This window comes from Nicotiana sylvestris, chromosome 9, assembly GCF_000393655.2.
Source record: "Nicotiana sylvestris chromosome 9, ASM39365v2, whole genome shotgun sequence".
Taxonomy (NCBI): domain Eukaryota; kingdom Viridiplantae; phylum Streptophyta; class Magnoliopsida; order Solanales; family Solanaceae; genus Nicotiana; species Nicotiana sylvestris.
Window position 1 is genome coordinate 175,567,090 of NC_091065.1, and position 72,089 is coordinate 175,639,178.

General features: G+C 37.9%; 4 protein-coding genes and 2 pseudogenes across 4 annotated transcripts; 3 read left to right on the top strand and 3 right to left on the bottom strand.

The window, feature by feature from the left end:
* The first annotated feature begins 7,909 nt into the window (after positions 1 to 7,909).
* LOC104225561 (actin-7-like) lies at positions 7,910 to 9,784 on the top strand (annotated as a pseudogene).
* Positions 9,785 to 11,113: 1,329 nt separating this feature from the next.
* Positions 11,114 to 16,438, top strand: LOC104225487 (mitochondrial phosphate carrier protein 1, mitochondrial-like). The gene is made up of 6 exons (XM_009777329.2): positions 11,114 to 11,416; positions 12,484 to 12,833; positions 12,923 to 12,966; positions 13,398 to 13,612; positions 13,703 to 13,827; positions 16,035 to 16,438. Exons 1-6 carry the CDS (start codon positions 11,201 to 11,203, stop codon positions 16,099 to 16,101), a joined length of 1,017 nt encoding a protein of 338 aa, XP_009775631.1. The 5' UTR covers positions 11,114 to 11,200; the 3' UTR covers positions 16,102 to 16,438.
* Positions 16,439 to 17,411: 973 nt separating this feature from the next.
* Positions 17,412 to 18,376, bottom strand: LOC104225417 (chlorophyll a-b binding protein 7, chloroplastic). Its single transcript, XM_009777231.2, has one exon. The coding sequence runs from the start codon at positions 18,309 to 18,311 to the stop codon at positions 17,508 to 17,510; it is 804 nt and encodes a 267-aa protein (XP_009775533.1). The 5' UTR covers positions 18,312 to 18,376; the 3' UTR covers positions 17,412 to 17,507.
* A 15,299-nt stretch (positions 18,377 to 33,675) lies between these two features.
* Positions 33,676 to 34,589, bottom strand: LOC104231485 (chlorophyll a-b binding protein 7, chloroplastic). Its single transcript, XM_009784519.2, has one exon. It carries the CDS (start codon positions 34,587 to 34,589, stop codon positions 33,786 to 33,788), a length of 804 nt encoding a protein of 267 aa, XP_009782821.2. The 3' UTR covers positions 33,676 to 33,785.
* Positions 34,590 to 36,790: 2,201 nt separating this feature from the next.
* On the top strand, positions 36,791 to 45,793 carry LOC104231645 (3-hydroxy-3-methylglutaryl-coenzyme A reductase 2-like; annotated as a pseudogene).
* A 1,557-nt stretch (positions 45,794 to 47,350) lies between these two features.
* LOC104231565 (chlorophyll a-b binding protein 7, chloroplastic-like) lies at positions 47,351 to 48,317 on the bottom strand. The gene has a single exon (XM_009784603.2). It carries the CDS (start codon positions 48,248 to 48,250, stop codon positions 47,447 to 47,449), a length of 804 nt encoding a protein of 267 aa, XP_009782905.2. The 5' UTR covers positions 48,251 to 48,317; the 3' UTR covers positions 47,351 to 47,446.
* Between the last annotated feature and the right edge of the window lie 23,772 nt (positions 48,318 to 72,089).

Below are 72,089 nucleotides of genomic sequence, written 5' to 3' on the forward strand. Positions count from 1 at the left end.
TCAACTGGGTCCCTCTCCCCCTTCGAGGGGCTTCATTATTGATTTCTTCGGGTTCATCAACTAGTTGCCCCTAGGCACTCGATGTGTTTTGGTCGTTGGTCGGCCCGGGGACTTCGTCTGAGCCCCCCTCAACAATTCCCTCAGCTCGGGTCGGGACCACCTCGCCGGCCTATGCTCTAGTAGCCTCCGGCTCAATAGACTTTGAGGAAACAATGCTTCCTCTCCCCCTAAGTGCCAGCAGGCAGTCATCATTCTCTTTTCCTTCATCACGAAGACTTTCGGCTGCTTCTCGAGTTAAAGCCACTGAATCGGCCTCGGGTTTTTGAACTTTAGCCTTTTTTGGCTTTAGGGACTCAACTGGTGATTTCTTCTTTCTCTTTTTCTCCTTCGCAGGCTTCAGGGTATTTGCTTCCCCAGGTGGGGGTTCCCTCATCAAAACGGCCTCTCCAAGGCCTGCATAGGCACAAAGGATGACAGTACTATCGAGAGATATCTTCTTTAAGGAGCTCAAGTATGACAGAAATAAAAATTCACCATGGTTTTTGGCCTCCCAACAGGTCTTAGCCAGATCATGCCACACGTGCTTAACATATGGGCAGATTGAATCGAGTCGTTGGACCCAACCCGAGAGATCCTTGACAGTATCGGGGTACCACTCGACAGCTGTATCATCGAAGGGAGTTAATTCGAAGGCAAGAAAAGATATTCGATTGGCGAAACATGTTTACTTATGATTCATATTCCATTCCTCGAGGAATGGCATTCTCTCAGTAGGGATCAGGTCCGGGGCCCTGACTCGGACAAAGCGTCTCATCCACCCTCGGTCCTTATCTTCGTCGATACTAGCAAAAAAGGCCTTCGGGGATCGACATTTTAACTTAATCATGCCACCTCGATAAAGTGGGGGCTATACAGTCTAATCAGATGATCAAGGGTAAAAGGCATCCCCTCGACCATGTTTAAGAAGTACCTAATCAGGGAAACGATGCGCCAAAATGATGGATAGATTTGTCCAAGCGTCACTGGATATTACCTGCAGAAATTGAGGATCACTGGGTCTATCGGTGGCGAAAAGGCTTCTACTGGGCCTAAGGTGAAAGGATATGCGTATACACTAAAGAAACCAACCTTGTGCTTAGGTAAGTCTTCTCAACATGAAGGAATCTCACTTGCACCGCCTCCCCCCAACGGTAGTCAACCTTCACTTTCTTAGTTTCAGTTATTAGGCTGATGTATCAAGACATGGGTTCGCATAGTCCCAGAACAGAGTAAGGCTTTTTGACCTGGAAATCAGAAGATGTATCACAAGACCCGGGAATACACTCTTCGATACTAGAAGAAACTACCGGTTTACCTTTGGTCGTTCGAGAAAATGATGAAACTTTTTCCTTTTGAGGAACAGATTTAGAAGTTTTAGCCATCTCTAAAGCGAAAGATCTAAGAAGATGAAAATGTTGTTAGAAAAGAGAAGGGAGAGTTCAAGGAAATTGAAAAAGGCTAAATGAAATTTTGGAACTGCTAAGAGAGTAAAATCTGTAAGGTTATGGGATTTGTCTATTTATAAAGATCATTTAAACATGCTGAGGAAGCCAAAAGGCCAACTGTCGGCCGCCTACAATTAATGATTTTGGGAATCGTATAAAAAGCAACCCGTCAGTCACTTCAACCACTTATGTCATGATGTTGACGTCAGGACCCAGGCATCGGGAATCAGTTTGTCAGAAATTATTAAGAACAATCTACAAGTCGAGTTCGAGTAGATACTCACTCGACTACTAAGCTTAGGGGCCACCCGAATTCGAGCAAGTTCTCACTCGGGGACTATTTATAAAGCCTCAGGGCTATCTTTATTTCGAGTTCGAGCAAACGCTCACTCAACTATTTAGCCCAAGGGCTACCCGTGTTCGAGCAAGTTCTCACTCGGGGAATATTTATAAAGCCTTATGGCTATCTTTATTTTGAGTTCGAGCGAATGCTCACTCGACTATTTAGCCCAAGGGCTACCAGAGTTCGAGCAAGTTCTCACTCGGGGAATATTAATAAAGCCTCAGGGCTATCTTTATTTCAAGTACGAGCAAGCGCTCACTCTACTATTAAGCCCAAGGGCTACCCGAGTTCGAGTAAGTTCTCACTCGGAGACTATCTATAAAGCCTCAGGGCTATCTTTATTTCGAGTTCGAGTATACACTCACTCGACTATTTAGCCCAAGGGCTACCCACAGTTCGAGCAAGTCCTCACTCGGGGACTATTTATAAAGCCTCAGGGCTATCTTTATTTCGCGTTCGAGCAAATGCTCGCTCGACTATTAAGCCCAAGGGCTACCCGAGTTCGAGCAAGTTCTCACTCGGGAACTATTAATAAAGCCTCAGGGATATCTTTATTTCAAGTTAGAGCAAGCACTCACTTGACTACTAAGCCCAGGGGCCACCCAAATTCGAGCAAGTTCTCACTCGAGGACTATTTATAAAGCCTCAGGGCTATCTTTATTTCGAGTTCGAGCGAACGCTCACTCGACTATTTAGCCCAAGGGCTACCCGAGTTCGAGCAAATTCTCACTTGGGGACTATTTATAAAGCCTCAGGGCTATCTTTATTTCGAGTTTGAGCGAACGCTCACTCGACTATTTAGCCCAAGGGCTACCCGGGTTCGAGCAAGTTCTCATTCGGGGACTATTTATACAACCTCAAGGCTATCTTTATTTCGAGTTCGAGTAGACACTCACTCGACTACTAAGCCTAGGGGCGACCCGAATTCGAGCAAGTTCTCACTCGAGGACTATTTCTAAAGCCTAAGGGCTATCTTTATTTCGAGTTCGAGCAAGCGCTCGCTCGACTATTTAGCCCAAGGGCTACCCGAAGTTCGAGCAAGTTCTCACTCGGGGAATACTTATAAAGCCTCAGGGCTATCTTTATTTCGAGTTCGAACGAATGCTCGCTCGACTACTTAGCCCAAGGGCTACCCGAGTTCGAGCAAGTTCTCACTCGGGGACTATTAATAAAGCCTCAGGGCTATCTTTATTTCAAGTACGAGCAAGCGCTCACTCGATTATTAAGCCCAAGGGCTACCCGAGTTCGAGTAAGTTCTCACTTGGAGACTATCTATAAAGCCTTAAGACTATCTTTATTTCAAGTTCCAACAAATTTTTACTCAATTAGGGGCTATCCGAGTTCGAGGAAACTCTCACTCGGGGACTATTTGTAAATGCTTAAGGGCTATCTTTATTTTCAGATGATCGAGCAAACGCCCACCCGGTTGCTAAATCTAAAGGCTACTCAAGTTCGAGAAAATTCTCACTCGAGGACTATTAACGAAGCCTAAAAAGGCTAGCTTTATTTCAAAAATCTAGATCCAGCTCTCACTCAACTCGGACTCGGAAGTTTCGGTGACCTAAGTTCGGATCAAATCAATCCAAGCTTAGTCCAAGGGATAACAAAGGATTTAAAAAGCATCATATTAATCAATTAAAAACCTAAGGGTTTATTATGTTCCGGATATAGTATTCGGACTAATCGTTAGAGTCGTACACTTAGATTTTCACAAATCGAAGGCAAAATGAAGAAATTCTTATATTAATAAAAGATGTTTACAAAGCCCACGAGGGGCCTTTACACAGAAACAAAGAAGCAAAAAACAATAGCCAAAGGCCTAATCTACTTTCGAGGGAATATCCTTAAGAGCAACATCCTCGAGAACCTTTTCCTCGGGAACTTCATTTCGATCTTTAAAGCATAGTATTCGAGAACCTCCTCCGAAGAAGCAATAGATGAAGAAAAGGCTATAGCCTATCAAAGAGCAAAAGCTTTTAACAAGCAAAGAAAATTGTGGCCTGGTGAAAAACTTGGCGAGTATGAGTCTCGTCAGCACTACTATTGTGAAGCCACTTCTTGAGACATTGTACCGATGTGGGATGAAAAAGTTTGTAGATAGTGTCACCTCACTCCATGGAAGGAAAACGGAATAAGGCGCTACACTAGGTTGAAGTTAAGAGAGATGGACAACAATATAAAGACCACATATCTTTGGATACGGGAAGAATTCGGTGCCCTTCTCTTATTGATTCGGGCCACCACCACTACCACCAATAACAACTCAATATAATCCCACTTAGTGGGGAAAAAGCTTTAAAAAAGAGTCATGGCATAACTGACAAAGTTGCTGCCGTATAACTTTGTGGTCGTAGGTTCGGACTATAAAAATAGGAGGTTAGAAAAAGATATAGAGAAGGGAAAGGGCTAAAGGTTGAAGAAACAATGTGTGAAGTTTTGGTTCAAGTAATCCCTTATTTATAGTAAAATGACAGCGAAACTGACAGTGCATTCAATGTTTTTGGGGAAACATACCGGCAAAATGTTCAATACTTTTAGGGAAACGGACCGGCGGTGCATTCAATGCTTCTGGGGGAACAATTCGACGGGACGTTTTGATCACTTCGAACGCTTACGTCACGAGCATAACGTCATCACGAGAGGCTCGAAAAAATCGAGGTCAAAATTATTTCATATCATTCTATTCTAAGAAATGCATGGACTATCTGTATACGGCAAAAATCGGGGAGTCCGACTTTGGGGCTATTGTGGCACTCCACGCCCAACCTCGAGGAGCTCGAAGCAGAATTTAAAGTGTGACCCCGAGGTGCGTCCCTCGAGGGAGCATATCGAAGGTTAATCTCGGAGCAGTACAAATCGATGATTGTCGTGGAAAGGAGGGAAAGCTCCCAAGAACACGTGGTTAGAGCTGACCAAGTCTGCAAGAATAGTACAAATCCGTACTGAGCCATTACAGCTGTACCAATAGCATTTTTCCATCATTATTAAACATGTACTGTGTTGGGATTACCCCTTTCTATATAAAGGGGACCCTTATCATTTTTGTAAAGGGTTGAATGTTAAAAAACAACACACGGATATTCAATACAATACCACATTCTCTGCTTTTCTTGCCTAAATGTGCCCAACAATTACTCTACATATTTATTGTTTGTTCATTCATTGTTCAATCGTTGTTCATTTATTGTTTTTCATTTATTGCCCATTATTAACCGCAAAAGGCTATCTGTGAAGCCTTCGTTATCATTGTTTCTTCATAAATTGTTCATTGCTAGCTGCCCTAGCTAGACCTCGAGGCCTAGCGCTACGATAATATTGCTTTGCATATCTTATTCTCTTTACTTACAATTAGCATCTATTGCCTAACAATTAGTATTGAAATAAATCACATATTTTAGAACCACAAAATCAAATATAATGTCAATACCATTTTTAAGGTAAACAGATAATTAACTCTAGATCAAAAAATATTAAATAAGAAAATAGGATACAATAAGCTCATAAACCTTTTAAGATTACAAAAGATATCAAATGTAAATAGCGGGCTTACATGCTTGATGTACTGTTCCGTAATGTAAGAGTAAAGAAGAAAGAGAAGGAACGACATTGACAGCTACGAGATCTATTATTATTGATTCCATAAGGATGATTACAAAGATCAGCAGACAAGATCTAAACCTTCTCTTGTTTTTCTTCAGAAACCCTCTCCTGTTCTTCTGTGTTTTTAGAGGAGGCAAAAAAAAAAGCCCCCTTCTCTTGTCCTCTTACCTAGTATATATACAGTATGTATTCCCATTTATACAACGGTACTTAGCTAGAATACTCTAATCTGTCGATTGTACTTTAGGTCGTCCCCCGTGAATGCCTCGACAGGCGCTTCGCCATACAGGCTTTCTGATGGTTCGACCTCGGCCGTAGCCGAGATACTTGTCGTTATGGTGCCTTATGAATACCACCACGGCTTAGTCGACCCCTCGCCATTCCTTTTTGCGCCGATCCTCGTGTGGTCCGATTTCGACCCATACATATATGGCGTTATGGTGGTGTTATAGTGGGCGTATATTTCCCAATTTCAAAAGGGAAACGAAAGGCCCAAAAGGAAACAAAGAATTGGTCCAAGAACAATAATGATATGATTCAAAATATCCGTTTTATGTGCATTTACAGTTATCTACATGCGTCAATAGTATGTATATTTATAAAAAAAAAAAACTATGTAAATCTATCTATATGGAGAATAGTTCATTCTGTGTAAATCCTAGATATATGCAAACGTTTTTTTTTAATTTAAATTTTCGTTTACCAGAAAAAGTCTCTGTTTCTCTTAATTCGATTTCATCAAGATAAGCTTCAATTCTATTTGCTGATCGATCGAATTCGGTGTTTTCCTCAGTTCTGTGTTTGGTTTGTCTCTGTTTCTTTTTATTTATTTATTTTTTTAAATAATTATTTGGTATCCAATATCTACTCCCTCTCTTATCAAGGTATTTGTCTTTGTTTCATTTGTATTCAGTTGATTGGCTATGCGCCTGGGACTTGTTTGTTGCAGCAATTTTTTTTATTACTAATCCTGATTTTTTATTCAGTTTTTGCTAGGATGATTTCCTTTGGTTATGAACAAAATTTGTTTGAACATTTGTTGGTCGAACGAAATTATCTATACCTTGTTGATCATGAAAATTGTTTCCTTGTGCTTATTTGTGTTTAAATAGAGAAAAGTCATCGCAAAACAATGAGATATTCCAACTAAAACTGAAACAGTATCAAATGGCATCAGTAGAGTTTTCATATTCTTTAAGATTACTGTTGCTTTATGCCATTCATTTGGCTTTTCTTGATTTAGTTCTTTTATATGTTTGGTGTGTGACATTTGGTTCTATATAGAAGGTAAAAGTGAGCTAGTGCCAGAAACTATTTACATCTGGTAGCCGAAAAAGTGTAGAAAATTTGTATATAACATACAAAATGTATATATATACAAAAAAATACAAAAAGTTTATATATTTTTTTGGCTATTATTTTTACAGCGGCTATACAATGTCATTTTCTAGAACGCAAATTATTTTTCATATTACCTTCTCATTTTTGTTGGCCGCTTTTTATTTATTTATTTTTTTAAATGTTTTTTGGTTATATCAGAAACAACTTATTTGCCTTCACAAGTTAAGGGTAAGGTCCACGTATATACTACTCTTCCCAGAACCTACTTGTGGAATTACATTGAGTTTGTTGTTGTAAATTATTTTTCATATTATCTTCTCATTTCTGTTGCCGCTTTTTTTTTTTCTTGAGCTGAATATCTATCGGGAACAGTCTCTTTACCTTCACAAGTTAGGGGTAAGGTCTGCGTACACATTATCTTCCCAGATTCTACTTGTGGAACTACAATGGGTTTGTTACTGTTGTTGTATTACCATACATAGCACTTTGCTTGTCTGCACCTCTTTGCTCTTCATGTTTTCTTAAGTTTAGTGATTCTTAAGCAACCATTCTTATGAATGTGAGTTTTCTTTAAATTCTCCTTATTCGTGTCGATAGTATTACTAGGTACTTTCGTATTAGATTTCTATGACTACCTGTTGTTTCTTTCAAGTTGGTCATCTTACTATGTTATTTATGCTGCTTATGCTTCCCTGAGTCGAGGGTCTATTGGAAACAACATCTCTATCTCAACAAGATAGGGGTAAGGATGCGTACACAATAACCTCCCCAAACCCCACTATGTGGGATTATATTGAATTTGTTATTGTTGTTGTAATTTTCTTCAGATTTAGAGTATATGTGCAGCTAACTGTATCATGGTGAAAAGTGCACTAGTATCATTTCGTTGTTGAATTACTATTACATGCTAATTTTCGGCATTTTGCTCTTCTTTTCATTGGCAGGAAGGAGAATTAGGATTTAGGAAAATCCATGTGTTGAGCTTTTAACATGAGTGAGATGCCTTCAAATTGCTTGAATCCCCTACTTGTTTTTTCTGATTTTAATCGATAAACGAGAGGTTCAAGTTAATAGCTGGTGATTGCTACTAGAAATATGAAAGATAAAGGAAGAAATTTCTCACAGACTGAGCTGATTTTGTGAACAATTTTCACTTTGACTCTGTAGTTGTACTAGTGATTTCTCACCTTAAATTATACTTGCAAAATATTATTTGAAGTACTTACAAGATGGCTGATCATGGGAACGATATCCAACCACTTGTCACTGACAACGGAAGTGTAACGAGCAAGGTTAGTTAGAAAAAATGCTTATAATTGTAGCTCGTATAGTGTTAACTACGTTAAGAGGTAGACCTATGTATAACATTGAGGGGTCACCAGACCTCGTAACTTCGGTTTGAAAATGGTTTATTTAAATAACTTGGTACCATAAACACTAAAAGTCTTTAGGGGCACTGGTTTTGCAGAATATGTTGCGTTAAAAAACTAGATACACCTCTAATTACATTGCTCCTAATGTGACCTACTAATGAATAATAACTGCGTCGTTTATTTCTTTAGGTTGGTTTTGCTGGAGATGATTCTCCTAGGGCTGTTTTTCCAAGTATAGTTGCTCGTCCTCGTCACAATGGCGTCATGGTTGGAATGGGACAAAAATTTGCCTATGTTGGTGAGGAAGCTCGGTATAAAAGAGGTTTTTGTTCTCTCAGATATCCAATTGAAGCATAAGAGACTGGGATGATATGGACCAAATCTGGCAACATACATTTTACAATGAGCTCGCTGTTGCTCCCGAGGAGCATCCCGTTCTTCTGACTGATGCACCATTTAAACCCAAGGCGAATCGAGAGAAAATGACTCAATTCATATTTGAATCATTCAATGTGCCAGCCATGTATGTTGCAATCCAGGCCATTCTTCCTCTGTTTGCTAGCGGTTATACAACTGGTAAGCAGCAGAAGAATACCAGCATATGCTAGTTTTTTACTGTTTTAATCGGTCATTAATTCGTTTGTTGTTCTTCGACAAGGTATTGTGCTTGATTCTGGTTCTACTGTGAGCCACGCTGTCCCTATTTATGAGGGACATGCGCTTCCTCATGCTATCTCGCGATTAGATCTTGGTGGCCGTGATCTTTCAGAATATCTTATGAAGATTCTCGAGGAGAGTGGCTACCGATTTACCTGTGCAGGTGCTTTGGAAATTGTTCGTCAATTAAAGGAGATGATTACATATGTTTTACTGGATTTTGAACATGAGATTGAGAAGGCAAAAGGATAGCTCATCATCTGCAAAAGGCTATGTGCTTCCTGATGAACAATTCTTCGCTCTTGGTTCCGAGGGGTCATGTTGCCCTGATGTCTTAGCTCATGGTTCTGAAAGGTTTCGGTGTCCTGAAGTCCTCTTTCGACCATCATTGGTTGGAAAGGACACGACAGGAATTCATGAAAAAATCTACAACTCAATCATGAGATGCGATGTTGATATTAGGAAAAATTTATTCACAAACATTGTGCTTAGTGGTGGCTCGACTATGTTTCCTGGCATAGCAGAATGTACGAGCAAGGAAATAGCTGCTCTTGCTCCGAGCAACACGAAGATCAAGGTGATTGCACCACCTGAGAGGAAGTACAACAGCTGGATAGGAGGATCAATTCTAGCTTCCCTCAGTACTTTCAAACAAGTTAGTTTCTCCTCGCCTTTTTATTTGACTGATCAATAAATCAAATCAATTACGTCTAAGTCTCAAATAATTGGTTTAGCACTAAGATCCATATGTTGCATATGCAGATGTGTTTAGCAAAAGGCGTGTATGATGAATATGGTCCCTCAATTATCCACAGATGGTGTTTCTAAGCTTGGTGAAGATGTTAATACTGGTTTTGTTATTAGTTTACAAGGCAAAGGTTTTTGTTCATACTTTTCTATTGTGGTTTGAAAATTCAACAGACAGAAGAAGCATTTTGTCCCACTTTGGCAAGAAAAAATAAGTGACAGTTGATTTCAGATCACAAGTTTCTTGGTTTTTTAGAGAAACACAACATTATTAACAGCTTTTTGGATGGTCGTTATATATCGTTTCATAATGTATCATATCATATTGCATTATATTGTACTGTATCGTTTGATGAATATAATATTTGGATAAATATTATATCACATCATATTGCATTATATCATATCATATTGCATTACATAGAAAAAGTATGGTACAAGGTAGAATTATTATATAAAAAGATAGAGTAAATGATAAAATAGGATTAATTAATAATAATAAAGGGCAACATTAGAGAAAAAGATAATGTAACAACGCGATCACACTTGAATTATTTTTTGTTCTAATTACCATCTTAAACTTAACAGTTTGATAAACTTAAGTCTTAACCCTCTAGATGTTGACGTGACGAAGAGCGGAATGCACTTTTTTTTAGACCCGTGAGAGTAAAGAAAAATTAAAAAATCAATCTTTATTTTTCAATTTAATTGCCACATAGAACTACCAAAAATGATTCTTGAGCATACCAGTTTGTTCCTCTAATTCCTATGCGATGGTGAATAAAAGTGCACCTGTACCTTTCTTCTTTTTCATTCTCCATTTTAATAAAGAAAACGTAAGATTCTACTAGAATATATTCTCTCTCTTTTTCATATTTTTTAAAATAATTTTATCGTCCATTATTGAAAGTTTATCGACTTGATTAATCTAAATTTGCGTTCGATAAACTCACTAAGGGATGTAAAGTGCTCCATATCAAAAGGATGTCTCCTTAATTATTTCCGAGTACCGAATGGTGTTTAATTCTCAAAATTATGAATTTATTAAAAAGCATTTAATTCCCAAAATTCTAACTCGTAGGTTCATATTTTCTAGTATCTTTTTGTTCGTATAACTTAATGACCAGCATTAATCGTAGACTTAATCCACATACTTTAAACCCGTTTGGCTAAGTTGTCAAAAAATACTGATTTTGAAAAGTGTTTTTGCAAAATAGCAATTTATATTTTGCCAATTCATTTGAATAGTATTTTTTGCAAGCTCATTGTGTTTGGTCAATCTTTTCAAAAAGTACTTTTAAGTATCAAATTACGAATAATTTAAATATATCAAAATACATTATTCAATATAAATAAAAATCTACTTTTGGTCAATTTTTAGAAAAAATTGATTATTTAATGTATTTTACATTTTTCATTTGTCCCAAAAGAAAATGCCTAGACAGTACTCAATTAAGATTCTTTTTTAAAATAGCTTTTCTTAAAAATGTTCCAAGAGAAAAGTAAAACAGTTCTATAAATACAAAGATATTAAGAGCTAATAAAGGAACCATATACTACGACGTCGTTCTCACTGTTACCTTAAATCTTGCACAAAATCCTGTTGAAAGATCCATCACATACAGTAGAAAAATCGAAACTTTGGCTGCACATATATGGGTTTAAGAAGAAAAAAACAAAGTGGGGGTTTTTCTGTAGAACCTCAAAACAGTTTATATTTAAATATGAGTAGCAGTAGTTTAATAGGAGGAAAAGTATGTGAAGAATTCACACCAGGGTATTATGGAATTTGTACAATTGGAGGTATGCTTAGTGCTGGCACTACTCATCTTGCTATCACCCCTCTTGATGTTCTCAAAGTTAATATGCAGGTAAAAAAAATTGTTGGGGTTTTACTTTTTTGTAAGAATCTTGGTCAAAATAAGTACTAGTAATGTTGTATTTATGATCGTAACAGGTAAAGTTGCTCCCATGTGACCGGGAGGTCATGGTTCGAGCCATGAAAACATCTCTTGCAGAAATGCAGGATAAGACTGTGTATAATAGAAGCTTGTGGTCCGGCTCTTCCCCGGACTCCACCCATAGCGGGAGCTCAGTGCAACGGGCTGCCCTTTGTTGTATTTCTGATTTCTTTTATGCAACACACTAATGTAAATAATTAGTTAATACTGCTGAATGTAGAATTTTAGGTTGTCTAAACACCCTTAAAAAGTCAATTATTTGGCATAGGGATGATACTTGAATAGAGCGGAATGGATACAGAGGATTTATATAGCTGGAACCAACGAATTTGAAATTGATACTTAGTTGATTGATTGATTGTTATGCCCGTCAATCCCCTTTCGGTTGTTATAGTTGCTCTTTTTTGAGTTGTCTTTTTGCCATAATTTGGGTCAAAACTATATGTTGTGCTGCATTTCTGGTCTCTTATATGAAAAACGGTAAAATAAACAGTTTTTTAATGCTCGCACCTAAGTATGTAGCCTAGTTGTCAATGAAGTGAGGAGAACCATAAGGTTTTAGGTTCAAATCCGAGCGAAGGAAAAAAAACACTAGGTGATTTCTTCCCATCTGCCTAAGCTTTGATAGACAGAGTTACCGGTGCCCATGCTGGTAGGAGGTAGTAAGTATCTGGTAGACTAGTCGAGGTGAGGTGCGCCTAGGCTGACCCACCGTCATAAAAAGGAACAGTTAGTTAATGCTCGTGAATGTAGATTCTTAAATTGTATAACTACTCTTAGAAGGTGAATTATTTAGCATTTGAATGACACCTGAGTTGAGCGGAATGGGTACAGAGGATTTATATAGTCGACCCAAACTAATTCAAAATTGATGCATAGTTGATGGATTGACTGGTATACCCGTCAACCCCATTTCCGTTGGTATACTTGCTCTTTCATTATGATCTTTAGTATGAACTATTGTTTGTAACTTGTAGGTGCACCCTATCAAGTATAGTAGCATTTCCACGTGCTTTACGACTTTGTTGAGAGAACAAGGTCCATCGGCCTTTTGGCGAGGATGGACGGGGAAGTTTTTTGGCTATGGTGTTCAGGGTGCTTGTAGATTTGGTCTGTATGAATATTTTAAGAAAGTTTACTCAAATTTACGGGTGGATCAGAACAAGAGTTTGGTATTTTTCGCCAGCAGCGCATCAGCTGAAGTAATTGCTAATGTGGCTCTCTGCCCATTTGAGGCCATTAAAGTTCGCGTGCAAGCTCAGCCTCATTTCGCCAAAGGCCTCACTGACGGATTCCCGAGAATATATGCATCAGAAGGCATCCATGGGTACAAACCTAACCATGGACTTCTTTTCCCCTTTTGATGTAATATTTTTTCGTACTGACAGTCACTACAATTTGACTTTCTAATTTCAGGTTATACAGAGGGCTTATTCCTCTACTGGGTCGTAATCTACCATGTACCTCTCAGTCTTTGAAACTCTATTCGCAAATTTTTATATGTATATCCAATGAAATTGTGTACACATAGATAACCAATATGCAGCATGTGATACCAATCACACCCCACAGGACTTATGTCACCTGTCTGAAGTTGAAATCTAGCTGAAATGCATAGCAAAGCTATACTAGATCATTTTTTGGAATAGATGTTAAAGTTTAAAGTAGAAAATTGGCTTTACCATATGTCATGTCTAATCTTGGTCTAATTTAGCAGTGATAAAAGAAATTGATGACTATTAGCTGTATTGGTTTAGGGGTATGACCAATACAATTAAAGTTGGTTATACTGTTTCTTTCCCCTTGATAAGGATATAATGTTGGTTATTCATTTTTACTTCATCAAAGAAATTGTTGGTTATTCATTTTATTCTGGTTATTTTGTCTGCAGTCTCAATAGTTATGTTCTCAACCTTTGAGCATACAGTGAATTTTCTTTATCGAAATATAATCCAGAAAAGGAAGGAACAGTGTTCAAGAGCTCAGCAGCTTGGCGTAACTTGTTTAGCTGGATATGCCGCTGGATCTATTGGTAGTATTATTTCGAACCCTGCTGACAACATCGTGGCTTCTCTTAACAACAAGAAGGCCAGTAGCGTAAAGCTGGTAAAATCTCTTAATGTTTTCCCACACCCAAAAATAAATAAATGCTTCTCATGCTTGCTGCATTTCTAATTTACCCTTTTTACCTTTCAGGCTGTGAAGAAAATTGGGTTTCTTAATTTGTTTACGAGAAGTCTTCCGATTAGGATAATGCTAGTTGGACCAGTGGTGACCTTGCAGTGGTTGTTCTATGACACCATTAAAATATTCAGTGGACTGTAAGTGCTATTTCCATACTCAATAGCTAAATGGTACAAGAGATAGTTCAACTCCCCGTTCACTTTCCTAACTTTGTGTGTTCTGCATGAACATATGCCACGCGATTTCTTGTTATATTAGCATGCATCTGCCCAATTGAAGGCCATGAGAGTTATTACTTACGTATAACTATTATTAATGTGTACTTATCTTGCTTCTCATGAATTAAATATATTATGTGATTTTTGACCAATTATAAGGTGTAGAAGACCCACTGAAACTCGAGAAGTGATGGCAATAGCTCTCTCTTTGCACACTCAAGCACGTAAAATCTTCATTCATGTTGAACTTTATCCAAATAAAGTAGAACATAAGAAACAAGAAACAGGAAAAAGGCACAAAAATTTGTAGAACTAAAGTTTGTCATGTTCAGAAGACCCTTATACCTCCAGGATGTGGTTTTGTATGTTGCTTACTTAGTGGGCCATCAACACAGCAGAAAGCAGCCTGGCTGAGGTGCACTGGCTGCCTAGATATTCTAAAAGAGGGCAATAGTCAAATCACTGTCCAAGTCTGGCCTAGTGGTCAATGAAGTGGGTAAGAACCATGAGGTCTCAGGTTCAAACCCAGTCGGAGGCAAAAACACTAGGTGATTTCTTCCACCTGCTCTAGCCTTGGTGGACAGAGTTTCCTAATAACTGTTGCTGGTGGGAGGTGGCAGGTATCTTGGGAATTAGTCGAGGTGCGGGCAAGCTGGCCGGGGGGCACCACGGTTTTCAAAAAAAATAAAAAATTACACAGGAGTAGTAGCCAAGTACACTGTCCAAGACTGGTTTTAGCCCAACTTGCTTGGACTTGAGGTGTAGTAGTTGTCGTTGCACACGAGTAGTCAAGGTTAGTATCCCGTCACTTTTGGGGTCAACTGTAACTAATAACTGTTGATTTCTTCCACTGTTGTTCAAACCCAGTCGGAGGCAAAAACACTAGGTGATTTCTTCCACCTGCTCTAGCCTTGGTGGACAGAGTTTCCTAATAACTGTTGCTGGTGGGAGGTGGCAGGTATCTTGGGAATTAGTCGAGGTGCGGGCAAGCTGGCCGGGGGGCACCACGGTTTTCAAAAAAAATAAAAAATTACACAGGAGTAGTAGCCAAGTACACTGTCCAAGACTGGTTTTAGCCCAACTTGCTTGGACTTGAGGTGTAGTAGTTGTCGTTGCACACGAGTAGTCAAGGTTAGTATCCCGTCACTTTTGGGGTCAACTGTAACTAATTAACACCACTATTCTCCTTCAATTCATTATTATTTTAAACAATGTCCAAAGGCTTGTGGCCTTTGAGCTCTGGCTTGCTCAAATTTCCTTACTCAGCCTTTGACCTAGGTTCAATCCCTACTTCACCAACTCTTTCTATATTTTTTAGTTTCTATATGCTACCATTTTAGTTTAGTATCCAGCTTATTTTTCGGTTGAACATAAACCTGTTGACATGTTTATGTTAGAAAAAGTTGGTGGTGTCCCCATCGCTTTAAAATCCTGGGTCCATCTCTTCTCTTGGTATTGTGTTTATGCATGTTGAGTTAGTTAGTTGTCCCATATGGGTTATGTATCATGTAAGGGCCTTCAATGTGGTTTGTAAATGTTTTGTGCTACTCCATTCATTGCTTTAAGGTATTGAGTTGGATTATCATATTTTCTCACATGGTATCAAAGCCACCTTTTGGCAAGCAGGCAAGCTGATTCTCACGCTCAATGTTCCGTATTAAAGTTGACTTGTAACCCCAAATCAGGTAACATTGCTTGAATTAGATGGTTTTCCCACATGGGTTGTGTAAGAGCTTTCAAAAGGGTTTATAAAGGTTTTGAGCTACTCTGCCTGTTGCCTTATGGTTTTGGTTTGCATGCTCGGGTTCTCTCAAAAAATCAAAGCAGACATTCACTTTAGCATTGAAAAAGTACATAATCTTGGTTGACTCTCATTATGAGAAAATCTATTTGGATATTTGTTTCGCTTGTTCTTCTGAATTTGCCTCACCATCGTTCTCTGCGTTTTTGTAATGGGTAAGGGTCTGCCAATTTTTTTGAGTAATATTGTTTTAGCTATGATCATTATGTGTCCATTTGGATGATTGATTAACAATGATTGTCCTTGAATGAATAGAACAAAATATTTGTTTTGCGTTTCATGTTACACAAATTCTTGGCTTGACGTTTTACATGTATATGTGTAGGCCAACCAGTGGACATGTCAGCAAAGATATAGAGGAAGATAAAATGGCTGAAAGTCATTCAAGATGAAAGCTGCTTGGTTAACTGATTTGGTAAATAAGATGAACGAGCGATCCTCCAACTGTTTTTGGGAAATGCTTGAGCATTTACCAGCAATTAAATCGACATACACTAACCCATTTTTACCAGCAATTTGCTTTATTGCTAGCTGGTCGGCTGGTCCTAGAGTATGAGACAGACTATTTTGAGCTACCTCAAGAAGGTGAACCATTTCTTTTTGCTAGACGTTCGCTCTTTCATGCGCTAAATTGTACAGTTTGCAGAAGTTGTCTTTGTTGCCCGGATAATTACTCAATAAAGGATTAAGAGATTCCACCAGCTATAATTTTGTTCTGGCTGTTAGGTTTGTGAACTGCTCTGATACCATCAAAAACATTATTTACTGTTTTTGAGATTACGTTACAGCCTTTGACAAAGTCTGCATACACACTATCCTCCCCATACCTCACTTGTGGATTACACTGGGTATATTGTTGCATCTGACAAATAGTGATTTCCCAATCTCTCATGTTTGAACCACAATTTTGATAAATGGCAGCTCCTATAAAGGGAAGCATGCCGAACTCTCGTCTGATTTGTTTGATTTCCAAGAACACACTATGCTCAAGTGACCACCTTATAGTCTATTTAGTTATTTAAAGTTTCAAGTCATTTTGTGATGATTGTATACTTACAACAACAACAACATACCCAGTGTAATCTCACATAGTGGGGTTTAGGGAGGGTAATGTGTACGTAGACCTTACCCCTGCCTCGTGGAGATAGAGAGGCTATTTCCAATAGACCCTCAGCTTAGTAAAACATAAGTACAACAGTAATAAAAAGAAAACGGCCAGAAACGAAGATTGTATACTTGAAGGTACAAAAATGCATGGTCTCACTTCTCCAAGTTAGAAATTGGAACATTTTGACACATTCTTCCAAGAGGCTTTAGGAGGAAATGATTTATGACCGGTTACAATTTGAATAAAATATCCTATTAATATCTCTTTTATATTTTATTTGCTGATTTTGTGTTATATTTTCCTGATCTTTTGTGAAAAAGAGTCATACAACTAAGATAACGTTTGTAATGGACCACAACCAAATCTTCCATATTTCAGCTCTTTTTGGTCTGCTAAAATATGAACCAAAATTGACACAACTACTATATCAGTGATGATGATAATATTGTTGGGCAGTTGTTTCTTTAAACCTTAATTTGGGGAAAGGATGAGGCAAGAACATAGTTGTATGTAAGAAGTGTTCCCTATGTACCCCATTGTTAACTTGTACTTAATTTATGGATAGCACAGAAAATGTAACTGAGAACTAACCAATTGAACAAAATTCTTATATAATCTCCAGTAATTTACATCAGTTTCACAAGGACATCAGACAATCTGATACTAAAAGAGACTCTTCTTTTAAGAACTTTACTTTCCGGGGACAAAGTTTGTGGCATAGGCCCAGGCGTTGTTGTTAACGGGGTCAGCAAGGTGATCAACAAGGTTCTCTAATGGACCTTTTCCAGTGACAATAGCTTGAACGAAGAATCCGAACATGGAGAACATAGCAAGCCTACCGTTTTTAATCTCCTTTACCTTGAGCTCAGCAAAAGCCTCTGGGTCATCAGCAAGACCTAATGGGTCAAAGCTACCACCGGGGTAGAGTGGGTCGGTAACCTCACCAAGAGGTCCACCAGCAACACGGTAACCCTCAATAGCTCCCATCAACACAACTTGGCAAGCCCAAATGGCCAAGATGCTTTGTGCATGGACCAAACTTGGGTTGCCCAAGTAGTCAAGTCCACCCTCGCTGAAAATTTGAGATCCAGCCTTGAACCAGACAGCTTCACCGAACTTGACACCATTACGAGCCAAGAGTTCGGGGAAGACACAACCGAGAGCTCCAAGCATAGCCCATCTACAGTGAATCACCTCTAGCTCACGGTTCTTAGCAAAAGTTTCTGGATCAGCTGAAAGTCCAGCAGTGTCCCACCCATAATCACCAGGGAACTCACCAGTCAAGTAACTTGGTGCTTCACCAGAGAATGGGCCCAAGTACTTGACACGATCAGGACCATACCATGGGCTACCAGAAGAGACTGGCTTCGCCTTGGTAACAGTCTTTCTCATTATAGCTTTTCCATTTCCAGTGATCTCAGAGGAAGATGGTGAGAGTTTCACTGCATTTCCAGCAAAAGAAGGGGAAGAGAGAGCCATTGTAGAGGCAGTCATTGTTGTAGAAGTAAAATGAAAAAACTCTTGAATGAAGCTATACTACACAAAGAATACTTGATTTTTGGCTTGAGTTTCATGGTCTTGCACCAAATGTATTTAAATGACTCCAAAACACTTAAGTCATTATCTTAGAATATCATTATCTGTTTTCTCATTGGAAGATAACAATTTGTTTAACGTTTGCATTCTTGTCCATTTGTCAAAGTTCAACAACATGAGTAGATATATTTAGATACATTATTATGTCTAGAAAATCTAACTCAATGTTGATTTCCTCTCGTAAAGCAATACAGAGTTGCCACGTGTGATAGTGGATTATTGCAAAATCCAGTTGACCAAGAGCATAAGAGTAAGTCATGGCCATGCAATAGTTCACACACACCTGTTTTTTCTGGCCTATCAAATATTAGTGGTGTATATACCTCTTCTTCACAATGAGACAAATAATATATATTAAAAAAGAATAATTTTCTAGCAATTATTTCAATGACTAAAATTTATTACAATTTCTTATGTCATTCTTAAATATTCGGATGAATAATTCTCTTAATGCCAATTAGAAAAACAGGAGAATAAGAAACTTAAATGCATGTTAATTTCTCTCGTGAAGGAGATAAATTAAGAAGAGGGAATTTTAGTTTACTAGGAAGCCATACACTAAGGTTAAGTAGCAAATAAGAGCAGAGATAAAGCTAGAATTTTAATTTTATAGGTTTTGGATTTAGAACGATGATAATTATATTGTTTGAGCAAAAATTATTTAATATTTGTACATATTTAATTAATTTTCTAACACTATTTGTATACATTTTAAGTGTTAATAATTGTGTTCTAAATTTAATATTTGTATATCTTTAATGAATTTTCTAACATAATACACAGTTTGAGCAAAAATTATTGGGTTAGGCTGAACCCATTTCCTGCTTTTAGCTTCGCCCGTGAATAAGAGCTTGTTTGGACAGGCTTTCACAGTACTCTGCTTATTTTGAAAAGTGCTATTTGTCGAAAGTGCTTTTTAGAAAAGAATTTTAATGGTGTCATAGTTTGTGTTCAGATAAATATTTGAGAAGTGATTTTGTTAGTATTAGAAAAGCAGATTGTGTTTGACTAATCTTTCAAAAAAGAATTTAAGCATTGAATTACGAAAAAGGGATATGTACAAATTTACCTTAGAATTACTAGTATTTAAAAAGAAAAAAAATCTCAATTATTTATTATTAGAGAGCTTAATTAATTTTAATATTATTTAATTAAAATATTTCTATCATTTGTTTGAGATTTATTGGAAAAAAAAAAGTTGGAATTTTGGATAGATAATATAAAAAGCCGTGCAATGAAGGAGAAATGAATAACATTCGGTTGATTTCCTTCCGTTCCAGCTTATGTTTCGAGAGTCAATTTACTTCTTTTTAACGCTAAATTGGATTATACCAAATCAATCTTTTAAAATAAAAATTTAAATATTTAAAAACTGTACGATAAGTATTACAAGTTGCAATTTTTCTCATATCAATATGATAAGAAAAGAGGTATTTGCATCTATACCCGCTTTTTGTGTCACGTTTTAACCTGTGCCCACTTTGCAAAAAAGAATTGCAAGCGTACCCGCTTTTTCGCGTAACTTCAGCATACGGGGCTGAATAGCAAAGGCAATCATACAAAATTTCTGCATTCTAGTAGACGGGCCTGAAGTAGCAAGTGTGCTGAACCAAGTTTGCTGAAGTTTTTGTTTGTAATTGCTGAACTTAAGCATAGTAGCTGAAGTTTTGTTCTCTATTTGCTGAAGTTTTTGTTTGTAATTGCTGAACTTAAGCATAGTAGCTAAAGTTTTGTTCTCTATTTGCTGAAGTTTTTGTTTGTAATTGCACTAAATAAGCTGAAGTTTTTTTGTCCTGAATTCATTAGTTTTGTCATTAAGCTTTTTTAAAAAACTTCAGCAGAAGATGCTGAAGTTATTTAGTTCATTTATAAAAACTTCAGCACTAAATAAGCTGAAGTTTTTTTAGTCCTGGATAAGCTTTTTCAAAAACTTTAGCACTAAAAGCTGAAGTTTTTTTGTCCTGGATCCATTAGTTTTGTCATAAAGCTTTTTCAAAAACTTCAGCAGAAGATGCTGAAATTATTTAGTTCATTTGTAAAAACTTCAACACTATATAAGCTGAAGTTTTTGAAAAAGCTTTCTAACATACTAGATAAATAATCAGATTGCCAATAGTATCTAAATCATAAATTTTGGAAACAATAAACGTGAAAAGAACAGAATTATCATTGTATACTAATTTACGTACGTAGAAATATCCACAAATTATTGTCTACTAACTTACGTAATTATTTATAATTTATTTTTAAATAATCTGATAAATATATTTATGGCAATCATCCCATGAACTGAAGTTTCATAGCAGCTGTATTGGGAAAAAACTGAATTTATATATTGAAGATGACGTGTCATGACACGTGGACTGGTCAAATGGTCAAAACACGGTAATCAACCAAGAAGGCACGAGCGACAACAGATACGGAGAGAAGAAAGTTAAATAGGCACGAGTCGTTATTCAAGAGGCACGAGTTTCGTACCTATATAAGTCATTTAAAACCCCGAAGATCAGAAAGGATTGAAGATATGAATCTGATGACGCAAAAGAGTCCAAATTCAACATTAAATATCAAATACGTTAGAGAATTTGTATCTAATAGGAATGATTGAGTAACGTTTTTTTTAATGTCATTTATTGCTCATAATTGCCTCATTAAGACAAATGCATTACACCTTCTCCTAGAATCAACTATAAAATGAGAAAGACTCGACATCTGTAGAAAGGAAGATTATTGAGACTTTACTGAAATACAAAGCTATTTACTGCTTTATCATCGTTCTCAAAAATCTTTTATTATTTTCGTCTCCTGATTATCAGTAACCCGAATTTCTCTTCGTTTCTAGCTTTGACCAAAGACTCAGATTTTTAGTTAAACAAATTGGTTCCGTTACCGGGAAACTGATAATCTTTTCTTTTAAGCTACGCTCTATCCATTGTTATCATCATGTCAAACAACAACAACCACAGTGAAAACACCTTGGGAAACCATGAAAATCAAACCCATCAAAATCAAGGAGACCTACCGAACATTGACGTGGTTCCCTCCTCTCTAGATTCACCACGTCAATCTCGTGAAGGCACTCCTGCCCCTGAATCCCGTGCTGATCAACAAGAACAATCTGAACATTTTGAAGGAGGTGCAAATGAAGCTTTACAAAAGCTAATTGATGCACAGGTCGGCAAAGCTCTTCAGGATCTAGTTAGTCGATTGCCTGCTGCACCACCCACACCAATTCCTAATAATAATACATTGGAGAATCCTCGTTCTGGTCTTGTTAATTCTGGAAATGGAGGAACCACCAGTGAACCACAGGAAGGGGTACCAGGTAATTCAAATAATTCCTATTTGCAAAATTTAGTTCTAACCTTGCAGAAACAGATTAAGGAACAAAATGAGCGTATTGAGCAAATCCCTGGAGTTCCGCCTGTAATAAAAGGAGTAGACATGGACAGATACTCACAACAACCTTGGAATCCAAGTGCTGCTCCCCTTCCAATTCCGAAAAAGTTCAAAATGCCTGACATCCCGAAATATGATGGCACTACAGACCCACGTGACCACGTGACTGCATTTACAACAGGCGTGAAAGGCAACGACTTGACCAAACAAGAAATCGAATCAGTACTGGTCAAAAAATTTGGAGAAACACTCACCAAGGGTGCATTAACCCGGTATTCTCTTTTATCTGAAAATTCTATAAATTTTTTTGCTGAGCTTGCAGATTCTTCTATTAAAGCACACTCGGGAGCTCAAAAGGTTGAGAAAAGAATGGAAGATATTTTCAAAATCAAACAAGGGGATTCAGAGTTGCTCAGAGACTTTGTTGATAGATTCCAACGTGAAAGAATGACTCTACCCCGTGTACCTGACAACTGGGCTGCAATAGCTTTTGCAAGTAATTTAAATGACAAAAGTTCTGAATCCACGAGAAGACTCAAAGAAAGCCTTCGAGAATTCCCTGCAACCACGTGGAATGATGTTTACAACAGGTACTGTACGAAGCTGCGAATTGAAGAAGATACCGTACCTAAGTTTCATCATGAAGAAAAGGGCGGTTCCAGAAGATTAGAAACCGAAAAAAGATCAGGTAAAAACAGGTATGATCCATATATGAGACTTGCAGGAAAAGACTCACGGTCAAAACAAGATAGCCAGCAATATGATCAAAAATCGAGGAACAGGGAATCTGGTTCTTCATCAAGATTCAGAAATGATGGGAACAGACAAGAGTCACGAGATGATGACAGCAGTTTAAAGGCAAGGTTCGGCGGATATAACTTTAATGTCACTACCTCCGAGCTCGTGGCTGTTTTGAGAAGCATGGGAGATAAGGTACGATGGCCAAAAGAGATGCGGTCAAATCCAAATAGACGTAATCCAGATCATTGGTGCAAATTCCACAATGATCACGGGCACAAAACTTCAGAATGTAGATTCTTACAAAGTGAAGTGGATCATCTATTGAAGCAAGGGTACCTCACTGAGTTATTTAGTGAAAAAGGTAAACAAGCCTATATGAAAAATAGGCAAGAGCCACCAAAGCCTCCTTCACCCAAGAGAACAGTGAATGTGATAAGTGGGGGAGAAGATATTCACGGCATAACCTACATAGCTTCCAACAAGGTTTCTAAAGTAACAATTACACACGGAAAACTGGTACGACAGGTTTTAGAAAATGAAAGTATTTCATTCGATGATGCAAATACCGAAGGAGTGATAACCCCACATAATGACGCACTGGTAATATCTTTACTTGTACATGATACTAATGTAAAACGAGTTTTGATTGATCCAGGGAGTTCCATAAATATTATACTACTAAGGGTATTACGTGAAATGCAAGCTGAAGACAAAATGATACCCAAGGCGCATACCTTGTCAGGATTCGACAATTCAAGTGTGGTAACAAAAGGATAGGTAATTCTAACAACTTTTGCTGCAGGTGTTGTTAAAGAAACTAAATTTTAGGTAGTTGATATGGAAATGGCCTACAATATGATCATGGGGAGGCCTTGGATCCATGATATGGATGTTGTTCCATCAACTCTACATCAAGTTATTAAATTTCCATCACCGTGGGGAATTTATCAAATTCGAGGGGATCAGCAAACAGCGAGGAGTATCAACGCTGTAACAGATACGAGCACCGTAAACAAAGAAAAATATCAATTACAGGAAACAGTTGAAGGTGTCAACAATCAAACCTCAACTGAGCGAGAGAAAACAGATTTAGACTCGAGACCTGATACAATTCAAGAACCTGAGGAGAATGAAAATATCAAAACAACTATCGAAGAACTCGAGGCTGTGATATTATTTGAGCAATGGCCTGAACGGAAAGTTTATGTTAGAGCTAATTTAAACTCAAACATGCGAGGTATGTTAATTGAATTTCTAAAATCTAACGTGGACTGTTTTGCTTGGTCCCATGCTGACATGACAGGGATACCACCGGATGTGATGACTCACAAATTAAACGAAGACCCATCCTTTACACCAATAAAGCAAAAGAAAAGAAAGCAAGGGGCTTTCAAAAACCAGGTGATTCAAGATGAGGTCCAAAAGCTATTAAAAATTGGGTCAATCCGCGAGGTAAAGTACCCTAATTGGTTAGCCAACACAGTTGTTGTACCTAAGAAAAATGGTAAGTGGCGAGTCTGTGTAGATTATACAGATCTTAATAAAGCTTGTCCAAAAGATTCTTTTCCTTTACCACATATAGATCAATTAATTGATGCAACTGCAGGACATGAACTTTTAAGTTTTTTAGATGCATATTCAGGGTACAACCAAATTAAAATGGACCCTAGTGATGAAGAAAAAACTTCTTTCATCACAGACAGGGGGACTTACTGTTATAAAGTAATGCCCTTTGGTCTCAAAAATGCTGGGGCAACCTATCAAAGGTTGGTCACCAAAATGTTCCAAGAACATTTAGGGAAAACAATGGAGGTATATATAGACGATATGCTCGTCAAAACCCAGCAATCTCATGATCATATTTCTCATCTATCTGTTACATTTGAAATTTTGCGAAAATTTAATATGAAACTCAACCCAGAAAAATGTGCATTTGGAGTTGCATCAGGTAAGTTTTTGGGTTTTCTTGTTTCTAACCGTGGTATTGAGGTAAATCCTTCTCAGATCAAAGCAATAGAAGAAATCCCTGATATCCTTACTAATAAAAAGGAAGTTCAAAGATTAACGGGAAGAATTGCAGCTTTGGGGAGATTTATTTCCAAATCTTCAGAAAAGTGTTTTAAGTTTTTCTCTGCACTCAAAAAGCAAGATCATTTTGAATGGAATGAAGATTGTCAACAAGCCCTTAGAAATTTGAAAGCTTATTTGTCAAAACCACCGTTATTGGCAAAACCAAAGGTGGGAGAAAAACTTCTCATCTATCTGGCTGTGTCTGAAGTTGCGGTAAGTGCTGTTTTAGTCCGTGAGGACCAGAGTAAACAATCTCCTATTTATTATGTAAGTAAGTCCTTACTAGATGCTGAAACACGATACCCACAGCTAGAAAAGTTAGCATTAGCTTTGATCATGACATCTAGAAAATTAAGACCTGATTTTCAATGCCATCCCATTGTTGTAGGTACTGCTTTTCCGCTTCGAAACATTTTGCATAAACATGAATTGTCAGGGAGGTTAACAAAATGGGCTATAGAATTAAGTGAATACGAAATCATTTATCAACCTAGGACTGCTATAAAATCTCAAGTATTAGCCGATTTCGTAGCTGATTTTAGCTAGGGGATGCATTTAGAAGCAGAAAAAGAATTACAAGTTTTTAATGGTGCAAACCTTGGGACTTGGATTTTATTCACTGATGGTTCATCTAATGTAAAAGGAGCAGGTCTGGGTATAGTTCTCATACCACATACGGGTGAAACTATTAGGCGAGCTATAAAATGTCATTCTATAACTAACAATGAAGCAGAGTACGAGGTTGTAATTGCAGGTTTAGAATTGGCAAGAGAACTCGGCATAACACAAATTATAATCAAGAGTGATTCTCAACTCGTGGTCAATCAAATGCTGGGGACTTATACAGCCAGGGAAACTCGAATGCAAGAATATCTCGAAAAGGTACGGGAACTAATAAAGCAATTCCAAACTTGGAAGGTAATGCAGATCCCAAGAGATGAGAATGTGGAGGCAGATGCTTTAGCTAATCTCGCATCTGCAGCTGACGTAGCAAATGACGCAAATGCTTCAGTCATACATTTATTTCATTCCGTTCTCGAACCTGATAAGAATGAGGTAAATTTTAATCATTTAACATGGGATTGGAGAAACGAAATTATTGCTTTTTTACAGCACGGAACCGTGCCTAATGACAAAGGGAAGGCTCACGCGCTTCGCAAAAAAGCCGCTCGATATTGTTTATATCAAGAAAATCTTTATCGAAAGATGTTCGCTGGACCACTAGCAAGGTGTCTCGGACCCTCTCAAACAGAATACGTGATGAAGGAAGTGCACGAAGGACATTGTGGAAGTCACGCAGGGGGAAGGTCACTGGTAAGAACATTGATTCGAGCAGGATATTATTGGCCTAAGATGGAAGAAGAGGAAAACAGCTTCGTGTCCAAATGTGATAAATGTCAAAGATACGACAATAATATGCACAGACCAGCTGAGTTACTACACCCTGTTATAGCCCCGTGGCCCTTTATGAAATGGGGAATGGATATCGTAGGTCCACTACCACAAGCAAAGGGTCAGGTAAAGTTTCTACTTGTACTCACAGATTATTTCACTAAATGGGTAGAAGTAGGAGCATTTAAACAGGTACGAGAGAAGAAAGTTAAAGACTTCATATGGCGAAATATAATATGCCACTTTGGAGCACCAAAGGAGATCGTGTGTGACAATGGACCACAATTCATAGGAGCCCAAATCATAGAATTTCTTCAAAGTTGGCAGATTAAAAGGATAACATCTACGCCATACCATCCAGTGGGTAATGGACAAGCGAAATCCACAAACAAAGTCATTATCAACAACTTGAAGAAGAGGTTATAGGATTCAAAAGGTAATTGTCCTGAGATATTACCTGGAGTACTATGGGCTTATCGTACAACGACAAAAATAAGCACTGGAGAAACACCATTTTCAATGGTTTATGGTGCGGAAGCCTTAATTCCAGTTGAAATAGGTGAACTGAGCACACGGTACGTTCAGGCAACGGAGGAATCTAATGATGAAGAGATGCTGGTCAACCTTGATTTGCTTGAAGGAAGAAGAGAAGCTGCATTGATAAGAATGGCAGCACAAAAGCAAGTAATTGAACGATATTACAATAGGAAAGCACGCCTCAGATTTTTCAAAATTGGGGACTTTGTGCTTAAAAAGGTGTTCTAATCTGCAAAGGCTGCTAATTCAGGAAAGCTAAGTCCAACGTGGGAAGGACCATACAGAGTTCATGACATTGTAGGTAAAGGAGCATACGAGTTGGAGACAATGGACGGCAAAGTTTTACCATCACATTGGAATGCCGTCCATTTAAAGAGATATTACTTCTGAGAAAGTACCCATGGTCAGGTATCACCATGTTAAAATTTTTTCTTTTGAATTATTAAAGTTTTACTAACGATTTTAGATGCTAGGCAAAAACCCTAACTCGTGCCAAATGATGAGTCACGACCTGTAAGGAAAAATGGAGTATTCTAAAATTCCCAGCCCAGGGTTACAATTAATCTGATGGAAATACACACGAGCTAGGTAGTCTTCATCTATAATCACACCTCCGAGTCCCGTATATTTTTCTGTTTCAAGAAAAGGACCAAATTGAAAGAAATAAACAAGTGCTCGAGGCTTCATACTTCACCGCTCAAACACTTGGGGGACTACATATTATACACAGATATGTGTAGAAAAACAGATACGAATATCGAACAAAAGTCGGCCACAAAGAGGCAAGTGTTGAGAAAAAGTTACGAAGTCTTCAGCATTCATCATTGTGTTCAACAAACACAAGACATTCATCATAATGTTTTTCCCATGAGAACAACAGAGTCATCTCTCAAACTCATAAACGAAGTCACCTCTCAAACTCTTCATATAAAGATAGGGTCATGACTATGTACTGAAACAGGTTATGAAGAAAAACCTTGTTTTATTTTATATTATGTAAAAATCTGTTACAAGAAAAACAGTTACGAGGAAGTTATAGATGTATTTTAATACATGTAATAGTCAAAAAACTTGTTAAAGTTCATGAATAAAAACTTGTCAAAGTTGTTTCATACAAAACATGTGTATTCCTATTTCTTTCATCGTATTATAACACCATTATGAAGTTGAGACGTCTTCTTCATTAAGTGTCGATAAAATAAAAGGGCCCTCTTTTATAAGCCTCATGTTGATAATCCATGAGAAGAATCATAAAAGCATTTTCAAAGGATAAAAATGCTAAGCTATTCTATAAGTCCTAGATAAATAGGCAAGAATAGAATATACAGAAGTACCGATAAAACTTCTTAATATAAAAGACTAAGTACAAACTTAGTCAGCAAAATATTTGTTTTTTACAAATGCCTCATTATGATAACTGGAGACTTCATCAAAAGATCCCTTAAAGTTGCTAAGGGATAACACCACCGATTAATAAAAAAACAGTAAAGTTTGAAATACATTCAACTAGTCACTGAAGGGGTTGGAACATCAGAAGTTGCAATCTCATTTTCAGGGGCAGTCACAGGCACGGTAACAACTTCTGAGGGAGCAACAATATGAGCGGTTTCAACTGGGCCTGGAGTGTTAAAATCACCAAGGGAAGCAAGAGTCACGGGAGCTTCAGCTTCCATGGACTGTGTCATAGAAGTTTCACCCTCGGGAGCCGGAATTGCAACTCCAATTGCCACAGTAGCCACTTCTTCATTTAAAAGCTCTTCTGCCCCAGGAGTTCCAAGTGCAGGAGAAGGAGTATCAACTGGTTGTTGGCTTTTTTCAATAGTGTCTAAGACTTTGGCTAATTTAGATTGCAAATCAAAGTTTTCTTGAGTAGCTTCCATCAAATCATCACGGCGAGATTTTAAAAAAGCCCAACTTACCTCTATGTTGAAGTTCTCCTCAAGAAGTCCATACTCCCTTTCCCACATAGCAAGATCGTTCTTCAATATCTGGTGTTCAGCTAAGTGGGAATCATGGGAAGCTTCAAGGGAGGCATGGGAACTCTTCAAAGCACGTATCTCGTCAGAGGAGATCCTTAAGTCAGCCTGAGCTTGAGTCAAGCTTTGCACTAACTCCCCTGCATATTCTTCTTTCTTCTCCACAAGTGCCTTAAGCTCTCTGATTTCTTCACTGGCCTTTGATAATTGTTCTGAAAATGAGTACTCCAAAAGCTCCTTATCTTTTTCAAATTGGTTTGAAGAAGCCTTGGAATTACTAGCTCAGAAGTCAAACCACGCTTTTGCTGCTCTAGGTGATTTCTACTTTCTTGCAACTCCTCTATGGTCCCCTGAGCATTCTCAAACTGCTCCTTCCAGTTTGCTGCCTCAAGCTAGGTTTCCTAGGCTATTCTCCTAGCCTTAGAGATAGCCTTCGCAGACTCTCGATCCTTATTATCTAGAGTGGAGATTCTTCCCATTAACTCAGTACCAATAAGATTAGCCTACAAGGGAAAGACATCAAATGTGAGAATATAGAGAGATATAAAAAAAAACTTGTAAGTTAAACGAGAAGTACCTTCAAGGTAGAATGAACTATGTCATTCATCAGAGTCAAGCAACTGTGGCTCTCCATCTTCTTCTTCTCAATATCTCCGATTAGAGGCTCGAGCCAAACATCAGCTCCACTAGTCTTTCTCAAAAGGCTATGATTGGCAGGAACTTCAAGAGTAACACTTCTCATAGCCATGCCTCTGCTGCTAGAACCCGCCTCTGTATGCTGAACAGAGGGAGGGGGAACAATGGAAGGAGGAGTAGTAGAAGAGGTAAAAACAATGGGAGTTATGGGAGTCAAAGCAGGGACAGTAGGAGCATATATGGGAACCAAAACAGGTAAAGAAACATGAGTCGATAAAATAGGCAAAGAAATACTCGTGGTTGTCAAAGGAATAGAAGAAGAGAGGGGAGTTTCATCAAGAACTGGTCCAAACTCTCCACTCTCAAAACCACTAACAAAGAGACATCGAATTGATTCATTAGAGCCTCTTGGAGTGGTATCCTCATCAGAAAGGATTTGAACAGGCTCAGAGATAGAGGCTCGAGCAGGAGCATCTTCAACTTCATCTCCATCAATGATGCGTCTCCTGGCTCTTGGCCTAGCTATCAAAGAGGTATTCTCTTCTTCATCATTCTCAGAACTTTCTTCTACAACTTTTCTTTTTGGTAGCGTGGCCCGAGTCTTTTCCAAATCAAGTGAAGCGGTTGAAGACGCTCGAATGGCAACGGCTACCTCAGCTGTCATACACCTGATACCAAATCCTGATAAAAAGAGGGATACAGAATTAAATTAAGAAAGAATTCAATATACGACAAAGCATAAGGAAATACATACCATGGGACTTCACTTTCCAACCATTCAAAAGAGAAATTGATTTCCAAGTTCTCGCCTCCATAGGCGCAATCTTCAAAATTGAATCTACCCAACCACGGAAGTTAGGAACGTCTTCCACATCTCCCATGGTTGCTACAAAAAGACAAAAAAATGACGAGATTAGAAAAGAAATCAAAATTCTTAAAAAGTAGATACGGTAAGAAAAAGAAAAACTTACATGCAAAATTCCACTTCTCCGGGAAGGGAATGTTTGTTTCACCCAACAAATCCATCGTACTTACAACAACGTAATGACAATACCACCCTCGATCCTTGTCATCTTCGGGGTTTACCAAAACCTTCTTGCTTCTTGCAGTCAAGGTAAAAACTCCATGGCGGAATAATTTGGGGTGGTATAGGTGCATAAGAGGGGAAAAGGTAAAATTAACATTAGCTTTGGTAGACAAATACCTTAAGCAAGCCACAGCTCTCCAAACAAGAGGACCTACTTGTGCTAAGCAAATTTTGAAAAAGCGGCAAAATTCAAGTATAACTGGGTCAATGGCAGGATTAAATCCCAAAGTAAAGGGATAAGTATAAATGAACGAGAATCCAATTCTGAAAGAAAAAATTCTCTGGTTTGGGGCAGGAATCATCATACGAAGATTATCTCTCCAATTACAATCTTTCCTAACAGTAGGAATCACAAGTTCAGTTATTAAAGAAGGATAGGTGTCAACTTTTTCTAAATTTTTAACTTGTTCTTGGAGAGATCTTCTATCATTCCCAAAAGATAAATCATTGGGTATGATTTCTTTAACTAAAGGTTCCTGAGTAGGTTCAGAAAGTTCTTTACCTTTAGAAGAAGGGGTCTTTGGGATAGAACTCCTAATACCAGAAGAAGAAGAAGAAGCAGAACCAGATGAATCACCACGAGTGGATCCTAGGCTCAAGCTCCTCTGCCTACCTCTTCTGCCTCTCCTATGTCTTACGGGGGCATTGGGGAAGTGATCTAGAATTGGAACTTTTCTAGGGTTAGGGTTTGGAGATGACATCGTTGAAGAATGATGAACTAAAGGGGAGAAAAAGCAAAAGTGAATAATAAATTGCTTGTTGAAGGTCTATGAATAAGAAGACAAAAGAAAGAGGGTCAAATATGTTTGTAATGACAACCGTCAAACTTAGAAGTGTAATGACGGAAAGCCTATAATAAAGGCAACTATCACTTCATCAATATAAGGTATGAATAAGCCTTGAAAAAAGGCTGCAAAATTACGGAGTCAATCAGAAGGTGACGCGTGTGCAGAGCATTAAATAGAAAAGACAATTGAAGCGCCAATACTGTCATAGCATTGATTATGGTAAAAATTCCCTTTTTGTGAAGATCCACTTTCCAAATATTTAATTGATAAATAAATGGAAAGTGGGGGGACTATCTGTATTGGGAAAAAACTGAATTTATATATTGAAGATGACGTGTCATGACACGTGGACTGGTCAAATGGTCAAAACACGGTAATCAACCAAGAAGGCACGGGCGACAACAGATACGGAGAGAAGAAAGTTAAATAGGCACGAGTCATTATTCAAGAGGCACGAGTTTCGTACCTATATAAGTCATTTAAAACCCCGAAGATCAGAAAGGATTGAAGATATGAATCTGATGACGCAAAAGAGTCCAAATTCAGCATTAAATATCAAATAAGTTAGAGAATTTGTATTTAATAGGAATGATTGAGTAACGTTTCTTTTAATGTCATTTATTGCTCATAATTGCCTCATTAAGACAAAGGCATTACACCTTCTCCTAGAATCAACTATAAAATGAGAAGGACTCGACATCTGTAGAAAGGAAGATTATTGAGACTTTACTGAAATACAAAGTTATTTACTGCTTTATCATCGTTCTCAAAAATCTTTTATTATTTTCGTCTCCTGATTATCAGTAACCTGAATTTCTCTTCGTTTCTAGCTTTGACCAAAGACTCAGATTTTTGGTTAAACAGCAGCACCAACAACGGCAACAGAAGAAGAAGAAGAAGCAGAAGAAGAAAACGAAGGAGGAGGAGAAATGTGGCTGTAGTTGTTTAAAAAGTGGGTACAAGTTAAAATATTTAAAAAAAAAATGGGTATAGGTTAAATTGGGGCGACCAAATAGGACACCCCGTGCAATTTTTACATAAGAAAATACATTTCAAAATATTGGTCAAAATTTATATAATTTGAATTTGAAAAGCAAAAATATTTACATAAACTGAAACGGAGGGAGTAGCTGTTTTTGTTTGAGAAGTCGCCAACAACCAAAAAAATGTCTTTTCTACACAAAAATACTTTTCATATTTGCCAAACACCACAATTAAAAAAAAAGTAATTTTTTAAAAAGAAAAAAGAAAGTACTTTTAACTTTCCAAAAACTTTGTCAACTAGGATATGCTATAATAGTAATAATAATAATATAGTTTGATAAAAATTCTAGTCCACTAAAAAGTTGTTGCAATCCGTAGTACCATGTGCCATATTCTCTTTAAAAGTTAAATTTTTCCTAGAGAAACATATAAATGTAAACAGATTGGTTTCCAGGTCCCTTTAATTATTTGTCAAGAAACACAGACAATTCGGGAAAGAAGTATACGTAAAATAAGACACTTCCAGGCCTCTTACAAATTGTTATTTTGATTAGAAATAACGTCCGATTCAAAACCATAAAGATCATATTTGCATACTGAAATGTATGTATAAATTACTTGGCTCGTTCTCAGGTTCAACGAGTTGTCCCGACATGCACCAGCTTTAGCCTCCATAGTCAGAGAGCGAGTCTGTCGATTTATCGAGGGACTCAACCGCAGTATTAGATTCAACATGGCTCGAGAGTTGGAGATTGACATCCCAGCATGTAGTGGAGATCGCTAGGAGATTGGAGGGTATGTGGACCCGGAGAGAGAGGAGAGGGAGGCCAAGAGGCCTCGAGATTCTAGCACATATAGTGGTGCCAGTGCCCCAGTTGCAGCCCGTCATGGTAAAGGATATGTGCGCCGCCCTGTTCATTCAGCACTTCCAGCTTCCAACGGTATTCCGGCTACTCCCAGGCCTCAGGTTGCCCATTATGCACCGCCACTGTGTAGTGCACCTACTGCACGGGGTGCTTTCTGCGGTCAGTCCAGCCAACCGGGCCCGAGCCAGTTCTAGCATCCATGTCCTCCGAGAGCTTATTTTGAGTGTGGTGACACTCGTCATATGGTGAGGGACTGTCCCAGACTCAATAGGGGTGCACCTCCACATACTACTCAGGCCCCACGTATTCCATAGGGCCCTTAGGTTTCGCAGGCCGTGGTTACGGCACTAGTTTCCACTCCACCTGCACAACCAGCTAGAGATGGAGGTCGGGCAGGTAGAGGTCTCCCTAGAGGGGAGGCCAAGCCAAATGTTATGCTCTTCAGACTAGGACGGAGGCGGTTGCATGCGACTCAGTTATCACATGTAATATTCCAGTTTGTCATAGAGATGTATCAGTCTTATTTGATCCAGGCTCCACTTATTCCTATGCATCATCTTACTTTGCTCCATATTTGGGTGTATCCATATATCTCGAAGAAAATCATTAGCCTCTCTTTTCAATTTTAATATCGGTTTCCTCTGCTCTGCAAGCTGTTGTTTGAAACTTTGAACGCTTTGTTGTTACTACTAATATATTTGTTTAGTACCTCAGAAATGCCACGTTCCCTATTTACCCCATTTTTTTAACTTGTACTTAATTTATGGATAGCACAGAAAATGTAACTGAGAACTAACCAATTGAACAAAATTCTTATATAATCTCCAGTAATTTACATCAATTTCACAAGGACATCAGACAATCTGATACTAAAAGAGACTCTTCTTTTAAGAACTTTACTTTCCGGGGACAAAGTTTGTGGCATAGGCCCAGGCGTTGTTGTTAACGGGGTCAGCAAGGTGATCAACAAGGTTATCTAATGGACCTTTTCCAGTGACAATAGCTTGAACGAAGAATCCGAACATGGAGAACATAGCAAGTCTACCGTTTTTAATCTCCTTTACCTTGAGCTCAGCAAAAGCCTCTGGGTCATCAGCAAGACCTAATGGGTCAAAGCTACCACCGGGGTAGAGTGGGTCGGTAACCTCACCAAGAGGTCCACCAGCAACACGGTAACCCTCAATAGCTCCCATCAACACAACTTGGCAAGCCCAAATGGCCAAGATGCTTTGTGCATGGACCAAACTTGGGTTGCCCAAGTAGTCAAGTCCACCCTCGCTGAAAATTTGAGATCCAGCCTTGAACCAGACAGCTTCACCGAACTTGACACCATTACGAGCCAAGAGTTCGGGGAAGACACAACCGAGAGCTCCAAGCATAGCCCATCTACAGTGAATCACCTCTAGCTCACGGTTCTTAGCAAAAGTTTCTGGATCAGCTGAAAGTCCAGCAGTGTCCCACCCATAATCGCCAGGGAACTCACCAGTCAAGTAACTTGGTGCTTCACCAGAGAATGGGCCCAAGTACTTGACACGATCAGGACCATACCATGGGCTACCAGAAGAGACTGGCTTCGCCTTGGTAACAGTCTTTCTCATTATAGCTTTTCCATTTCCAGTGATCTCAGAGGAAGATGGTGAGAGTTTCACTGCATTTCCAGCAAAAGAAGGGGAAGAGAGAGCCATTGTAGAGGCAGTCATTGTTGTAGAAGTAAAATGAAAAAACTCTTGAATGAAGCTATACTACACAAAGAATACTTGATTTTTGGCTTGAGTTTCATGGTCTTGCACCAAATGTATTTAAATGACTCCAAAACACTTAAGTCATTATCTTAGAATATCATTATCTGTTTTCTCATTGGAAGATAACAATTTGTTTAACGTTTGCATTCTTGTCCATTTGTCAAAGTTCAACAACATGCGTAGATATATTTAGATACATTATTATGTCTAGAAAATCTAACTCAATGTTGATTTCCTCTCGTAAAGCAATACAGAGTTGCCACGTGTGATAGTGGATTATTGCAAAATCCAGTTGACCAAGAGCATAAGAGTAAGTCATGGCCATGCAATAGTTCACACACACCTGTTTTTTCTGGCCTATCAAATATTAGTGGTGTATATACCTCTTCTTCACAATGAGACAAATAATAATATAATAATAATAATAATAATAATAATAATAATAATAATAATAATAATAATAACAATAATAATGATTTTCTAGCAATAATTTCTATAACTAGAATTATTACAATTCCTTAATCATTCTTAAATATTCGGATGAATAATTTTCTGAATGCCAATTAGAAAAACAGGAGAATAAGAAACTTAACAACAACAAACAACAACAACCCAGTATAATCACATTTATTGGGGTCTAGGGAGGGTAGTGTGTACGCAGACCTTACCCCTACCCTGGGGTAGAGAGACTGTTTCCAAATAGACCCCCGCAATCCTTCCCTCCAAGAACTTCCCACCTTGCTCTTGGGGAGACTCGAACTCACAACCTTTTGGTTGGAAGTGGAGGTTGCTTACCATCAGAGAATACCAAACTTAAATGTATGTTAATTTCTCTCGTGAAGGGGATACATTAAGAGGAGGAAATTTTAGTTTACAAGGAAGCCATACACTAAGGTTAAGTAGCAATAATTTCTATAACTAGAATTATAATTTTATAGGTTCTGGATTTAGAACGCCGATTTAAAGTGTTAATAATTGTGTTTTAAATTTAATATGTGTACTTATTTAATGAATTTTCTAATATAAATACGTTGTTTGAGCAAAAATTACTGTGTTCGGCTAACACGTTTCCTGCTTCTATCTTCGCCCCTAATAAGCACGCGTTCGGACAAGCTTTTACACGCTGCTTATTTTAAAAAGTGCTATTCGCCAAAAGTGCTTTTTAAAAAAGAATTTTAATGGTGTAATAGCTTGTGTTCAGATAAATATATGAGAAGTGATTTTGTTAGTATTAGAAAAGCAGATTGTGTTTGACTAATCTTTCAAATCTTTTTAAGTATTGAATTACGAAAAAGGGACACACACAAATTTACTTTAGAATTACTAGTATTTAAAAAGAAAAATATTCTCAATTATTTATTATTAGAGAGTTTAATTACTTTTAATATTATTTAATTAAAATTTTTCTATAATTTGTTCATGATTTATTTAAAGAAAGAGTTGGAAACATTCGGGTGATTTTCATCTACTACCATTTCTATTATTGGAGTTAGACCTTCCCAAGCATCTTGAATTGGTGCATTAAGATTACACTCATTCTCGATTATCATGTTGTGCAGTATAATACATGTTGTTAATATATCATGTAGCACTTCTTTTCTCCAAAAACGTGCCGGTCATGCAATAATTGCAAAACGAGCTTGCAAAACTCCGAATGCACGTTCAACATCTTTTCGACATGATGTTGAAAAGATGACTCATGAAATATTTCTTCTTTGGCGAACATGGCTCATGAATAGTTTGCACAAGGGTAGACCATTTTGGATATATACCGTCAACTAAATAATAACCCACATCTTATTCTTTTCCTTGAATAACATAATGGGCGGGAGAAGCAATACCTTTTTGAAAACAAATATGATAACTCTAAAATACTGATGTCATTATTGGTGTCGGGCATACCAAAATATGCATGCAATATCCAAAGGTCATAATCAACTACAACTTCAAGAATAATTGTTGGGGATCCATTAAAATCAAGATATTATGAGTATTTATTTTGTAGTTACTTATACTTTATTTGTATATATTTACTTTTTTTTTTTTAATATTTCAGATTACACAAGCAAAAGATTTACTTATGCAAGATCCGAACTTCAAAAAAGGTTTTAAATTTGATCATGTGTGATCTATAATGAAAGATTTTGAGCAGTTTAACGATGGCGATGCTGGAAGAAAGAGGCAAGAAAGTAAGGCTATACGAATATATCATCCTTTGATTCACCCTTTGTATTTTCTCCTAACTTATCATCATTTCATTAAATTTAATTGAGGATGTTGCAGGTGATTCCACATCATCAACAACCTAGTGAGGGAAAGAAATCAAATATGAAGAGAAAAATAGATGAAGAATATATGAAAATGGTCCAATCAGAAAATAGTCGGATTATTGAGGTGATGAAAAATTCAAATGAGACAACAACCAAAAAAAAAAGTTTTGAAGGCAAAAAACGAAATTTTGAGACTACAAGAACATAAAATAAAATTTTACTCAATGATGTGGTTTTTGTTGTCGATCAGAATCGTCGTGAATTTTTGCGACAAAAACAAAAACAAATAATCGATAAAAGAAGTCAACAATTTTCACAGCGACAACCACAACAATCCTCTGCCTCATTCACTCAATCCTTTAATGATTTTGGTGTATCTGGAAACGACTTAGTATTTTTATATTATTTAATGTAGTTTCAATTTTTATGTATTTTTAATTTAATGTATTTTTAATTTAATATATTTTTATTTAATGTATTTTCAATTTTCACATTTCATTTTTGTGATGGTTATATAATTTTTATACAATTATAACTTATAATAAAATTAACTTATAATTTTACATAACTGAAATCCTAATTCCAAAAATATTCTCTTTAAAATCTTATCCTTAAAACTAGAAGTTATTACCTATTGGAATAGCCGGACCGTTGTTACTTGATGGGAGAGAGTATTCTGGTTGCAATGCCATTTATGCTTCTGGTGATACAACTAGTGTTCAAGATGGTATGACTAGATTAACTGTATACAAGGTGAAAGTTCAGGTAACTAATTAACTGTACTACTAAGATTAACTGGTTGTATAACTTTGTTTTTGAGATATTGCAGATCAAGCAGATTTGCCAGATTACAAAACATTCAATGTGCAATAGCTGGAAAGAATTTATTCACAAGGTTTAGTTGTAGCACTGGTGATGCAATGGGAATGAACATGGTTTCCAAAGGGGTACAAAACGTTCTTGATTTCCTTCAGAATGAGTACCCTGAATTTATACATAAGGTTTAGTTGTATCTGGTATATTCCACGTATCCCTTTATTTTAACTTTTTGACCCCCAATATACCTAGTCACCTGCTCAATTATGCATGCACGCTACAAATCAGTATTTTGGAAGAAATTAAAAATAACCAATAAATCTGAACGAAAACACTATTCAAAATCCGGAAAAATACTTCAGCATAATATACTGGAGTTCCTGTATAATATACCGGTCCAGCATAATATGGAGTGTGGAGCACCGGTGCTCCAGTCTCCGGTATATTATACTGGAGCCAGCAAAGTATACCGGTCCAGCATAGTATGCTGGAAGTTCATACTCAGGTGCACCGAACTTCAGTATATTATGATGGACCGGTCTCTGTTGCAGCAAAGTAATGGCTATTTTTCAATGACTTGGCAAACGCGGGCTATTTTTGAATGACTAGTCCGAAAACTGGCTAAACCTTGCTATTTTAACCAGTATTTTAAAAGGCTTTTCTGAGACTCATTCAGGGCTTGCCTTTGGGCTGGACACTTGCAAAATACCACCCGAGAGGCGGACTTATATTTGGAGTAGAAGGGTCATCAGACCCCGTTAACTTCGGCAAAATATTTCTGGATATATATGTGTTTATACGTTAAGAAAAGGTCATGTGTTTTTACTTGGAACCCTCAAGATCAAAAGCCAGATGAGGACACTGGTTGAGCAGTCCGCTCATGTGCCCCCGACACCTTAAAATCCTAGGTCCACCTCTAGTGCGCCCTAAATATGCCTAACGTTCAACACTCGAGATCACTCGCCCAATGTCCCTACGTAAATCATCTGTCAAATTTTCTAATTGGCACTATTAACCCTCAAAATTCTTTAACAAATGATTAAAAGTTTTATTCATCATATTATACTAAAAGTGGGAAGGTTCTATGTCAAAACTTGAATTACTAAACTACCCATCAAAAACTAATTAACATTTGCCCTTCATCCAAAGGTAGAATTACCTTCCATTTAGTGTTATGGATCATCATTAAACCCTTAATTAAGTTTCTCTCCATTAATCTCAATACGTGAAGAATTTGAGAAGTTACAATAATTGACCAGATTCATATGCATAATTAAAACTTGTAACTGAATAGTCACTTTCTACTGCTACTGTTTAAGAACATAATTATATTGGCAATTCAATGGAAATCGATCAAGTTCCTCTTTTCAAACAAGGATGCCACAATTTAGATTTCTACATGGATAGTCATTTTTACCTGCTACTTTGTATGTAGATATGCTCTATACTCTTTGAGGAAGTTTGAAAATGTTAAACACACGGTACTTTTCTTCATGTATTTCATGATACTTATATAATTTTTTATTTTTATATCAAAGTATGTGGATCCTGTTAAACTTATTTTTCATTATTTTACATGGAAGAAAGTTGTGTTAATTCCACCTTCTTTGTTCCGGGCTCTGCTCTTTATTTTGAAAGCAAGTTATCATCTCTCCTAAATGCATAATTTATTATTCAATTGCCTTCTATAAGTTTTTTTTGTGTGGAAATGATATATGTTAATAAACGAGAATGCTCGATTTGTCCTTTTACATTTTAATTATTTTTTTGGTTGCCCTCCCACTTAATCATGGATTCACTTCAATAATTTAACCCTGCAGGTTCGAATCATGGCTAGAGCAGTGAAGTTGTAGAGGTCTCCGTCCTCCTAATTGTTGATAAAAGGTACTTGGTCAATTTCCTGCAATGTCATCATTAGTCTTTATTCCATTTACTTTAGTTTAATAATTTTTTGAAATATTGTATTGAAAAAAGAAAAAAAATTACACTTGGATGCCTTTAGTTTTTAAAAGTTTTAAGTATGATTGTATAAAATATAGCAAAAGGAATATTAGATTTCACATGTTTCATTAACAATCCATGGAATGACTCCATTTCAATATCAATTTATATTATATGGCTCTAAAGTTACTTCTGGTATGTTATTGATCGTAGATTAGGATAAGTACTAATTAATTTTGTTTTCGAAATCAATTCAATGTCAGAAAATCATTTGTACAATAGCGCTATATGCAAAAGAGAGGATAATAAAAAAATGCCCATAGCTGCAAAAGAAAAAGCAAAGGAAGAACGAGTAGTAAAATAAGCTAGGCTAGAATACACCATAGGGGAGAGTCGTCTCTTGACGATGATGCTAAGATTAATAGCAACAAAGTTGGTAGATTTGTTTCAGAACTGATTAGGGCTTTTTTGGGGTTATTCTCACGCTTGCTTCTTTCTCAACTACAGATTTCGTCCTTTTTAACTTCATTCATCTCCAATCGAAAAATAATACTCCAAAAAGAAAAAGATAGATACAGAACATCTTAGTTGTGAAAGTGGTATTTTATAGTTTGGCACCTTGGGCCTTTGAAACAATCGGATGCAACCAAAGTTGCAATCTTCTTTCACATGTATCATCGATCAAGTGATGCAAATATATACATGAGATTTTTTCCTTCCTATACCATATATGAAACTTTATTACTAAATATATGCATAGTATCTAAATTACCCGCTTAGTTCACATTTTTCCTACAAATTCTGTACCATTCGTTTATTAGGAATTAATAGGGCAGAATCTTCCCTTAATAACGTGCGAAAAATCAGGAAAGAATCTTGGGATTGATTGATTCCTCAATTTTAGCTCGACAAATTAGGAATAGTCAGCTACTGTTAATAGTTTAAGAGTAAATCAGAATATTCTAAAAAGATTTGGCGTAAATCAGATCAAATCATATTCTTCCAGATATTCCTATTTAGGCGCGCTACAATTATGGAAGTAAATATTCTTCCAGATATTTTCCACCATTGATAGCCATTAAAAAGCTTGAAAGCTTTGAATTCAAATTTGGGGTTTCAAAAATCATTATTTGTTTGGATTGGGTGTTGTTGAAAATAATCGGGAATATGATTTGGAGTTTATATCTCAATTTTGAGGGGTTTTGGTGAAGATTAGACTTGGTTTTGACTGAATTTCAGATTGAAACTCGAAGAAGAAGAAGAAGACATATTGCAGAAATTGTAGATAAATTGTAGGTTAAATTGTAGACCCACTTGTGGGATTATACTGGGTTGTTGTTGTTGTTGTTGTTGTTGTTGTTGTATTCTGATTGTAGATGCTTTATTTTCTATTTTCACAAATAAAAAAACGACTAAAACTTCTACAAATCTTTTGAAAAACGCAATTATGTCAAAAATCTCAATTATGCTACAATTGAATGAGAATTAGGATATTAAAATTCAATGTACCCAGTTTGTAGATAATTTGTAGATTTTCAACATAGATTGTAGTTTAATTGTAGTATAAATATAGTAATTACGTAGATACCCTTACAAATAATATTGCGTTATACGTACTTAAACTGATTTGTAGTACATTTGTAGAATTTCTGTAGAAAATTTGTAGATGAAGAGAAATTTTTTGTAGTCAACATTTTTTCAACATAGATTGTAGATTAGTTGTAGTATAAATATTGTAATTTTGTAGATAATTATGAAAATAATATTGCTTTATACATCCTAAAACTGATGTGTAGTTTATTTGTAGATAAATGTAGGAATTTAATAGATATTATCGTAAAATTAGACTTCCATAGAATTTGAAATATATGTGGCATAGGAATGTAAAAATCTCTTTTATTTATTTCAAATTCTGATCAATCCAACTGTAACTACTTCATATTTTTGCCGTATCAAATGTGTGTATACAGTGTGCGAAATCAAGAAACTCATATTAGAAATAGAAAAAGTAAAACAGAAGTAAAAATAAGAAATAGAGAATGGAGAAGTAGAGAACAGAGGAGTTTCCTCGTCGGAAACCGTCAACGGCGGCGAAGATGTATTTAGTTCAAATTCTGATCAATCCAACTGTAACTACAATTTATCTACAATTTATCTACAATTTATGCAATATGTCTTCTTCTTCTTCTTCTTCTTCTTCTTCTTCTTCGAGTTTCAATCTGAAATTCAGCCAAAACTAATTTTAAATCTTCACCAAAACCCCTCAAAATTGAGATATAAACTCCAAAACATATTCTCAATTATTTACAACAACACCCAATCAAAACAAATAATGATTTTTGAAAATCCAGATTTGAATTCAAAGCTTCAAAGCTTTTTAATGGCTGTCAATGGTGGAATTGCTGCTCTCTTGTCTCTTTGAAGGTTTGTTCTTCTTTATTGAAAAAATTTGAAGCTGAAGGTAAATGTGGGTATGAACTTTGAAGATTTGACTTTAATTTTGATGAACTTTGTTGTTCTTCATTGATGAACTTCAACTGGAGTAAAATGGGGAACCAACTTTGTTGAAGGGTTTCTTCAATTTTCTGTGAATTTAGAGGGAGAATTTGGTTTCACAAGATGGAAAATGGTAAAAAGAACATGGGTATGGGTAAAACGTGGGTGGGACTGAGGGGTTAGGAGAGAGAAACGTGCAGATTCTTTTAATTAAGGAGTAAAAAATGTACAATTAATTATACCCTTAATTAATTATGGTATAGAATTGGTAATTTGGTATACTAAGTGTAATTAAGTCAAACCTTAAACATTGAGGGTAATAAGGTTTCCTATGTGGCATATGAATGTAAAAATTCCTATATACATAGGGTAAGTTGTCTTAGGTTTGCCCCCTAGACTTTAATTGTGGCCACTGCCATTTTTTTGCTAAAATATTGTGTCATGATATCACTTTGTTTTGTAATAGCTCAACTTGGTCATGCTTTTTTACATTCTGCCAACTTTCATGTGTCTGAGTTTAAATATGTTCCCTCAATTTCTTCAAAATTGATATAAGCTTATAAATACTTCTTTAACTTTGAATAATTTTGATAAATTTGTTTTATGGCTAATTCGAAATGTTATCATCTGTCGTTCACATGTTTTGTGTACAAAATAAAATATTATCTAAATACAGTTGTCAACATTTTTTTTTAAAAAAAGGTACTACAACTTCTGCTGATGTAGCAAAAATTGTCCAGCTTTTTCTTTCTTTCCATATTATAATTCAACTTTCCTTATATGAAAATAAAGATTTTTTTTTAAATTTAGCCCAAGAAAATCAACTAAATTTGTGTTTTACAATACATTTATTAATTAAATAAAGAGTAGAGCCAAGCGTCCCTCACTTTTTAGGGCATTCCAGTAATGAAATTAAAAGTGAAATCCCTGTTAAAATTTTAAAGGCAAGAGCCCAAAGAAGATGGCAGCTCAGACGTACACATTATCAAAGATGTATATCGTATTCCTTGATCTTATTACCAATATTAATTTTCGTGAAGTCTAAACTATACAATACATCTTTCTGTAGTGTGTTAAAATTTTGCTTGGTAATATGCCTATTTTAACAGAGTTCCGATGCACCTCTTCTAAAAGAGTCATAATACACCTAGCCTCTTTCTTCTTCATCTATCCATCAAATTTTCTGGGCATCAAAAGTTTAGTACCACTTGAAAGGACACACCAGATACTAGTTTATAGAAATATGAAGGTATAACTCAAATAACGAGTGATGGTATTACTAATTGAGAACCTCATAAAGGTAAATATCATTTGCATATTTCTTCTGAAATTGGAATTTTTTAAACCGTGACAGAAAATTATTCCTGTATTAGGTAGGGGTAAGGTCTGCGTACAAACTATCCTCTCCAGACTCCACCTATTGGGATCAAATTGGATTTGTTGTTGTTGTTGTTGACAGGGAACTATTGCACAGAGAAGAAACCAGCAGCAGTTAATTGATTGAAGAGAGAGGAAAGTCAGTAGTTTGTGAGGCAATCTTAAAGGAAGAGATGGTGAAGAAGGTTTTGAAAACAGAAGTTGCTGCTTTAGTGGAGCTAAACATGCTTAAAAACCTCACTAGTTTCGCCATGGCTGGCGCGCTTGGCGGCTTCAACGCGCACGCTAGCAATATTGTCTCAGCTGTATATATAGCCACTGGTCAGGATCCTGCTCAAACTACTCTGATGGTAAGTAACCCCCACTTCCAATCGAGAGGTTGTGAGTTCGAGTCTCCCCAAGAGTAAGGTGGGAAGTTCTTGGAGGGAAGGATGCCGGGGGTCTATTTGGAAACAGTCTCTCTACCCTAGGATAGGGGTAAGGTCTGCGTACACACTACCCTCCCCAGACCCCACTAAGTGGGATTATACTGGGTTGTTGTTGTTGTGGTCAGGATCCTGCTCAAAATTTTGAAAGTTCTCATTGTATTACTATGATGGAAGTTGTAATTGATGGCAAGGACCTCCATGTTTCTGTCACCATGCCTTCTGTTGAGGTATGCAATTAACACTAACACACTTGTTCTTATAATCATTGGGTTCAACGGAATGGCCAACATTTTAAACATAGAGCTTAGATATTTAAAAAGAAAAAGAGCATTTTGTTACACTAAGCTTTCGCTATGCACAGGATCCGCGGAAGATTCAGACCATATTCGGTCTGATATACACAAAGTTACCTTGTGCTTCTATAAAAAGTTATTTTAACGACTTGAACCCGCGATCTTCCGATCACTCGACAACAACTTTTACCATCGCGCCAAGCCTTCCCGTTAGAGTTCATATATATAAAGGGAAGCTCGGTGCACGAAGCATCTTGTGTTCATGTAGGGTTCGGAGAAGGGCCGCTCCGCTCCCCAAAAGGATATGATAATGGCAGCCTACCTTGATGCCAAAAAAAAAAGGTAGCACGGTGCATTTAGCTCCCGCTATGTGCGGTATGATGATGACAGCATACTCTGATGCAAAACATAATAAAAAAAGACAATCCGGTGTACTAAGCTCCCGCTATGCATGAGATCCGGGGAAGGATCGGATCACAGGGGTCTATTTCGACCCCAAACTTTTGCAAGTGAGGATTCTAAAAAATCATTTAATGAGTTTTACACTTTGTTAAATACTACTACTAGAAAGTGTTTGTTTCTTGTTGTACTTATTATCTATACTATTGTGATACAGGTGGGTACAGTAGGAGGTGGAACACAACTTGCATCTCAATCAGCTTGCTTAAACTTATTAGGAGTGAAAGGTGCAAACAGAGAGGCACCAAGGTCAAATGCAAGGCTTTTGGCCACAACAGTAGCAGGTTCAGTTCTTGCTGATGAGCTATCTCTCATGTCAGCTATCTCAGCTGGGCAGCTAGTTAAGAGCCACATGAAATACAATAGATCAACCAAAGATGTCAGAAAGAAATCTTGGATTAGAGGTGGACCAGGATTCGACGGTCGTAGGGCACCATGACATTCAATATAAATTTATCAATGCCCATAAAGATTGCTATGAGTACCTTTACTAATATCTAACTATTTCTTGAAGACATTTGCAGGTATATATGAAGTTTTTTCCGAAGTTTTCGGCTACCGTTGACCACTCAACTTATAGTGTGTGTCCGCCTCAGCTCCTAATGAAGAAGGCAAGACAACTAATTCTACCCACTTTGTCTCTAAAACTGTTCACATTGTTCCCAACTCTCTGGAAGTATCAGCGGTAGCAGAGGCAGGATTTTCATCAAGGGGTTCAATATCTTCTGTGGATATATGTGAAAAAATTTGACATTATATATACAGTGTAATTTTCTACACCGCATCCGAATATCACTACCATCTTTAAATTAAAGGATTACTATGATGACCAAAAATAGGAACAACATTTTCGTATTAGAGGGAAGGTAGGTAGTGGAAGAAATAAAAAAAAGTCAATGTATGTAACATCAGGAGGGTTGGGAAAACTTTCCAGACAATGTAATCTGTATGCTGTGTTGTATCCATGTGAAGGGGGTAAGGTAAAGTATTCTTTTCTGTCTGAGGGAAGTAATCTGCAAATATTTTGATAAGATATGTGGGAAGAAAGTAGTTGGTATCATTGAATTTCAATGTGCCAAGGTGGATGACATTACCTTTTCTTTTGTATTATCTTTTATTTGTTTGTTAATTTGTCATTAGTTTGTAACTTAGGGTGAAATGACATCTCAAGACTGATATTATTTTGATCTGCTGCAAGTGTTCTAATTTTTCCTTTTGATAACAAATTATATATTTGGATCAATTATTGTATCCACTGACATGTTCATAGTCTCATAACGAGTTTAAGTTTTATACACTGTTGACAAGTTATACATTGACATGAAAGCTGCTTGGTTAACTGATTTGGTAAATAAGATGAACGAGCGATCCTCCAACTGTTTTTGGGAAATGCTTGAGCATTTACCAGCAATTAAATCGACATACACTAACCTATTTTTACCAGCAATTTGCTTTATTGCTGGCTGGTCGGCTGGTCCTAGAGTATGAGACAGACTTTTGAGCTACCTCAAGAAGGTGAACCATTTCTTTTTGCTAGAGGAGACACGTTCGCTCTTTCATGCGCTAAATTGTACAGTTTGCAGAAGTTGTCTTTGTTGCCCGGATAATTACTCAATAAAGGATTAAGATATTCCACCAGCTATAATTTTGTTCTGGCTGTTAAGTTTGTGAACTGCTCTGATACCATCAAAAACATTATTTACTGTTTTTGAGATTACGTTACAGCCTCTGATAAAGTCTGCATACACACTATCCTCCTCATACCTCACTTGTGGATTACACTGGGTATATTGTTGCATCTGACAAATAGTGATTTCCCAATCTCTCATGTTTGAACCACAATTTTGATAAATGGCAGCTCCTTTAAAGGGAAGCATGCCGAACTCTCGTCTGATTTGTTTGATTTCCAAGAACACACTATGCTCAAGTGACCACCTTATAGTCTATTTAGTTATTTAAAGTTTCAAGTCATTTTGTGATGATTGTATACTTACTACAACAACAACATACCCAGTATAATCTCACATAGTGGGGTTTAGGGAGGGTAATGTGTACGAAGACCTTACCCCTGCCTCGTGGAGATAAAGAGGCTATTTCCAATAGACCCTCGGCTTAGTAAAGCATAAGTACAACAGTAATAAAAAGAAAACGGCCAGAAACGAAGATTGTATACTTGAAGGTACAAAAATGCATGGTCTCACTCCAACAAGTTAGAAATTGGAACATTTTGACACATTCTTCCAAGAGGCTTTAGGAGGAAATGATTTATGACCAGTTACAATTTGAATAAAATATCCTATTAATATCTCTTTTATATTTTATTTGCTGATTTTGTGTTATTTTTTCCTGATCTTTTGTGAAAAAGAGTCATACAACTAAGATAACGTTTGTAATGGACCACAACCAAATCTTCCATATTTCAGCTCTTTTTGGTCTGCTAAAATATGAACCAAAATCGACACAACTACTATATCAGTGATGATGATAATATTGCTGGGCAGTTGTTTCTTTAAACCTTAATTTGGGGAAAGGATGAGGCAAGAACATAGTTGTATATAAGAAGTGTTCCCTATGTACCCCATTGTTAACTTGTACTTAATTTATGGATAGCACAGAAAATGCAACTGAGAACTAACCAGTTGAACAAAATTCGTATATAATCTCCAGTAATTAACAACAGTTTCACAAGGACATCAGACAATCTGATACTAAAAGAGACTCTTCTTTTAAGAACTTTACTTTCCGGGGACAAAGTTTGTGGCATAGGCCCAGGCATTGTTGTTAACAGGGTCAGCAAGGTGATCAGCAAGGTTCTCTAATGGACCTTTTCCAGTGACAATAGCTTGAACGAAGAATCCGAACATGGAGAACATAGCAAGTCTACCGTTTTTAATCTCCTTTACCTTGAGCTCAGCAAAAGCCTCTGGGTCATCAGCAAGACCTAATGGGTCAAAGCTACCACCGGGGTAGAGTGGGTCGGTAACCTCACCAAGAGGTCCACCAGCAACACGGTAACCCTCAATAGCTCCCATCAACACAACTTGGCAAGCCCAAATAGCCAAGATGCTTTGTGCATGGACCAAACTTGGGTTGCCCAAGTAGTCAAGTCCACCCTCGCTGAAAATTTGAGATCCAGCCTTGAACCAGACAGCTTCACCGAACTTGACACCATTACGAGCCAAGAGTTCGGGGAAGACACAACCGAGAGCTCCAAGCATAGCCCATCTACAGTGAATCACCTCTAGCTCACGGTTCTTAGCAAAAGTTTCTGGATCAGCTGAAAGTCCAGCAGTGTCCCACCCATAATCGCCGGGGAACTCACCAGTCAAGTAACTTGGTGCTTCACCAGAGAATGGGCCCAAGTACTTGACACGATCAGGACCATACCATGGGCTACCAGAAGAGACTGGCTTCGCCTTGGTAACAGTCTTTCTCATTATAGCTTTTCCATTTCCAGTGATCTCAGAGGAAGATGGTGAGAGTTTCACTGCATTTCCAGCTAAAGAAGGGGAAGAGAGAGCCATTGTAGAGGCAGTCATTGTTGTAGAAGTAAAATGAAAAAACTCTTGAATGAAGCTATACTACACAAAGAATACTTGATTTTTGGCTTGAGTTTCATGGTCTTGCGCTAAATGTATTTAAATGACTCCAAAACCCTTAAGTCATTATCTTAGAATATCATTATCTGTTTTCTGATTGGTAGATAACAATTTGTTTAACGTTTGCATTCTTGTCCATTTGTCAAAGTTCAACAGTAGATATATTTAGATACATTATTATGTCTAGAAAATCTAACTCAATGTTGATTTCCTCTCGTAAAGCAATACAGAGTTGCCACGTGTGATAGTGGATTATTGCAAAATCCAGTTGACCAAGAGCATAAGAGTAAGTCATGGCCATGCAATAGTTCACACACACCTGTTTTTTCTGGCCTATCAAATATTAGTGGTGTATATACCTCTTCTTCACAATGAGACAAATAATATATATTAAAAAAAGAATAATTTTCTAGCAATTATTTCAATGACTAAAATTTATTACAATTTCTTATGTCATTCTTAAATATTCGGATGAATAATTCTCTGAATGCCAATTAGAAATACAGGAGAATAAGAAACTTAAATGCATGTTAATTTCTCTCGTGAAGGAGATAAATTAAGAAGAGGGAATTTTAGTTTACTAGGAAGCCATACACTAAGGTTAAGTAGCAAATAAGAGCAGAGATAAATCTAGAATTTTAATATTATAGGTTTTGGATTTAGAACGATGATAATTATATTGTTTGAGCGAAAAATATTTAATATTTGTACATATTTAATTAATTTTCTAAAACTATTTGTATACATTTTAAGTGTTAATAATTGTATTCTAAATTTAATATTTGTATATATTTAATGAATTTTCTAACATAATACACAGTTTAAGCAAAAATTATTGGGTTAGGCTGAACCCAATTCCTGCTTTTAGCTTCGCCCCTGAATAAGGGCTTGTTTGGACAGGCTTTCACAGTACTCTGCTTATTTTGAAAAGTGCTATTTGTCGAAAGTGCTTTTTAAAAAAGAATTTTAATGGTGTAATAGTTTGTGTTCAGATAAATATTTGAGAAGTGATTTTGTTAGTATTAGAAAAGTAGTTTTTGTTTGACTTATCTTTCAAAAAAAAATTTAAGCATTGAATTACGAAAAAGGGATATGTACAAATTTACCTTAGAATTACTAGTATTTAAAAAGAAAAAAAATCCAAATTATTTATTATTTGAGAGTTTAATTAATTTTAATATTATTTAATTAAAATATTTCTATCATTTGTTTGAGATTTATTGGAAAAACAAAAGTTGGAATTTTGGATAGATAATATAAAAAGCCGTGCAATGAAGGAGAAATGAATAACATTCGGTTGATTTCCTTCCGTTCCAGCTTATGTTTCGAGAGTCAATTTACTTCTTTTTAACGCTAAATTGGATTATACCAAATCAATCTTTTAAAATAAAAATTTAAATATTTAAAAACTGTACGATAAGTATTACAAGTTGCAATTTTTCTCGTATCAATATGATAAGAAAAGAGGCATTTGCATTTATACCCGCTTTTTGGGTCACGTTTTAACTTGTGCTCATTTTGCAAAAATAAAATTGCAAGCGTACCCGCTTTTTCGCATAACTTCAGCATACGGGGCTGAATAACAAATGCAATCACGCAAAACTTCAGCATTCTAGTAGACGAGCCTGAAGTAGCAAGTGTGCTGAATCAAGTGTGCTGAAGTTTTTGTTTGTAATTGCTGAACTTAAGCATAGTAGCTGAAGTTTTGTTCTCTATTTGCTGAAGTTTTTGTTTGAAATTGTTGAACTTAAGCATAGTAGCTAAGGTTTTGTTCTCTATTTGCTGAAGTTTTTGTTTGTAATTGCACTAAATAAGCTGAAGTTTTTTTGTCCTGAATTCATTAGTTTTGTCATAAGCTTTTTTTAAAAACTTCAGCAGAAGATGCTGAAGTTATTTAGTTCATTTATAAAAACTTCAGCACTAAATAAGCTGAAGTTTTTTTTAGTCCTGGATAAGCTTTTTCAAAAACTTTAGCACTAAAAGCTGAACTTTTTTTGTCCTGGATCCATTAGTTTTGTCATAAAGCTTTTTCAAAAACTTCAGCAGAAGATGCTGAAATTATTTAGTTCATTTGTAAAAACTTCAACACTATATAAGTTGAAGTTTTTGAAAAAGCTTTCTAACATACTAGATAAATAATCAGATTGCCAACAATATTTAAATCATAAATTTTGGAAACAATAAACGTGAAAAGAACAGAATTATCATTGTATACTAACTTACGTACGTAGAAATATCCACTAATTATTGTCTACTAACTTACGTAATTATTTATAATTTATTTTTAAATAATCTGATAAATATATTTATGACAATCATCCCACGAACTGAAGTTTCATAGCAGCACCAACAACAACAACAACATAAGAAGAAGAAGAAGAAGAAGAAGAAGAAGAAGAAGAAGAAGAAGAAGAAGAAGAAGAAGAAGAAGAAGAAAACGAAGGAGGAGGAGAAAGGGGGCTGAAGTTGTTTAAAAAGTGGGTACAAGTTAAAACATTTAAAAAAAATGGGTATAGGTTAAATTGAGGCGACCAAATAAGACACCCCGTGCAATTTTTACATAAGAAAATACATTTTAAAATATTGGTCAAAATTTATATAATTTGAATTTGAAAAGCAAAAATATTTACATAAACTGAAACGGAGGAAGCATCTGTTTTTGTTTGAGAAGCTCGCCAACAACCAAAAAAATGTCTTTTCTACACAAAAATACTTTTCATATTTGCTAAACACCACAATTCAAAAAAAAAAAAGAGTAATTTTTTAAAAAGAATACATTTAAATATATGTCGTTGGTCGAATACATTTAACATTTTAGTGAGGCAGTTAAATGCTTGTCGAATACATACAACTTTTAAAATATAATTATTTAAGAATAATAGCAAACAGGAGATATAAACATATGCTAAAGATGTTAAAAATGTTAAACCTCAACATTATCCCCGACAGTTATGTCAATACCATCATCACATCTCCCTATGAGTTCCTTTCTCTGGTGTAAATATTCATTTTGCTGATTGTGTTGAAGATGGTTAGAAAGCATCTTAAAGTTATCATTGATCAATGTTCTCAGAGACTTGAACTCGCCATAACCTTAACAAGACAGAAATAATTAGAAGATTGCGCCAAAAATATATGAATGTTAAGCACTAAACTGTAATGTTTAATATGTGGATAAATACTCACATATTCTTTGAATGAATTTAGGTCTTTCCTCAAAGAAGATACTTCGTCATTTTTGAAATCTGCCAGCTGGCTGTGATGCAAAACATTCTGTCCAAATTCGGATACACAAACAAGAGGAAATGGATTGATACTCTGTATTTGAGGGATGCCTTTCGTGTTCCTTGCGCTTTTTATGGGGCGGTGATGAAGATGGACCAACACTTGTAACATGTTTCTTCTTACATTAAAGATCAGGTGTAGAAGAAAAGTCATCCGAATCCTCTCCCGACTTGTCTAAATGAGCCGGAGTAGGACTGTTCTCAACATCAATGACTACGGGAGGAATCTGAACAACGGCAAGCTCTATATCGGTTGGATGGATGTCCTTGTAAACAATCTGAAAAACGAAATACAATTAAAGTCTTACTACAATCATACACATGCAGATCTGGAATCAAACTGTAATTTGTATTGAAATTAAGGCAACACTAATGATTGGGAAATTATATGCAATTGTATGAAGAATTAATAATGAAGGCTACAACAACTGTATACTGCTGCATGCATCTGAATGAAAATGTATGCAATATCTGTATGCAAATGGATGCAGCATTTGTATGCATCTAAATGCAACTGTATACTGCTGTATGCATCTGAATGCAGTATCCTGCATGCAAATGTATGCAACATCTGTATGCATTTGTATGCAAGTGTATACTATTGTATGCACCTGAATGCAAATATATGTAGTATCCTGTATGCAACATCTGTATGCATTTGTATGCAAGTGTATGCAGCATCTGTATGCAACTGTACACTTCTGTATGCAAATGTATGCAGAATTAATGATCAATAAAATCTAAACTAGCCACGATACAAATTGTATATTACCATGTTTGCCTTGTCATTGAACATGTCATTCATCAGATAAGCAAAGTTTGGCTGATTTCGGTGGTTCTCCAATTGAGTATTCTGGAGACCATGTTATCAAGTCGGAGTGCAATTTTGGGATCAACATCTGAACAACACTCATAAAACCACACTTGCATAGCTAGGGGCATCCCAGCTATCCTGTAATACTTATTCTGAGCATCCATCTTCTTGCTAATCGATTTTGTCAGCATTTCAAATGCTTTTAAACTCCAATGATATTCAGAATAGAGCCCACTCTCTACCAAGTCAAAATGTAGCCTTGGTATGGTTGTGCTGTTCTTCTCGGATGAAAAAATGAAGGTGTGTATGAAATACTACAAAGCTATCTTCAAGGCATCACCATCATTGTCGGGACCCCAGTTCTTATCAGCAAAGCATTTCATCAAATGTTTCTTCTTGACAAGATTGGCACCTCCAAAGTAAGTCTCAATAAGCCGGTTAGGAACCTTTTAACTCAACTCAAAATCAGCATCATTACCAACACATTTGAGGCTAGTCACAAGCGCAATGTCACGACCCAAAACCCGCTTCGGTCGTGATGGCGCCTCTCGTGAAGACAAGGCCAACCAACAAACCCATATCGCTTTTTCAAAAATAGTTAAACATTAATAAACAGTTTAAATATGATTTAATGATATAATTAACGGAAGCACAACCCGACACAGCCCTAACCGGGGTGTCACAAGTCACAAGCATCTACTAGGGTATAAATACAACTGAAAGCCAGGAGTGTACAAATACAGACTATTGAAATGAGGAGAGAAAAAAGCAGTGCTGCGAACGCCGACAGTTAGCTTGCTAAACCCTGATGACTTTGCCTCCGATCAGCCAAAACATACCTGAATCTACACACAAGGTGCAAGGAGTAATGTGAGTACTCCGACTTAGTGAGTAATAATAATAAATAAAGACTGAAGGCAAGAAATCACGCAAAAACACAAGGTATTCCATACTGAAGCAGTAAAATCACTTTAAACAGTAAAGCAGTGAGAAATCAAGTGAAAATCCCTTTTTTCCCAACAAGTAAAGCAAGTAGTTTACAAGTGAGTAACAAAAATGATAGAAATGTAAACAGCCCCTCGGGCAAAACATGTACAACAAACCACCTCTCGGGCATAATATCAACAGAACCAGCCCCTCGGGCTCAATATCAGAATAGTGCCAGCCCCTCGGGCTCAATATCAGAATCAATAACAGCCCCTCGGGCTAAATATCAGAACAGTAACAGCCCCTCGGGCTCAATATCAGATCAGTAACAGCTCCTCGGGCTCACTCTCAGAATAGTATCAGCCCCTCGGGCTACCTCACAATCACTCATATCAGCCCTCGGGCATAGTATCAATCACTCAGAACAATGGGTACCCGTGCTCACTGTGGGTGTGCAGACTCCGGAGGGGCCTTTTACGGCCCAAGCGCTATATCAATCCACCTCGTGGCATCATCACTCAGCATATCCTCACATCACTCAAGCCACCACGTGGCATATAAAGTATCTCAGGCCCTCGGCCTCATATCACTCGGCCTCACATCACTCAAGTCACCTCGTGGCATAAATAGTATCTCAGGCCCTTGGCCTCATATCACTCAGCATATCCTCACATATGGCCCTCGGCCTCACTCAGTCCGGAAATGATCTTAAGCCCCTCGGGCATTTGTAAAATAGTAGTTCTCAGCCAAAAATACCATTTAGAAATATCATTTGAGTTTTCAAATATGCATAAAAGCGGTTGAGTTTGTAAAACAATAATTATCAACAGGACTGAGTTTAAATATAAATCAAAACAGTGAGGAAATAGTGAAAAATTTCCAAAGGATTCAACTAATTGGCACGAAGCCCAAGTATGGCAATCAGCCCAAATCATGATGATAACAAATAAGTTTCAATCAAATATGCGGTAAAATCATCAATCGGGATGGACCAAGTCACAATCCCCGGTAGTAAAAGACCCCGTGCTCATCATCCAGCACGTGTCTCACCTCAATATAGCACTACGTGTGCAAATCCGAGGTTTTAAACCCTCAGGACATCATTTACAATCATTACTCACCTCGAACCGGCTAATCCTCTAGCTCGCGATGCCTTTGTCTCTCAAATTGACCTCCGAATGCCTCGAATCTAGCCACAATAATTCGATTCAGTTAATAAAAATGATAGGAATTAATTCCATATGAAATTCTACATTTTCCATTAAAAATCCGAAATTGCACTCAAAATTCGCCCATGGGGCCCATGTCTCGGAACCCGACAAAAACTACGGAATATGAAACCTCATCCAACCACGAGTTCAACCATACCAATTTTACTAAAATCCGACATCAACTCGACCCTCAAATCTTCAAATTAAACTAAGACGGTTTTCAAGATTTTCCCAACTAAAATTACCAATTAAATGCCAAAATTAGTAATAGATTCGGGTAATCTAACCAAAATTAAGTTAAGAACACTTACCCCGTTGTTTTCTCTGAAAATCTCCCGAAAATCGCCTCTCCCCGAGCTCCAATTTGGTAACATTTATGTATACCTTCCACCATCATAAACTGTACGCAGTCACTTAGTCTTCCTGAGTCTGAACTCATACCGCAATATGAATTTTTTTTTACTTCACTCACAACTGGGAAACATGAAAAGATTCTTCACACACCTATAGCTCGAGGCTATACCTCGAATCAAGATGGAATTCAAGTACCTAATAGTTCTTCTATCCTCCAGCAGACCCTTCTTGTCATTTCCAAATCATATGAATACATCTCGTAGTACTAACATACTCATAACATAGTTACTCAACCGTCACTTCCACTAATAGGGACAATACCGAACATATAAGTTCAAAACACTTGCTCACACAATCAGCACCTCGGTGCTCAAGCCATAGGCAAATATCTGGCCTCAAGTCCTTCAGACTGGCCCAACATCAAGGCACATCGCCCCTCGATCGGGAAATCACAAACCATCAAGGCACATCTGATACTGAGCGCTCATGCACGCATACGAATGCATGGAAGTAATTCAAAGAGTTATATTTCAAGCTGAATCAAAGGATGCACGATAAGAATTCAAGAATGTGAAGTTTTCCTAAAGGTTCTGCAGCCTCTCGAGGATAAATACAGACATCTCCATACCGATCCGCGAGACTCTACTAAACCTGCTCATGACTCGTGAGACCTATGTAACCTAGGCTCTGATACCAACTTTTCACGACCCAAACCCCGCTCCAGTCGTGATGGCGCCTCTCGTGAAGACAAGGCCAGCCAACAAACCCATATCGCCTTTTCAAAAATAGTTAAGCATTAATAAACAGTTTAAATATGATTTAATGATATAATTAACGGAAGCACAACCGGACACAGCCCTAACCAGGGTGTCACAAGTCACGAGCATCTACTAGGGTATAAATACAACTGAAAGCCTGGAGTGTACAAATACAGACTAATGAAATAAGGAGAGAGAAAAACAGTGTTGCGAACGCCGGGAGCTACCTTGCTAAACCCTGATGACTCTGCCTCCGATCAGCCAAAACATACCTGAATCTGCACACAAGGTGCAAGGAGTAATGTGAGTACTCCGACTCAGTGAGTAATAATAATAAATAAAGACTGAAGGCAAGAAATCACGCAAAAACACAAGGTATTCCATACTGAAGTAGTAAAATCACTTTAAACAGTAAAGCAGTGAGAAATCAAGTGAAAATCCCTTTTTTCCAACAAGTAAAGCAAGTAGTTTTCAAGTGAGTAACAAAAATGATAGAAATATAAACATCCCCTCGGGCAAAACATGTACAACTATCCGCCCTTCGGGCATAATATCAACAGAACCAGCCCCTCGGGCTCAATATCAGAACAGTGCCAGCCCCTCGGGCTCAATATCAGAATCAGTAACAGCCCCTCGGGCTAAATATCAGAACAGTAACAACCCCTCGGGCTCAATATCAGATTAGTAACAGCCCCTCGGGCTTACTCTCAAAATAGTATCAGCCCCTCGGACTACCTCACAATCACTCATATCAGCCCCTCGGGCTACCTCAGGCCCTCGGCCTCATATCACTCGGCCTCACATCACTCAAGCCACCTCGTGGCATAAATAGTATCTCAGGCCCTCGGCCTCATATCACTCAGCATATCCTCACATATGGCCCTCGGCCTCATTCAGTCCGTAAATCATCATAAGCCCCTCGGGCATTTGTAAAACAGTAGTTCTCAGCCAAAAATACCATTTAGAAATATCATTTGAGTTTTCAAATCTGCATAAAAGCGGCTGAGTTTGTATAACAATAATTATCAACAGGACTCAAATAGTGATAAAAATTCCCAAAGGATTCAAATAATTGGCACGAAGCCCAAGTATGGCAATCAGCCCAAATCATGATGATAACAAATAAGTTTCAATCAAATATGCGGTAAAATCATCAATCGAGATGGACCAAGTCACAATCCCCAGTAGTAAAAGACCCCGCGCTCATCATCCAGCACGTGTCTCACCTCAATATAGCACTACGATGTGCAAATCCGGGGTTTCAAACCCTCAGGACATCATTTACAATCATTACTCACCTCGAACCGGCTAATCCTCTAGCTCATGATGCCTTTGTCTCTCAAATCGACCTCCGAATGCCTCGAATCTAGCCACAATAATTCGATTCAGTTAATAAAAATTATAGGAATTAATTCCATATGAAATTCTACATTTTCCATTAAAAATCCGAAATTGCACTCAAAATTCGCCCGTGGGGCCCACGTCTCGGAACCCGACAAAAACTACGGAATATGAAACCTCATCCAACCACGAGTTCAACCATACCAATTTTACTAAAATCCGACATCAACTCGACCCTCGAATCTTCAAATTAAACTAAGAAGGTTTTCAATATTTTTCCCAACTAAAATCACCAATTAAATGCCAAAACTAGTAATAGATTCGGGTAATCTAACCAAAATTAAGTTAAGAACACTTACCCCGTTGTTTTCTCTGAAAATATCCCGAAAATCGTCTCTCCCCGAGCTCCAATTTGGTAAAAATGGAAAATGGGACGAAGTCCCATTTTCAGAACTCAACATTCTGTCCTGAATTTCCGTGGTTACTGTTCACGCATTTTACTGTTCACGGGTACTGTTCACACGTGCGATAAATGCAGAAACTGCCCAGAAAATTGCAGCAGTTTTTTTTCCACTAAAAAGGCTCTAACTCCATCATACGAACTCAGAATTCGATGATTCTTGTTCCTATGAGTCACAAATAATAATAGGAACGTAGCCCTTCAGTCAAAACTCAATTCGGATCTCATTTACTCAGTTCAATACCCATTTCGCTCGTTAAACAATTAACTCATGTTTCGTATCAAAAACCCAATCGCGACTTGATGAAATTAGATCAACTTTCCAGATCAGTCCTATAATTCATTATCAAAATTCCGGAAGTCTCGAAATTAAATTTTGATCTTTAGAACTAAAAATGGACCTTTGGATCATTACATGCTTATGCTCAAAACGGCAAAATCTTCCAAAAACTCTTCCAAAACATATCCGAGCCTTATGGGACCCCGACCAAATATGCCAATACACCCCATAACATAATTCAAACTTTTTCCAACCTTCGGAATGCTCAAAACAACATTAAAAATCACCCTCGGATTCAAGCCTAAGAATTCCAAAACTTCTGAAATCCCAATTCGATCAAAAAGTCGACCAAACGACGTCCAAATGACCTGAAATTTTGCACACACATCACAAATGACATAACGAAGCTGCAGCAACTCTCGGAATTCCATTTCGACCCTCGGATCAAAATCTCACCTATCAACCAGAATTTGCCAAAATGCATTCCGATCGCGCTCTTAAGTCATAAATCACCCAATGAAGCTATCCAAATCATAAAATTTCTGATCCGAGCTCATATACAAATAAGTCAACTCTTAGTCAAACCTTTCAAATTCAAAGCTTTCAACTGAGACCCTTCCTTCAAATTCATTCCGATTTTTCCTGAAAACCAAAACCAACGACCTACATCAGTCATAATACGTTACACGGGGCAAGTCATGCCCAGGAACTGGCGATCAAAGTGCAAAAGTTCAAAACGACCGGTCGGGTCGTTACACGCAAACTCCCTTAATGTGAAATGTAATAAAGTACCATTGACGTGTATTGCAAATACATTGTTAGGAGTTCCTTCTAACTGGAGAGCCATGAAGCATCTGAAGAGTTGATGTTGGACTTCACAACGCTTCATTTGAAGGAAATTTCCAAAACAAGTATTACACAGTTGTTTGTATTGCTCTGGAGTAAGGTTCTCTTTTAGCTCGGAGACTATGTCAATGTTAGTATATACACTGATATGCGGTGCAAATATTGGCTATTTTTTCACAAAAGGCTTAATTCTCTGCATTTAACAAGAATAAATACATATAAATACAACTGAATACAGCGCATATTTCATAGTAAATCTGACATGAATACATATGAATACAACTAAATACACTAACAAGGCTAAATACATATAAAAATAACTGCATACAATACAAATGACATAAATATAATCAACATGAATACAACTAAATACAGACAGGAAAATTAAACATTTTAAAACAACAAATAAATACATTGAAATTAGAATAAAAAACAGTGATGGGAACTTTGAAAATCCTTAAAAATACAACTATAAAAATATATCAGAATACATATACATATCTGTATCATTATTTTCTAAAAGTACAAAAATACATTGAATAACCTTTTTGAACAGAAACATTGAACAATGTTATACGTATAAATACAACTGAATACATGAATAATACAAATGAATACATCAGAAAATTACCTTTTCTTCGACTTTATCTGAGCTTTTACTTGCTTCAACCTCCTTCCCCTTGACAGATGAAGCTTCAGAGATATGGATTTTCCTCTTTTCCGGAGTGGCAAGTCTTGTTTCCTTCATTGATTTCTTGACTTGGGTTTCTTTGAAATTTTCATGTCGAGCTTTTGTTATCTTCTCCAATGCCATATTTTTGGCTAAACCTGCATCCAATTCCCCTTGAGTGATTTGCAAGGAGAAAGAGGGCCCATCGAAATTGGGAATTTTAGTGGGTATACCTCTAGTAATCAACTTGCGGGGTGTATTCTCAGACATTGTGAGAATACGACTTGAGTACTGTTGATTAGATACAATTTGGTGAGTAGAGATGTTGAGAATAAGCAAAAATAGCGAAAATCAAAAAAAATAATACTTACCACACTAATTATAGAAACAAATCAATAGAATGTAGATGAAATTAGGGTTTACCCGAGATTGGGGAAAGAGGAAGCAGCGTTGTGGGTGAGGAGGATTTTGATTTTAGCACGATTACAGGGAATTTGGAATGAAAAATAGATTGTATCAATTTAGAGAGAGAGGGTGAACTTGTATTGAGAAGTTGTATGAAAAATAGTATCTATGAGAGAGAAAATCTGAGAATGGAGAGAGAGAAATAAAATATAGCGTGTATAATGGCTTAAGTGTAGGATATGCCAAAATTAAAATTTTGCTATAAACCATATAACATATCTATAGGACGTAATTTATTTAAATGATATTTATTTTAAATAAATAGAGGTTTAACCTATTCTATAGGAAGTAAAAATTCTTAAATATTATTGTAGAGTCGGCTGAAGCCCAAAGCTCCTAAGGCAAGGGCTTTAGGCCCCATAAATTTGGAGGCCCTACTTTTTGGTAGTATATAATTTATTTATTTTTTTTAAAGAAAATTGACTATGTAAAGTAAAAAAATACAATTGATTTACGACAAATGAAAAAGAACGTTTGCTTCATCATTAATGTACCGTTAGCATATTTTAGGGAATATTAATAGCCATTTTTGGTAAAGATAGTAACCTTTTTAGGATATATTTCTTTTTCCATACTTATACGAGAACAAGTACACCCACATTATTTTACTGAGTCCGAAACCTAAATATTGTGGTTTTGGACTCAAAATACATTTCTAATGCTAAAAAAAGAAGAAGTTACATTTCTATATATAACGCGGTATTACACTACGCTATATTTTAATGGTGTTTCAGCCGTTAAAGTATAACGGTGCTGCGTTATATATAGCGTTGTGTAATACCACGCTATACCCTCTCATTAAAAAACCCTCCTTCTTCCCCAACGACAGAACCAGACTTCCCCCCACCCTATTTTTCTCCAAGAAATAATCTGAGTGGACCTCACCCGTCAGACAAAAAGATAAGATTGTAGGTCCCACATCCTACCCAAGACTTCTATTGTTGTGGTTTCCTCGTTCCCGGCTTAAAATTTCAATTTATCAACTTTTTTAAAAACATAAATAGAGGTATTTCGATTTAGTTTATGTCGAAACTCGTATAATAATGCATATTAGTTATCTTGAATGTGTTTCCATGTTGTTTTATGTTTTGTTTGCGATTAAACTTGCATGTTATTTTTATCTGGATTAAGATATTAGTCTTTTAAAAAAATATTTAAAAGTTGAGAAATCATTTTTTTTGTTAATAAAAATATTCATAAATTTCTTTTACTGTTTTATATGTAATTTCGTGAATGTTATGCTATTAAATATATTTGCTGTTTGATTTAGTTTAGGTTATTTATTTGCTTAAAGACTAATGCCCTTTTAGCGTAGTAAAATGTAGAGCCTTTTAGCGTAGTAAAATATAGAGCCTTTTAGCGTAGAATCCCTATAGTCTAAGTATCTATTAAATTGATAGATCAAACACAAACTCTGTCCAATTACAATTTACAAAAATTAATTATTTAATTTATAACACAAAAACACAAAATTATGAAAATATTAAAATCGACAAACATAAGAATTCAGGATAGCTTGGTACTATTGGGCCTCAAATATCGAGCCTGGAACTCATAGGTATATACTCTGTTCTATTACAATTTATAAAAGTTAATTATTTAATTTACAAAAAAAAAACACAAAATTAAAAAAATATTGAAATTGACACACATAAGAATTCAGGATAGCTTGGTACTATTGGGTCTCAAATATCGAGCCTGGAATCCATAGATATACTCTGTCCAATTAAATAATTAAAAATTAATTTACAAAACAAACACACAAAATTATAAAAATATTGAAATTGACACACATAAGAATTGAGGATAGCTTGGTGCTACATGACCTCAAATATCGAGCCTGGAACCTATATATATATATATATATATATATATATATATATATACATACATATATACATATATATACACACGCTCTGTCCAATTACAATTTACAAAAATTAATTAATTTATAACAAACACACAAAATTATGAAAAGTATTGAAATTGACACACATAAGAATTCAGGATAGCTTGGTGCTATTGTGCCTCAAATATCGAGCCTGGAACCCATAGATATATACTCTGTCCAATTACAATTTACAAAAACTAATTATTTAATTTATAAAACAAACACACAATTAATATTATTTAATTTACAGTAGACGACATGGACGTGCCGCCTGTGCATCCTGGACCTTTCTCCGATGAGCTATTAGTGTTACAGGGCGATCATAGATCCGCCTACGTATGGGAGGAAGAGCTACTGGTCCAGCCTCTCCATGCTAGGAGAGTGGACGACTTGTGAGACTTTACGAGGGGTAGAGATTTCCATCCCTGTGTAGTCCAGCGCCTGCAGGATACGGGCTTCTACAGAATTTTTGAGATTGGACAGTTGCAACTCGACTGGTCTCTGATCACGATCTCGATAGAGCGGTGGCGACCGGAGACGCACACTTTCCACCTGCCCATTGGCGAGGCCACCATCACGCTGCAGGATGTTGAGGTTTTATATGGGATGCCTGCTGATGGACTGCCTCAGGGTATGAGATATATGTCGCTTGTCCAGTATTTAGACTTGTTGCAGCAACTCACTGGTTTCAGGCCACAGGATGAGACTGTATGTTCAGGGGCCAGTCGCATTGGTTTGACACCTATTAGACAACATTTGGAGATATTGCACCCCGACATCACCGACAAGACAAATGATCTACATATTCACCGGTATACGAGGTTGGTGCTGCTGCTCCTTTTTTGGGGTGTCATGTTCCCGAACACTTCGGGAAATCTAGTGAGTTTGCAATTTCAACCACATCTTCAGCAGCTAGATGTTTTACCCCAGTACAACTGGGGTGCTGCTGTTCTCACTTACATGTATAGGCATCTGTTCCGGGCGAGCAGGGGCACCCAGAGCGACGTATGTAGTTTTCTGCCGCTTTTACAGGTGACAAATTTTGACTAGATAGAATAGGAATTAATGAATAGAGTATTCTAATATGTTGTCACCTGTAGAAGCGGCAGAAAACCACATACGTCGCTCTGGGTGCCCATGCTCACCCGGCACTGATGCCTGTACATGTAAGCGAGAACAGCAGCACCCCTGCTGTACTGGGGTAAAAAATCTAGCTGCTAAAGATGATGTAGAAATCACAAACTCACTAGATTTCCCAAAGTGTTTGGGAACAAGACCCCCCAAAAAGGAGCAGCACCAACCTCGTATACCGGTGAATATGTAGATCATATGTCTCGCCGGTGATGTCAGGATGCAATATCTCCAAATGCTGTCTAATAGCTATCAAAACCAATGCGACTGGACCCTGAACATACAGTCTCATCTTGTGGCCTGAAACTAGTAAGCTCCTGCAACAAGTCCAAATACTGGACACACGACATATATCTCATACCTTGAGGCAGCGCAACGGGCAGTCCATCAGCAAGCATCCCATATAAAACCTCAACATCCTACATCGTGATGGTGGCTTCGCCAATGGGTAGGTGGAAATTGTACGTCTCCGGTCGCCACCGCTCTATCAAGGCCGTGATCAGAGACCAATCGAGCTGCAGCTGCCCAATCTCAAAAATCCTATAGAAGCCTATATCCCGCAGGCACTGGACTACACGGGGATGGAAATCTCTGCCCCTTATAAAGTCCCACAATTCTTCCACTCTCCTGGCGAAGAGGCTGGACCGGTAGCTCTCCCTCCCATACATAGGCGAACCTATGATCGCCATGTAACACTAATAGCACATCGGAGAAAGGTCCAGGATGCACAGGCAGCACGTCCATGTTGTCTACTGTAAATTAAACAATATTAATTGTGTGTTTGTTTTATAAATTGAATAATTAATTTTTGTAAATTGTAATTGGACAGAGTATATATCTATGGGTTCCAGGCTCGATATTTGAGGCCCAATAGCACCAAGATATCCTGAATTCTTATGTGTGTCAATTTCAATACTTTTCATAATTTTGTGTGTTTGTTTTATAAATTAATTAATTTTTGTAAATTGTAATTGGACAGAGTATATATCTATGGGTTTCAGGCTCGATATTTAAGGCTTAGTAGCACCAAGCTATCCTGAATTCTTATGTGTGTCAATTTCAATATTTTTTATAACTTTGTGTGTTTGTTTTGTAAATTAAAAAATTAATTTTTAATTATTTAATTGGACAGAGTATATATCTATGAGTTTCAGGGGGATTTGCAGCCGTACCCTATTTTTATGCCACCTTTTAACCTATACCCTATTTTTAAAAACTATTGATTTCGTAACCAACTAAAAAAAATCCGTAATAATATAACCATTATACCCCTTCCAAAACATATAAAAGATGCATCAAGCATACCCATATTCAAATTCCAGATCTTCTCCGTATCTCCTCTATCAGTCCGTTTCTCCTGAGATCACCTCTCGCAAACCAGATTTGAACCAGATTCAAATTCCAAATTCAAAATTACAAAATACATTGTAAGTATTCAAATTCATCTTTAGAATTCAAAATAGTTATTGAATTACATGTTTTCTGATTGATTGAAGTTGTTTGTCGAACTTCACTGTTATGCTGAATTTGCATTCTAAATCTGTTTGACGATGAATTCTAACATTCTAATCTGACAAATATGCTTGTTACAACCCGTATTTTTCCACCGTCGGCAGTCGTGATGGCACCTACTCGAAGAAGCTAGGCAAGCCACGAAATTAGGAATCTTTAACTCTTTTGTTTTAATTCTTTTTACAACTTATATTAACAAGTGATAAATATTTAAATAACAGCGGAATATGAGATTAAACAAAAGACTTAGACAAAATAAACCAAAATGATACGGAAATCAACATATGCCTCTACCCAGAAACTGGTGTCACAACATTCACGGACTAACTATGATTACTACATACAAATGTCTGAAAGAAAGATCACTATCTGTCTCAGATACAAATGATAATAGAACGTAATAAAAGATAGAGGAGACATCGGGCCTGCGGATGCCTGCAGGGCTACCTCGGAGTCTCAGTGGACTGAAGGCTGGCTCTCCTACTGCTTCTGACCAAGTGTTGCTCCGGTATCTGCACAGAGTGCAGAGTGTAGCATCAGCACAACTGACCCCATGTGTTGGTAAGTGTCTGGCTTAAACCTTGCGAGGTAGTGACGAGGCTAGGACCAGACTCTAGATAAACCTGTGCAGTTATATAACATATAGTGGAAAATAAACCGGAATAAGCAGTTTAAATGGGAGGGGGTACATGCTTCGGGGAACATATCAAATCTAACAGCAACAATAAGATATGAAAGGACAATTCAATATCTACAACAATACAATAACAATACTGTTGCAGCGCGCAATCCGATCCCTTATCAATTAATATTCTTGCGGTGTGCAACCTGATCCACATATATAACTATTGCGGTGTGCAACCCGATCCAATATAATATCTGTTGCGGCATGCAACCCGATCCAATATAATATCCATTGCGGCGTATAACCCGATCCAATATAATATCTGTTGCGGCATGCAACCCGATCCATAAATATATATAATAATGTTGCGGCGCGCAACCCGTCCCAATTATACCGTCAATAGTGATCATAATAACAGTCCTGGCAAGGGAGAATCAGCTATAACCGATCTTAACTCAACTCCTACTCATCTCAATTATCACCATTTCTCAATCATAAGTATCTTCAACGAAAATAAACTTAAGTCTTTACTCATTATCAAGAATTCACCCACTATAGCATTCGTAGTATCATTTAAGAATACAACTAGTATCAATTTAGGACTCACGGTCATGCTCGACACCAACGTATAGATACTCGTCACCATGACTATACGTCGTACTCAACAAGAAGCAATTAGCAAATATGACTCAACTCCTAATCCCTCAAGCTAAGGTTAGACCGAACACTTACCTCGATGCCTCGAAGACAACTCAAGTTTCGATTATAGCTTTACCCCTTGATTCGTCCGCCAATTCGCTCGTATCTAGCCACAAGTTACTTAATCACATCAATAAACGCTAAATGAATCAATTTGAATCCATGAAAATGAGTTTTCCAAAGTTTTACCCAAAAAAGTCAAAATCGCCTCCGAGCCCACGTGGTCAAAACCTGAGCTCAAATATGTGATTTGTTTTGAAATCGGACCTCAAGTTTTGAAAAACCTAGGTTCTACCCAAAACACCCAATTTCCCCCATGAAAATCATTGATTTTGAGTTGAAATCATGTTAAAAGATGTTAAGGAGTGAAGAAAATGAGTTAGAAATCACTTACCAACGTTTTGGAGAAGAAGGGTTGTTTGAAAAATCACCTCTTATGTTTTTGGGGTTTTGAAAAATGAAAAATGACTGAAAATCCCGTCTATTTATACCCCTCTCAGACCCCCTGTGTGGACCGCATAAAATGGACTACGACTGCATAGGCCTTCCTGAGGGTACTGCGGTCCAATGCCATGTGCGGACTGCACGGAATGGGCTGCGGCCGCACAGGCCTCCACCGCGCACCGCACAAAACCGACCGCGCACCGCATTGGTCCCCTTCCGTGGTCGCACACGTTTTTGTGCGGACCGTACTGGCAAGTTCAGAGACCTGCAACTTCTCTGAACCTGCAACAACTTTGTTTTTAGGCCTAAGGCATCCCGGAACCTACCCAAAACTCACCCGAGCCCTCGGGGATCCAAACCAAATATAACAAAATTCTCAGAAACATCCTACAGACTTATTCGTGCAATCAAATCGTCAAAATAACATCATGAACATCAAACTAAATCTCGAGATCAATGAAATTTTCTCAAAACTTCTTTAAACATCAACTTTGCGATTTAAGTCCGAATCACGTCATATGACATCCGTGTTCACAAAATTCCACAAAAACGTCTTAAATCATATATAAGACCTGTATCGGGCGCCAGAACCAAAATACGGGCCCAATAACATCATGTTCTAAGCAAATTTCATTTTAATTTTCCTTAAAAAATTTCAGAAAATAATTTCCTTTAAAAATTCATTTCTCGGGTTTGGGACCTCGGAATTTGATTCCGGGCATATGCCCAAGTCCCATATTTTCCTACGGACCCTCTGGGACCGTCATATCACGGGTTTGGGTCCGTTTACCCAAAACATTGACCGAAGTCAATTTTATTCATTTTACAGTCAAAGCTTATCATTTTTTACAGATTTTCACATTTAAGCTTTCCGGCTACGTGCCTGGACTAAGTACACAAATCGAGGTGACCCTAAATGTGGTTTTGAAGGCCTCAAAAACACAGAATTTAATTTAAAGCAAGTGAGGTCATCACATTCTCCACCTCTAAAATAACCGTTCATCCTCGAACGAACTGAAGAAGGAAGTACCTGAGTCGGGGAAAAGATGGGGATAATAGCTCCGCATATCGGACTCGGACTCCTAGGTCGATGCCTCAGGAGGCTGACCTCTCCACTAAATACGAATAAAAGGAAAACTCTTCGACCTCAACTGCCGAACCTGCCGATCTTAAATAGCTACCGGCTCTTCCTCATAAGACAAGTCCTTGTCTAACTGGACAATGCTGAAATCTAACACGTGGGATGGATCACCGTGATACTTCCGAAGCATGGACACATGAAACACTGGATGCACGACTGATAAGCTCGGTGACAATGCAAGTCTATAAGCCACCTCTCCCACTCGATCAAGAATCTTAAACGGACCAATGAACCTAGGGCTAAGCTTGCCATTCTTCCCAAATCTCATCACGCCCTTCATAGGCGACACTCGGAGCAACACCCACTCACCGACCATAAAAGCCACATCTCGAACTTTGCGATCTGCATAACGCTTTCGCCTGGACTGAGCTGTACGAAGCCTATCCTGACCTTGTCCAAGGCCTTCTGAACCAGATCCGTACCCAAAAATCGAGCCTCTCCTGGCTTAAACCATCCAACCGAAGATCGACACCGCCTGCCATATAAAGCCTCATAAGGAGCCATCTAGATACTCGACTGGTAGCTGTTGTTGTAGGCAAACTCTGCTAAAGGCAAGAACTTATCCGACGAAACTCCAAAATCAATGACACAGGCTCGCAGCATATCCTCCAAAATCTAAATAGTCTGCTCGGACTGCCCGTCCGTCTCAACTTAACCTGAGTGCCCAACTCTCACTGAACTGCTCTCCAGAAACGTGAGGTAAACTATGTACCTCGATCTGAAATGATAGACACATGCACACCATGAAGACGAACAATCTCCCGGATATAGATCTCAGCTAACCTCTCGGATGAATAGGAGACTGCCACAGGAATGAAATTCGCTGACTTGGTCAACCTATCAACAATGACCCATACTGCATCGAACTTCTTCCGAGTTTGCGGGAGTCCAACAACGAAATCCATAGTAACCCGCTCCCACTTCCACTCGAGAAGATCAATCCTCTGAAATAAACCACCAGGCCTCTAATGCTCATACTTAACCTGCTGACAATTCAAACACCGAGCCATATATGCAATGATGTCCTTCTTCATTCTACGCCACCAGTAATGTTGCCGCAAATCTTGATATATATTCGCGGCGCCCGGATGCATAGAGTACCGGGAACTATGGGCATCCTTTAAGATCAACTCTCAGAGTCCATCCACATTAGGCACACAAACTCGACCCTGCAATCTCAAAACTCTATCATCATCTAAGGCAACCTGCTTGGCACCTCTGCGCTGCACCGTGTCTCTAAGGACAGACAAATTGGGATCATCATACTGCCGATCACGGATACGCTCCAATAATGAAGAACGAGCGACTGTGCAAGCTAGCACACGGCTGGGCTCAGAGACATCAAACCTCACGAACTGATTGGCCAAAGCCTGAACATCCAAAGCAAGCGGTCTCTCACCGACCAGAATATAAGCAAGACTGTCCATACTGGCTGAATTCCTACTCAACGCATCGACCACCACATTGGCCTTTCCCGGGTGATATAAGATAGTGATATCATAATCTTTCAAAAACTCCAACCACCTCCTCTGTCTCAAATTCAACTCTTTTTGCTTGAAAAAATACTGAAGACTCTTGTGATCCGTGAACACCTCACATGCCACGCCATACAGATAATGTCTTCAAATCTTCAATGCGTGAACAATGGCTTCCAACTCCAAATCATGAACCGGGTAGTTCTTCTCATGAATCTTCAACTGCCGCGAAGCATAAGCAATGACCTTGCCATCCTGCATCAACACTGCACCAAGTCCAATACGAGATGCATCACAATAGACTGTATAAGGCCCTGAACCTGTGGGCAAAACCAACACTGGTGCCGTAGTTAGAGCTGTCTTGAGCTTCTGAAAGCTCGCCTCACACTCGTCCGACCATCTGAACTGGGCACCCTTCAGGGTCAACCTGGACATTGGGGCTGCAATGGATGAAAACCCCTCCACGAACCGATAATAGTAGCCTGCCAATCCCAAGAAACTCCAAATCTCTATAGCTGATGTTGGCCTAGGCCAGTTCTTGACTGCCTCAATCTTCTTCGAATCCACCTGAATACCCTCTACTAATACAACATGACCCGGGAATACAACTAAACTCAGCTAGAACTCACACTTTGAGAACTTAGAATATAGCTGACTATCCCTCAGAGTCTGAAGAACCACTCTGATATACTGCTCGTGCTCCTCCCGGCTACAGGAATATATCAAAATATCATCAATGAAAACTATTACGAACGAATCCAAATAAGGACTGAATACTCAATTCATCAAATCTATAAAAGCTGCTGGGGCATTTGTCAACCCAAATGACATAACCAAGAACTCATAATGCTTGTACCGAGTGAGAAAAGCTATCTTAGGGACATCGGATGCCCTAATCCTCAACTGATGGTAGCCATATCTCAAGTCAATCTTCGAAAACACCTTGGCACCCCGAAGCTGATCAAACAAATCATCAATCCTCGACAATGGATACTTATTCTTGATTATAACCTTGTTTAACTGCCGATAATCAATACACATTCTCATCGATCCGTCCTTCTTCTTAACAAAAAACACCGGCGCACCCCAAGGCAAAACACTCGGCCTAATGAAACCCTTCTCAAGAAAGTCTTGCAACTGCTCCTTCAACTCTTTCAACTCAGGCGGGGCCATACGATACGGCAGAATAGAAATGGGCTGAGTGCCCAGAGCCCAATCAATGCAAAAGTCAATATTCCTGTCGGGTGGCATACCTGGTAGGTCTGAAGGGAATACCTCAGGGAACTCACGAACAACGGGTACATAATCAATAGATGAAACCTCAGTACTGGAATCGCGAACATATGCCAAATAGGCCAAACACCCCTTCTCGACCATATGCTGAGCCTTCACATACGAGATAACACTGCAGGTAGAATGACTAGGAGTCCCTCTCCACTCTAAACGAGGCATACCCGGTAAAGCTAAGGTCACAATCTTGGCATGACAGTCCAAGATAGCATGGTAAGGTGATAACCAGTCCATCCCCAATATAACATCGAAATCGACCATGTCTAAAAGCAACAAATCTACACGAGTCTCAAGACCCCAATCACCACAACACAAGAACGATGGACTCGATAGACCACAATAGAATTACCCACCGGTGTAGACACATAAACAGGAACACTCAATGAATCACTAGGCATGATCAAATATGGTGTAAAATAACATGACACATACGAGTATGTAGACCCTGGATCAAACAACACTAAAGCATCTCTATCACAAACTAGAACCGCACCTGTGATAACTGCATCTGAAGCCTCAGCCTCGGGCCTGACTGGAAGAGTATAACATCGAGGCTAGGCCCCACCACCCTGAACTACATCTCTGGGATGGCCTGCAGTTGGCTGGCCTCCACCTCTAGCAACCTGAGCTCCATCTCTAGCACCTCTACCTCCACCTCTAGAACCTCTACCCCCACCTCTAGCTAGCTGGGCGGTCTGTGGAACACCTGGTGCCTGAACCATAGCACGGGAACCCTGCTGCTGCGACTGAGTACCCACTAACCTCGGACAAGTCCTCCTGATATGACCATACTCACCACACTCAAAACATCCACCTGAGTGTTGTGGCTGAGGAAACTGAGACTGACCCTGGTGACCCGAATGACCACCCCGAAAACTCTGGAGCGGCAGTGCACTGATAGGAGCTGGTGATGCATTGTAGGACTGCTGATCAGAATACTACATCTGTGGACCACGGCTACCTGAAGCACCGTGAGAAACCTGAAGAACTAACTGAAAGGGCCTAGGAGGATGGCCTCTACCATATGAATCTATGCCTCCAGAAGAGGCACCACTGAATCTACTGAAATGACGAGGCCTTTTATCCAACCCATGACCACCTTCCTGCGACATAACCATCTCCACTATCATGGCCACATTGGCCGCCTTCTGAAAAGTAATCTCACTCCCAGCCTTCCTAGCCATCTGAAGACGAATCGGCTGAATAAGACCATTAATAAAGCTCCTCACCCTATCTCTCTTGGTTGGAAGGATGACAAGGTCATGGCGAGCCAAGTCGATGAATCTGGTCTCATACTGGGTAATCGTCATGGAACCCTGCTGGAGACGCTCAAACTACCTCCGGTAGGCCTCTCTCTGAGTAATGGGGAGAAACTTCTCTAGAAACAACACTGTAAACTGCTCCCAAGTCAAAGATGGCGATCTAGCTGGCCCAGCCAAGCAATAATCTCTCCACCAAGTCTTGGCAGATCCAGATGAACGAAATATAGAAAAATCAACCCTATTGGTCTCAACAATACCCATGTTCATGAGAACCTCGTGGCATCTGTCTAGATAATCCTGGGGATCCTCAGTAGATGCACCGCTGAAAGTAGAAGTGAAGAGCTTGGTGAACCTATCTAGCCTTCACAAAGCATCGGCACACATAGCTGCTCCATCGCTGGCCTGAGCTACCACACCCGGCTGAACTGCTCCAACTGGCTGAACTGCTAGAGTCTAAATCTGGGGAGCTACCTGCTTTAGAGTGTTGGTAGCAGGAGTCTGGGACCTTCCTTCAGCCTGAGAGACAGCTGGTGCTACAGGAAGCAAGCCTGCTCGGGTAACACTCTCCATGAGACCCACTAATCGGACCAGAGCATCCTGAAGAACTAGGGTAGAAATAAACCCCTCTGGGACCTGAGCTGGGCCCACCAAAACTGCTGGGGCCGGAACCTCCTCATCAAAATCAACCTGAGGCTCCGCCACTGGTGCTGCTGCTCAGGGCTGAGCTCTACCCCTGCCTCGGTCTCTAGCACAGCCTTAGCCTTGCCCTCTGCCCCTCGTGGAAGCTGCTGCTGGGGTTCGGATTGCTAAGCGGTAGATGAGGAAGTACGTGTTCTCGCCACCTGCAAAAGAACAGAGTAGAAATTCAATTAGCATTGAGAAACAAAATCGCACGATAG

Excerpts from the sequence above, each read along its gene's own strand:
- LOC104225417 (XM_009777231.2), bottom strand. The coding sequence starts at position 18,311 with ATGACTGCCTCTACAATGGCTCTCTCTTCCCCTTCTTTTGCTGGAAAT.
- LOC104231565 (XM_009784603.2), bottom strand. The coding sequence starts at position 48,250 with ATGACTGCCTCTACAATGGCTCTCTCTTCCCCTTCTTTAGCTGGAAAT.
- LOC104225487 (XM_009777329.2), top strand. The coding sequence starts at position 11,201 with ATGGGTTTAAGAAGAAAAAAACAAAGTGGGGGTTTTTCTGTAGAACCT. Across the intron at positions 13,613-13,702 it reads AGGCCAGTAGCGTAAAGCTG|GCTGTGAAGAAAATTGGGTT; the intron begins GTAAAATCTCTT and ends TTTACCTTTCAG. Across the intron at positions 13,828-16,034 it reads ATTAAAATATTCAGTGGACT|GCCAACCAGTGGACATGTCA; the intron begins GTAAGTGCTATT and ends GTATATGTGTAG.
- LOC104231485 (XM_009784519.2), bottom strand. The coding sequence starts at position 34,589 with ATGACTGCCTCTACAATGGCTCTCTCTTCCCCTTCTTTTGCTGGAAAT.